Genomic DNA, 60,948 nt, shown 5'->3' with positions numbered 1-60,948 from the left:
AAAATTTCAGCTTGTTAAATACACGTTTCCCTGGTGGCTCAAATGGTAGAGCGTCTGCCTGCAGTGTGGGAGACCTAGGTTTGATCCCTGGGTAGGGAAGATACCCTGGAGAAGGAAATTGGAGAAGGAAATGGCAACCCACTCCAGTATTCTTGCCATGGAGAATCCCATGGACAGAGGAACTTGGTGGAGAGAGGAACCTCGTGGGCTGCAGTCCGTGGGGTCGCAAAGAGTCGGACACTACTGAGCGCCTTCACTCACTCAAATATACACTAACATCACACACACACACACACACACACACACACACACACGCGTACATCCTTCTCCCAGCTGCCTTTGGAGCTTCTAGGATCGCAGGAAGCCCTGACTTCCAGGAGCTCCGGAGGGGAGCTTCCTGAGAGTCCAGAGCCCCGGGGGTCCGGGTCCTAACTGGCCGGCCGGACGCCGCAGCCCCAGGGTGTTCACCAGCTCGGGGCTGGCACGCGGCCCTGGGGGGCGGGGCGGGGCAGGGGGCGGGGCCGCCGGGACGGCTGGGGGCGGGGCTTCCTGCGCCACCGCCCGCGCTCCGCCCCCATCGGCCGCCCGCGCTCGATTGCTCTTGTCTGGCGGCGGCAGCATGGCGGCGGGGGCGGCTGAGGCAGCGGCGGCGGTGGTGGAGGTCGGCTCAGCTGGGCAGTTTGAGGAGCTGCTGCGCCTCAGAGCCAAGTAAGCGAGGCGGCGGGCGGCAGGGGTGAGGGGACGCGGCGGGGGCCGGCCTCACGGGCGCACTGCTCGGCTCCCTCACGCGCGGCCCAGCCTGGGCGGCCCGGACCCTGAGTCCGGGTCCCCGCCCCGGTGAGGGAGCAGGTCCACCGCAGACCCAGGTTTCGAGGCTCCGGGCGCCCCGCGGCGCCAGGCCCGGCGGCCCCGGGGGGCGGTGACGCGGGGCCCCAGCTCCCTGCCGAGGGTGGGCGCGGAGACCCCGGCCCCTCGCCGCGTCGTCCCGGGCGGGCGCTGCAGGGAGGCCGAGCGGGGCGGCAGTTGGCGTCTGAGGGCGCTCGTGGTCGGGCCGCGCTGCCTGCCCGGGCGCTGGACGGGCTCTCCCGCCTCCTGAGCGCACTCCGCCGCCCTCGGTTCTGGTTTGGCCCGGCTGCCTCTCGCCTGGGGGGAGGCGTCGGAAGGAGAGCCGCGGGGTGCGGTGGGCCCGTTCGGCGGTACCCGGAAACACCGCTCCCCGGCCCCCGACTTGCGGGTCAGCGCCGGCGGGCGCGCGGGGCCTCGGGGCGGTCTCTCCGCCTCGGCTGAGTCGAGCCCTCGCCTGGGCACCCGCCCGGCGCTCAGCCCCCTGCCAGCCCTGGGCCGCCCCTGCGCTCGCGCCCGGGTCGGGCCGCGGTGTCCTCTGCGGTGAGAGGGGTCAGGGCCGCGGGCGGCGCGTGGCCGGCGGGCGGGAGCGCCCTCGGAGGCTCCGGGGGCAGAGAGCCTGCGCGGAGCTCAGGGCGGTGGGGCGTGCGGACCTGATGCGGCCCCGAGTTTGAGCTGGAGGCCGCTGGGGAGCTCCCTGGGAGCGTGGCAGGGGGCGGGTGCCGAAAAGTGTTCATCAGAACTGCTGCTTCGGCGTTTCAGGTTCACTTGGTAAATTGTTGAAAGAGGTGGGCCCGGGGAGGCGGGTGCGTGGGGAATGACGTTGACTCATTGATGAAACGGGATGCGGCCCGGAGGCGGCCTCTGGAAGGAGCCGGGCTTGTGTGGATCTGTCCTTAATAAGCGGGCTTCCCTGGTGGCTCAGACCGTAAACTGCCTGCCTGCAGTGTGTGAGACCTGGGTTCGATCCCTGGGTCTCCAGATCCTCTGGAGAAGGAAATGGCAACCCACTCCAGTACTCTTGTCTGGAAAATTCCGTGGACGGAGAAGCCTGGTAGGCTACAGTCTGTGGGATCGCAGAGTCGGACAGGACTGAGCAACTTCACTTCACTTTACCCATCTTAAGTGAACAGCGCCTGACGTCATGAGGACAGAAACCCGAAGCAAACATAAACGCGGTCACCCTCTCCCGGTGAGGATGGAGACTATTTTGCTGTTTGTGTGTTTGGCATTATTGATCCTGTGTTATTTTTTTTTTTAACGTAAAAGTCCTTAAGACGTCGCAGTCGGTTAAAATGTCAGTGTTAATACCGTTTGGATGCGTTCTTACCACTGGCCTGTAGGTGACATGATCCAAGTACAGAGCAGTGGCAAGAACGCATCCAAATGGTATTAAGTGAAATGATGCCTTTAGATGGGCACGTGGGAAGTGGTGCTTGGCATCTGGGGAAGGAACAGATCTCTGCTCCTTTTGGTGGAAATGGCAGCATTTCAGAATATGAAGTAGTACTTGTTAATGCTATTTAACGTCTGTTTGACAGATCATTGCTTCTCAATTTAAAAATTTCATGTGAATTGAAAATGTATTTTGCCTAAGTTATCACATGACTTAGGTTTATATGTTTATATGGTTTATATGTTAGTCTACACAGTTGGGAATAATTAAGGTTTGCAGAATAATTAAGGTTTTGCCCATTTGTAAAATATTTAATATAGTCTAATACTACATGATTTTAATACATGGTAGTTAGTGTTATCTGTACAGGAATAACTTCAGGAGCAGAACATCTGAAATAACAGTGAGACAGCAGTTTATTGACCACTAAATATTTTACTGACAAAGAACGGAGGTTCATTACATTGTTTAAAAGCACAGTAGTTAGGATTTGAGAAGGCAGTGGCACCCCACTTCAGTACTCTTGCCTGGAAAATCCCATGGACGGAGAGCCTGGTGGGCTGCAGTCCGTGGGGTCGCTAAGAGTCCACACGACTGAGCGACCTCACTTTCACTTTTCACTTTCATGCATTGGAGAAGGAAATGGCTACCTACTCCCGTGCTCTTGCCTGGAGCATCCCAGGGACGGGGGAGCCTGGTGGGTTGCCGTCTGTGGGGCCTCACAGAGTCGGACACGACTGAAGCAACTTAGCAGCAGCAGTTAGGATTTGAACCTCGTCTTCTCTTAAAGGTTTTTCCTTAAACAGTGCACCCTGCACATTGAGCTGTCCCTGAAGATGGAGAGAGCAGTGGGCCATCAGGAGAGGGTGACAGCATTTATTTGTTTCAGGTTTATGTCCTCATGATATTAGGCGTTGTTCACTTAATTGGAAAGTAGAAGTTAAGCATCTAAATTTGAGAATAACGTGGATAATTTAAAAGAACATTAATATCATTCTTTAATATTTTTAAAGGGCTTACATATTTTTGTTTGATCTTCCCAACCTCTCAGGGTATTATTGCTGTTTCACAGACGTGGAAGTTAAATTACTCTTCAAAGCTGCGTTAGTAATGATGGAATTTAAGTTGTATATGTGTACTTTTTCTTTTTACTTACGTTGGCACATACTGTTAAAAAGTTTTGTAACCTATTTAATTTTTTAAAAATGTACTCGTATTTTCCCATGTTATTAAATGTTCTTTGAGATACAATTTTTAATGACTTTATAATATTTTATGACCATTAAGAAAACTATGTTGTTGAATAATAGATTTTTACAGTTATTTGCTATGTAAAATACTGGGGAAGTAGTCATATACATACATCTTTGTCTCTTTAATGACTTCTGTAGGTTAGATCCTTGAAAGTGGTACAAGAAATTTCTGAAAGTTTCCAATTGAACTTTTACCAGTGGGATATAAAAGTGTTGTCTCACTTTATTCTTTTTATCATTGAATATTTTGATTTTAAAAATCATTTTTCAGTTTGATAAGAAGTGTTAATGTAGTCCAGCTTCACGCGTGAGAGGAAGAGGAATCAGTAACTGGTGAAGTATCAGCAGTACTTCCTCCATAGTCTCTGCCCATGCGCCGAAGCTCCTGAGTTCTAGCTACAGTGGGGCCCGTGGAGTGGGGGCCTGACTATGTGTTTCTCTCCTGCCTTCGGTGGCTCTTCCTTTGGAGCGTCCTGCTTTCTGTGTCCCAGGCAGCTGTCCCTTCTTCCTCTGTCCTGGCTGTGGCCCTTGTCCTCTATTTTCCTTTGTTTCAGCACAAGACCTTGCTTCCTGCCTGGGAAAACAGGACTTCAGTAGCCTCATCAGGCTGCTGCTTCTACTTGCCCCTCCCCCAACACAACAGATTTGCTTGTAGCTTTTCCCACTGTAGGGGCTTCCTGGTGCCTCAGACGGTAAAGAATCTGCCTGCAATGCAGGAGACCCAGGTTCGATTCCTGGGTCAGGAATATCCCCTGGAGAAGGAAATGGCAACCCACTCCAGTATTCTTGCCTGGAGAATCACGTGGACAGAGGAGCCTGATGGGCTACAGTCCATGGGGTTGCAAAGAATTGGGCACGACTGAGCAACTAACACTTTCTTTCACTTTACCCATTCTTGATTCCTTTGTTGCTGACCTAGAGGAGACTGTCTTCTCGTGTTGAATTCTTCTCTGCTCTAGATTTCCCTGTCCTGCCACCTCTGAGAGCTTGAATCTCATGTCTTCAGCCTCTCCCTCTCACTTGCACTGTCCCCTCACAAAATAAACTATGAAGATGTTCCTGCATTGATAAAAGCCCATCCCTTGATCTGTCTGGATCCTCGCTCGCTCTCTGTTAACAGCCCAGTCTCTTACCTAGTAGGTTCCTAGCAGTTTCCTTCTTCATTCTCAGCTCAGTGGTCCACACACTGCTTCTCTCACCTGCTGAAATGACTGCCCACTGCTGGTCACTCTTCCTGCTCTGTTTGATGGTTGTCCCCCTCCCTTCCTGACTCCTGTGAGACCCCTGAACCTTCTCTGGTCTACTGCCAGGACTCCTTTCCCTCCGTCGCTCTTGACTTGGTGGTGACGAGCCCCAGAGGCTCTGCCCTTGGCCCCTTCTTTATTCTCCGGCGTGGATGAGGGTGGTGCCCGCCATCTCTTGATTCGGAGATCTGCGGATCAAGCGTGGACTTCTCTCCTGAGCTTGACTGTCACTAAGAGCCCACTAGACTTCTTTCCTCCCAGGTTGCCTGCTTCTGGACTGTGAATCGTGGCGAGTGCCACCACTACCTAAGTCACTAAGCCAGAAGCTTGGCGGTACTGGGCCCCTTCTTTTCTCAGCTGTATTGTTTTAGTGGTTTAACAGTTGATTACTTCTTTCCTTGCCCAAGTTTAATTGTCCTTGTTTTTTTCCTCCTTGTAACATATTTTTCAATGTGTTTTCCTGAGTGTTCAGATTTTTTGTAGTTGAAAGTGAAAGTCGCTTGCTCAGTCGTGTCCTAAGTCGGGTCCTACTCTTTGCGACCCCATGAACCGTATAGTCCATGGAATTCTCGAGGCCAGAATACTGGAGTGGGTAGCCCAGCCCTTCTCCAGGGGATCTTCCCGACCCAGGAATCGAACCGGGGTCTCCTGCATTGTAGGCGGATTCTTTACCAACTGAGCTATGAGGGAAGCCTTTTTGTAGTTGAGAGAGATTGTATTTGAATTTGAGTTTCCCAGGTGGCGCTGATGTTAAAGAACCTGCCTGGCAATGCAGGAGCCATAAGAGACTCAGGTTCTCTCCCTGGGTCGGGAAGATCATGGCACCCACTCCAGTCTTCTTGGCTGGAGAATCCCGTGGACAGAGGAGCCTGGTGGGCTCCAGTCCATGGGGTCACAGAGTTGCACACGACTGAAGCAACTGTTTGAATTTATAATTCTGTAAAAGTGAAGGGTTTTTCAGTTGAGTATGAGGTTAGACTTAAAGGTATCTTTGCCAAGGTAGTTTTATATGAAAATAGTTAATAGATGTATACTGAGATTTCTAAGGATTTTATCAACAGTTTATTAGTCCACTATTCTGTCTGTTCATACTGTCAGTTTTTAGAAAATACTTTGTAGCATAAGAAAGTTTGTATAAAAAGCAGTTCTATTTTTTTCCTTGTTTTCTGCTTATATACTTCATTTGCCCCATTTTATTCCTATTCCTATGATCACTTCATCACAATACCATGTTTAAAAATACTAACATTAATAGTAGTAACGCATATATAGTCATTTTTCACAAACATTGTGCCCTGACTGCAGAAATCTAGTTTCCACAGGGTCTCAAAATAGAGTTAATTTACATGGCTGGTAGTTGAGGTGGATGAATATTCAGAACCACTTCATGTGAGCTAAGTATTAATTCAAAAAATGTCATTAACTTGAAAATTCATCCAAAAGAAGTCCTTGAAATCATATTTCAGCCTGTGTTTAATACAAGATTCTAGCAGTACAAAAACAATTCAGGCGGTCCTTGAAAGGTTTCTTTGGTAATAGAATTTATCCTCATTTGCTTATTTCTAAAGCTACTGTGTTTTCAAAATCTGCGTTTTACGGATTTACAGGTCCCTTCTTGTGGTCCATTTCTGGGCACCATGGGCTCCTCAGTGCGCTCAGATGAACGACGTGATGGCAGAGCTCGCTAAAGAGCACCAACAAGTTTCATTTGTGAAGGTACTGCGTTTTCAGTGTCATGTCTTAGGGATTTAATTCTGATTTATGGGTTAGACTACATTTTATTGACATAGAAAGGAGTGGTGGTGTGGGATTCCTCATATTCATAGGTAGTGTTGGAATCTGTTATTTTCACAGTAGATTATTCTTAAAAACCTTAAAATGGTTTTATATTTTTCAAGCAGGGAGTGGTGTAAAACTCACTACCCTTTCCTGAATACAGGCTTGGGTGGGAGGACAGGATGGGCAGTCAGGAGAGGGTTTATGTGGGCACTCGCAGGTGAGATCATTCATTGTGGGTAATTGTGGTTTTGTACAGTAGAGATGTTAACAAGACTTGCTTCATTGAAAAGCTAAGTGGGACATGGAAAGTGATTCAAGAAAGGTGTGTGAGGGCTGCAGGGAACAGGGGGGTAGGGGGAGCTCGCTGCCAGGGGTCCGGTAAATGCAGGCCTGCAGGGAAACCAGAGTCTCTCTGTCGCGCTGGGGAAGCAGAGGGAGAAGGAAGCAGCCTGGCTGCCTTTGTTTTCATTCACTTTGCGTGTAGCCTTCTTTGTCCTTGCTCTGGTGCTCCAGCCTCCTCATTCCTGGTGTCTTTCTTGGGTGGGCAGGGCTAGGATAATGAGAGTTACAAAGGACGAGCTCACTTGGTTTTAGCACATTTAATGTATCAGTCAGGACTTAATTGAGGCAACATGGCCAACATGTGAGTTGAGTGTTTTAGAAATGAACTTTTGGGAAGGGAGGCATACCCTATATTCAGAAGCTGAATCTTAAGGTTTTAAAAAAGCAGACAAAAACCCTATTTTAAAAAATAGCTAGAGGATATGTTGGCAAGTATATGGAGTTAAAGATGATGTGAACTGTATTTGTATGTGTGCCTCTTTATGTAGACTGAAGACCCAGAATTCTGACACATTAATTTATTTGTATAGCAGCTGATATACTTTTCAGACAGTTTCCGTTTAAATATGTGTCCTTTGAACAGGTATTGCTTGTGTTTAGATGGTTCAAAATCAAAACACTGCAGGAAGAAGTCCATTGAGAAGGCCCAGCCCACTCCTTCTCGCCAGCCTTGCCGTCCCATCCCATAAGTAGCTCTTGTATTAATCTTGTATGAATTCTTGCAGTGTTTCCTTAAGCAGATAGAGCATGTATGAATAGTTAGCTTTTTAAAGTTTAAGGACTTATTTAAAATTCCAGTGAAATGTGTAATGTAACCTTAGAATACAACCTTAAAATGTCCAATATAAATAATAGAAGTGGACATTAAAACTGCATGTTTGGTCAGTGATAAAAGATAACGATTACAAGTGAAATAAATGATTAAACATTTCAATCGTAAGATTAATCAAGACAGTGGTAATTGTTGTAAGTCTGCTTTTATGTGTATCACGTTACTGGTTTAGGTAACGCATTGTTCTTAGCTGCCATTTGAATGATTTATTTAAAGTGACTATAGGATTACTTCTCACATCAGTACCAGACTCGGCAGTGAGATTTTAAGTTGTTCAAGTGCTTAAATGTCTCGGCAAGCCAAGGGTTGGGAGCCCTTATCTGCTGGGGATACCTGACCCCGACTGTACCTGCCGTTCAGAGAGGGTGACAGGTTTCCATGGGTCGTTTGCGCAGGTGTTACTTTCTGGGAAGTCACTCTGTGGCATAGTTTTCTTAGACATCTTCAGAGGCAAAGATCATTTGCATGGAGTTCGGAAGGTAGGTGATTTAAAGGGCACAGTGCTGAGCAGTAGCCAGCCTGGGAGAGGTGAAGTACTTGAGAGCGGCGGTGGCATTTTCCAGAGGAGGGGCATGTGGTTCAACTAAACACAGCTTACTCGGTGAGAGCTCTGTGACTCTTCCAGTCTATAGAAGCGACATCCTGGTACTCTCTGTTTCTCACAATTTGATTTCTTGGTCTTTTTGTTTTTTTAACGACTGCAGTTGTTTGGCATTTTTGACTTGAAGTATAGAGATTAGTTCATTCTATGACTTAGATTTACAGAACCATTGCATAGAACGATCTTAAGCACTGTGTTTTTAATACTTTAATTCTAAAGTTTTGTGATCATCAATTCCTTATTTTGTAGAACATGGTAAAATACCATCTGAGAAAACCTAGCATACATTTTTTTGTTTTTTAATCCTAGTAGTTTGTGCCCATTGGAATAGGTTGCTGAAAGGCAAGGTTTTCACTTACTGTGTTTGAATCCCCTCACTTCCTGGACTGATGATACGGCGATAAAGAACGTGTGCTCCTTACTGGTGCCACGTTTAGGCTGCCTGCCGTTGTGTTCGCCTGCATTGGCTGCCCCGTCGGTCGGGTCCTGGGGCTGGGTTCTTCCCTGACTTCACACCTCCAAGGGCTTGGAGGACATAGGTTAGTTGTGTCTGTTGCTTTAAGTCTCACAGAAACCTTACATTTATTCAGAATAAGATTAAATAGCTAATTAAAATGTCAAGTGTCTTTGCATTTCAAATTATGTAAAGTCAGTTTGTTAGCGCTTTAACAACAATGGGATACACATTTATCATTAAATCAAAATTGTTTGGTCAGTAGACTATTTCAGGATACAATGTCTGGTGGTGGTGTGGGAAAGAGGAAGAATAGTTTTGGGTGGTGAAATTGGGGCCACTGGTCAAATTCATGGTCCAAATCAAAGCCATTTAAAAAAAAATTAAATTCTTATATTTGGTATTATTATTACTTTTGCTTTTAAAGTAAAGATTGTGTGTATTTAAAGTGTACAACGTGATGATTTAAATCAAACCCATTTTGTGTGATGTCTTTTCTGTGTACCCCCGTGACTTTTTTTTCCCTTTCTTCTCTGAGCTTAGTCTGTTCCATTGGCTGGACTGTCAGGGAGTCTCTTGTGTTTTCATCGGCTCTGTCCTTGCGTTTTGTCCCTGTTTTGTCCCCTTCTTGACTAGGTGGTGAGACGCTTGAGGGCGGGGCCTTTACCTGGTTTGCTGTGTTTAAGTTGCTTTTCTTTGTGCAGGTGGCTCCCACCTCACGTGCCAGCCCTTTCTCCTCTTTATTCCCTCCCCCTAATTCTAGCTGAGGCCTACTAGGCTCTGATACTGAATGTACCATATACTGCACTTTGGTACAGAAATTTATTCTTGAAGTCAGACTTAGCAACGACCTGGTTGGTGAGATTTAGTATTATTGTATTTCATTTAGTATTAATCTTGTTTGTATGGTAGCTGTTCTTGCATTTTATGTGCATGGTATCTTCAGATATGAAATCAAGAGTACAGAAGGAATTATATACTTACTTTTTTTTTTTTTGATTCCTTAAAAAGGAATCTTTATAGTTTGATATATTCTTAAATGTGCCACCATCTTAAAGAACAGCTTACACTGTAATTTCTAAAGGTCTGTACAGTTAGTATAGATAATTTCTGTAGCTTACACTGTTTAAATTCAAAATAATCTTTGTGAACAATGTGTTTAAGCAGAAAATGTAGGGCAGTCTCCAGAAGGGTGCCAACTAGCTGTAAAACTAGGTATTGGCTAACTGGCTGTATAATTAGGTATCGGCATCGGCTAACTGGTTGTATAACTAGGTATCAGCTGAGTATCTGAACTTGTTTTTTTTGTGTGTCAGAATATTGATCAGTTTATTTAGTGTCTTACAGAGCATATGTAGGATTCCATTTTTTAGGAACTATAGAAATGTCTCTCAGATAATTCTAGTAGGATGGTTAAATCTTAAAAATAACCTAGTTTTAATCTGTGCTGTCTTGGTAAAAAAAACAAAACATAATTAACATAGTTTATTAGCTGTTACTGGGTAAAGTTTGGCAAAGTATTATAAAAAGTTATTAGAAATGTTCATTTAAATACTATTTTGACATTTATGTTTGACTTTCTGGCAAACAAAGAATTTGACTTTGAAAAACTCGCCTTTCGTAGCACGTCACAGAGTGAAAAGAAGTCCTGTGTGAGGCGTGACAGAGTCCCAGAGTGTCAGGCGCTTTTGTTTGCTTGCTTGTTTCCTTGAAGTCTAGTTGATTTATGTTGAAAGGTTGAGTTTTCTCATCCTTGCCTTTACCTTGGAGCCTCTGCCGCCACTGGCAAGTAGTCACTTGTGTTTTTGGCTTAGGAATAGTGACTACTGTTCAGCATTCTGTTTCTTGGACACTCAATTGTATGCCACACCGGATGCTAGTTACTGGGAATGCAGGACAGTAAGGGTGTAGACAGTAAATGGGTAACACAGTGCCAGGGTAATCTCAGGTGGTGTGAATTTCAACAGAAGAAATAAATAGGCAGGCTGTGAAGAGGGGTCTTGGGTAGGCGGGGTGCTTTTATGTAGGTTGTGCTGAAAGGGTGTATCTAACAAGTGAGAGTTAAAAAACGCAAAGATGACAGTCACTGGAAGTGCTGGCAGAGAGCCTTTAGGTAGAGGCTTAGCAGGTGCAGACCTCAGAAGAGCAGTGGGCGGCCAGCGGGGCTGGAGAAGAGGGAAGGGGTCGAAGCCCTGACCGGAAGCTGCAGAGGCAGGGAGGGCCACGTGGCCTTGTGAGCCATGGTCGAGTTTTGGTTTTATTGCAAGTGCAGTCTGATGCAGTCTGATTCCTAAGTCGATTACTGTGGCTGCCACATGGAGAATGGTTTGAAGTGGGTAAGAGTACAGACTAGAAGCAGGTCTACCAGTTAGGAGGCTGTTTCACTAGGCCAGGTAAGAGATTTCTTGGACATTAGTGGGGAGATTGTTGAAATGCTGTTATTGTCTGCGTCGGCTTATGTTTTAGAGGGGGCACCCAGGAGACCTCTTGATGGATTGGATGTCAGGGTGGAGGAAATAGATCAGTTAAGATTGTCTCCTTTTTGATCTGAGTAGCTTGGTGGATTAAATGAGATCGGGTCTGCCCTGGGGAGGAACAGGTGCAGTGGGAAATGTCTAGTGGGGATCTGCGGGCAGATGTCGAGTGTGTGGCTTGGAGGTGAGAGGAGAGGTTTGTCCTAGGTAGAGGTTGGGTGGCGGTGCCATACTGGAGTTCCTTAGAGCCAGGGTGTTGCCTGAGACCACTCTGCTAGGAAAGTGAGTATAGGTAAGAGAAGCAGGTGCAGAACCAAGTCCTGGGATGTGCAGCAACATCGTGGTTGGCAAAGGTGAAGGAAGAAGCCAGATACTCAGGCCAGGAGTTAGAGGAAGAGAAGACACGGAAAGCCAAGGGAAGGGAATCTGAGAAGGCAGCTGTGGTCACGCTTACTGAGTGAGACTGCAAGGTCAGTAAAATGAGGAGACGAGGAGGAACCGTTGGGTCTGGTGAGCTGGTAACAGGGCTGTGTAGAGTGGACTGTGCCTAGAGCCAGACTGCCTCACCTCCCGCTCGGCAGTGAGGGACCTAGAAACGGGCTACGATGATAGCACCCGCCGTGAGGGCCCCTGCGGGGGCTCAGACGGTGAAGATCCTGCCCGCGGTGCAGGAGACCTGGGTTTGGTCCTTGGGTTGGGAAGCTTTCCCCAGAGAAGAGATTGGCTACCCACTCTAGTATTCTTGCCTGGAGAATTCCATGGACAGAGGAGCCTGGCAGGCTACACTCCATGGGGTTGCAAAGAGTCAGACATGACTGAACGACTAACGCTCACTCGCTCACTCACCGTGAGGATTAAATGAACTCAGTATGTGAATGCACTCAGAATGTTGTCTGGCTTAGAGTACACCATAGCTCTTAGCCATTACCATCATGGTGGTCTTTGGGGACCCCTGATATATCAAAGGAGATGATGGAGATTCCTTCCGTCTGGATTCATCCTGCTGTAGTAGAGCTCCCCTGCCCTCCTCCCCTCTCCACAGACACACAGCACCCTGGGTGGGAAGGGTCCAAGTTTGAGATTGACGGTGTAGGAAGCACGTGGTTCCCCCAAGGCATTCTGGCTGGGAATCCATTCTGGAAGTGTCCATGTCTGTCTGGTCCTGAAGTCATATATAATCCTGTCTTTTAAATTTGCTGTTTCTTACTTGTTGTGGTAGAAAAGGTAACCGTAGCATAATGAGAAAAGCACAGGGTTTGTCGTCAAACAGACATGGGTTGGTTTCTCAGCTCTCCTGCTAATTAACTGTGTCTGGAGTGACCTCTCTCCTGGCCCCTGTGGAGCTGAGATGATAACGCGGGCCCTGCTTTCCAGTTGTGACAAGTCTGGTGTACAGCACAGAGCAGGCCTCCAAGGAAGGTAGCTCTTATTGGCCATCTTTGGTCTCTTCAGAATGTAGAAGAAAATTGAAATTAAAAGTTTTGAATATGTATGCATTTATCTTCTACTTCCATTGTTATAACTGTTATGTTGCTTTACATCCATCAGAAATATTTCCAAGGAGTTTTAGTGCTGTGAAGGTTTTCGGACTTCAGCTGCCCTTGCTATTCTGGGGAGCGGCTTTGCCTTTAATGGCCCTCCTGGTCTGGACTCAGGAGGATTTGCCTGTCACTGTTGCCTTTGTCTTATTAAGCTCCGTCTTCTGGGAGCTCATTTGAGGGGAGGCACGTGTAGTGATCCTCCTGGCTTCAGCAGGAATTTTGAGAGCATCATTTGCTTCCCAGAAGAGTTGTCAGTAAGGGGCCCTACTGGAAACCAGCAGACATATGAGAAGAGATCAGCTTTTAAAAGCATATAGGAATTTGATTTTATGAGTCAGGATGTGACTTGTTTTGTTCTGTTTAAGACTCTGTTATCTTGCTTCTACTTAGTAGCACCTGTTTTTTGATTCGTATTACTTTTCTGTTAGAATCCCGGAGTGCGAGCGATGGGGATCTTCACTGAGCCTGGCCCAGTGCCCAGAGTGTGGGGGGCACTTACCAGACGTTAGTGCTGCCTCGGTCACCACCTTTCTGCTCTCCTTTGGTCTAGTGTGGAGTTGTCTGAAAGAATATGGTACAGAAGTTCCTTAGACTTTAGAAAGAGTGTCTTCTGAACAGCTGTCTCCAAATGCTTAACCTTCTCTCTGTTCTTTTTTTCAGTTTTATTGGACAGTTGACATTGATTTTAAAATATATGTGGTTTCTTACATTAAAAATGAAAATAATTTAAAGTATTGTTTCAAAAGGGTGTTCTAAAGAAAATAGAATTAAGGCGGTAAAAGAGCACCCAAGAATATACGAGATGGACGATACAAGCCACAGACATGGGATAGCCTCCCCCTGTGTCATGGTCATTTTTATGGATAGAAACAGTGGATTGGTTAAAGCTCTGGATAAAGATAGTATTTTAAGCCCAGTGGAAATCTTTTACTCTTGGAAAAACACAGTGTATATATTTTAAAAACTCTTTAATAACATAATTTATCAATAAACTTTATTTCCTATAGGTATAATGTGGATACAGATTTTTATTGGTTTTAAAAGTTTGTATTAGCATTGACAGTCCTGTGAGGGAAAAACACAATATATCTTGGTTTTTCTCAAAGTATCTAAAGTCCACATAAAAAGCTTATAGTAATTTTATTCTCATTTAGAGAACGTGTTACTAATAAATATGTTTATGTGTCAGATATCACATCAGATCTTGTTGAAGGGCTTCAAGGAAATTTTCAAATAGAATGTGGTCATCTTATTTAAAATGCATTTAAATGTATGAACAGACCCAGAAGCAAGTAACCTAGCAAGATATCTATCTGCTTAGGGTTCAGCAGCCTTGCAGGAGTTAAAAGTAAAATTTATCAGACATCAATAGTTTATTGAAGAAATACTCCTTTTTGCTTCATAATTTGCAGAAGGCTGCAACTGTCAGTCATGATGTACTGCCTCTTGAAATTAGTCAATAGAGCAAACAGCAAGAATTGCTGTGGGCAGAAAATAAGCACTGTAATCATGACATAACTGGGGTCAGTGATTTATGGATTTCAATATAGTAGTAGCTGCATATGATTGAAAATTTACTAGGTCACTAGTGCACCAAAAATTTTATTCACAGCCTCCAGGCATCTTTTGAAATGTGCAACAAAATAAAAACCTCTGAACCTGTTTTGACACCGCAGACTCAGTGGATGACATGCCAGCCCAGTGAGTCTCATTTAAATGTAAATGTGTCATAAACTTTTGTACTGTGCTCTTTTAAAAACGTCAACTACCTGAAGGGATAATGCATGTGAAACTGATTTACATGTGAAGTAGTTAAAAAGAGAAGACCTTTTTATAATCATGCTTAAATTCTTTTATTTTAAAGTTGGAAGCGGAAGCTGTTCCTGAAGTATCTGAAAAATATGAAATTAGTTCTGTTCCCACCTTTCTGTTTTTCAAGGTAAGGCTAAAGACGGTGGAAGAGATTGCGGAGTACCGTGGGGCTGCCTTCGCCGGTTCCTTTCCCCTTTCCCCTGATGCTGAGCACCAGGTGTTTGCCTGCTCCTCGCCCTGACCTGTCTTGTAGTCTCACTGCTTGCTTGCCCTTGGGGTCCTGGGAAGGTGACACGGACTGTGGAGGTCCACCCACCAGAAGGCATGGCTGTAAACCCAAACTGTTCCCTGAGTTGGGTCAGAGGTTGGTTGGTTGGGGCATGTGCTTGGGTATGATGAAACATCTTGCTGCTTCTGGTTTGATTAGTGACTCTCTTAGGAAGTGGGTGCAAATCTGTGTTTCTGGGCACCCCTGGGTGTCACCAGAGTTCCCCAGGTACCTCATCTGTACTTCATAACAGCTTGACCGCAGCGGGGGTGGGGAGAGCCTGTCTGATCTGGTTTCAGGAGTAGTGCTGCCTTCCCAGTGTTTCCAAAAAGGAAAAAAGAAACCAACTATTCATTTCTAAAATTGACATGCGTGGCAGGCAGTTTGTAATCCAAATTTCAAAAAATTTCTCCAGTGATAGTGTTGACCTCTTTAAATACTGGCTAGAGCTATGGACTTGTGTTTGTTATAATTTTGGAGCCTAAAATAGATGATGAAGAAATGTACACATACTCTGAATGACTTCTTTAACTTTAGAATTCTCAGAAAATCGACCGATTAGATGGTGCCCATGCCCCAGAGTTGACCAAAAAAGTTCAGCGACATGCGTCTAGCGGCTCCTTCTCGCCCAGTGGTAGTGAGCACCCGAAGGAGGACCTCAGCCTGCGCCTGAAGAAGTTAACCCACGCCGCCCCCTGCATGCTGTTCATGAAGGGGACGCCTCAGGAGCCGCGCTGCGGTAAGGGCCTGCTCCAAGCTGCGCCACACGTGGCTTGGGCTCGAGACCACGTGCTCTGTGCAGACTGCGCTGGACACCTTCTACCGATGCTTGCGATCAGACACCCTTAGAAGAGCAGAAAGGTTGTAATTTCCAGTGGACTCAAGTTAGGTGACGAGAACTTGTTTGCAGTGTAGACTTGGGGAATGTTGAAATCAAAAGACATCTTGGAAATCATCTAATTCAAAACCTTTGTTGTCTGCCTAATTCCCAGTGAAGGCGATTTGCCGTCACTGAGTAGCAGAGTTGGGATTGAGTCCTGGCCACTGTATTGCTGTCTCCATTAATAGGCTTTTGGTCTGTTCAGTTAATCTTGCTCTTAACACTTACCTTCTCTTTCTTGGCAGCCTCCTTTTATTCGTATGGTTCAGATTCAGCAGTTCAGAAATGCACAGAATTACGGTAGTGTTCCAGTGTCCACCCTGTATGCTTTTGCCTCCTGTTGTCTCTCAGTGTCTGATGACACTGTTCACCCATTGCTGTCATTTCCAGTTCATTGCTTCTCAGGATTTAAAGATTGCTAATTCTGTGGCTGACAGTCACTCTTCCCGTCTTGCCTCAGATGTGCATGGAGTGTTGTCCTTAAGTAACTTTCAGAGTCATTTGGCCCCTCAGGTGTTGGATTCATATTGTGTTCTTTTTACTGTGCCTCGTGTAACATTATTATGCTGCATAATCGAGCATTTAATGCCTTTCGATGATGCTGTTGAGAATCTAAGAATGTTGCTTTAACTGCGCAGGAGGGATTTGTTAAAGATAGTTGGCAGGGAAATTAAATGTGTTATTGATGTCATTACTGCATGTCCAGTGTGACTTTATAAATACAGCCAAACTTCCACTATAAAGTTAGTTACAAATTCTTCCCTGTATAGTTAGCAAATTACCTATTAAATTATGAAAAAGTCTAGTTTTAAATGTAAAGTTTCATGGTGAATTCTGTCTTAGAGAAAGAAATGGTTCCTTTCTTTCTCAGTTCTGCTTGAAAATTTTCCTTGCCAGCAGTTACGTGTCAGATGCCTGCTGTGTATATACTGAAGAGCTAACTTAGTCCGTGTGAGAGTTAACCAGAGGGAGCCGCAGAGAGGCTCTGGGTGTTGGTGGTTTGTTCTTGATGGATGCTGGTTCGCCTCTCCCCGTCAGGCAGGGGCGCTGTTTCTGGCACTCTCTGTGCTGACCTCATGACAGCAGTCCCTCGGGTCCCAGTCAGGACCGTTATCAGGCTGTACGGCGCGGAGCAGCCTGCATGACAGGTTATGCACAGTAGGCCCACAGTAAAACCAGTAGCATGGTATCTTCTTTGGGAGCAGAACACTGATACTCTCTTAATTAATCTTCTGAATGAAGAGCTTCCCCGGCAGGTAAAACTGGCAGTGGTGAAACTGCAGTCGGGGAAGGTGGTCTGAAGCGGCAGCGGGGAGGGGTGTCCTGGGATGCCTCGCAGACCGGATGCCGGCTGGCGGGCCGCCTGTGACTGTGCTGCCCTGACGCTTCCAGCTTCACGTCGGCCACCCTCCTCGTGCCTGCAGTTCTTTCTTCATAGTGTCAGAGGTTGGAGTCAGCCTCGGAGAGCCATCCAGATGCGGAATGAGTACTCAAATAAAATAGAATTACACTTAGAAGTAATCATTTTTCTGCTTACCATTTACTTTATTAGGCTGAATTTATGAGGTATTTCTAGCCGTCTTTATATTAACCGCCTGAGTGGCATTTAGAAGGCTGTACAAATAATGAGTTAGAATGAAAAAGAAGCTTGGAAACATTGCAGAGCAATGTATTATTGCTTTATATTATACACTATAATATACATTATATTATATACATTTAGATAATACTTGGGAGATATAAAAAAGATTTTTAGATACATATGATAAACAGTTTCATTCTTCATTATTTTTATATATATGTTATATAGAATGTTTATAACTACATTTTAGTAGGCTTTTCTGTTTCCCAGTATTTTGGTTTCTGTGACAGCATGTCTTTCTATCACATATAGTAAACAGATTATTTTGGAGTATTGGTATTCTTTACAAAAGCATCTAGTTAAGGCTTAATCGGGAGTCTTCTGCTGTGACTGTGCCCTGCTGCTTCCTTCACCGGGGCTGCTCTCTAACTGCTTGTCCTTGTCTGTGTGCATGGCTCCATACACTGTCTTTATCTTGAAACTGTTCTCTTACAGGAACATACACAACTTTTACCCTCTGCCTTTCTGAGCTCGTTTGGTGGAAAATTGCTTTTGCTTTTCTGATGGTACATTAGAGATGAGGCCTAGGAAAACTCTTCTTTATCAAAGAATGGCCATCAGCTCCCATGAACTCAGGTGGCTGGTATTTCCATACTTGGCACAGAATTCACTTTGAAAGCACTACTGTCATTAACACGCATTACTCCCTTTGGACTCCCTTTGGGAGTAGAGCTACACTTGGTTTTTGATTAGCGGGTCCACACCTTGCATTCAGTAAAACAGAAAACCGTGAATGAATAACACTTAAACTTCCTATCAAGGAAACCTTGAAAGCCGTTTCAGCGTCTGCCCTGGATTCTCCTTGGACTCAGCCCAGCCCCTGCACACTGCACATCTGTCTTCTCAACCCTAACTTTTGGGCTCTACCTGTAGTATGCTTAGTGTCTCAGGAGCCTGGCATGCTGATAGGGTCTCAGTCGTCAGAGGATTAGACTGTCCTTTTTCTGTGCTGCCCAGGAGGACAGGAAAGAAGGCTGTCGTGCTGTAGGATGATTTTTGAGGAGCACTGAGATGCACATCTTTTAAAACAGAATGATACATCCTTGATCTTGCAGGTTAATTAAGTTATCTGGGAGCTCTCATGTCTGTTTGCTCTGACAGCGCTTTTAGTGAAGCAAAAGGTATTTGAACCACAGTGCAGATATTTTCCTGCAGTGAGTCATCTAATTGGGTTTTACTTTTTAAATCAGACATGGAAACATTACAGATTCCAAAGCATTCTTTAGGGTTTTATTGTTGGTAGATAGTGATGAAATGTGGCAGTTAGGCTCCTTATTCATGTCATCTGTCATGAGTGGAAATGATTGTGGAGAAAAATGGTGGTTCTATAACCGTTAAACATGGTTTTTCTATTTCTAAATAGTTTTACTGCATTCATGCATTTTTCTTAAAAAAATGTGTGTAAATATTTTGTTATTAAAACCTTCTATTTTATCCTTAAGCATAACATTTCCAGTCTGTCACTTTAACCCTTAAAAATGAAACACTACCAGTCAATCTCTCTAGTCTGCATGTAATTGCCTAAAGCAAAAATAAAGCTTTTTCTCAGTCAGTTACAGTAGAAATGAGTTAATATATTGGCAACAGAATAACCATCAGCAATCAGCCGTTAGCTGTTTACTAATGAACTCCCAGATGAATGAAAAAATTTCAGAATCAGTGTTTTACTTCAGGCTGTACATGAACTTAACACTTCAGTTGTGGGAAAAGCAACTTACATGCTATACAAATAAACACTGGTGCTTCATCCCAGTGAATGGCAGATCTCAGATGTCTGGAGCTCAGTTATAGATCCACATTCTAATAGTAAAAGTGCTTTTGCATGACATCAGGTAAAGCCTATTCATGATTTGATTTTATTTAAAAATAATTGCAGATGCTATTACCTTCTAGGAATTTTGAATCTGAAGAGTAGTTTATTTTCCAGTGGATTACGACTGTATTTGGGAAGAAGAATGATGGAATGTGAATGAGTGGAGTACAGAGTGTTGAAAAACAATCAGGAAGAATTAGCTTATAGGAAGAAAAATACCCTCTTTTCAGACAAGACTAAATAGGTTTATAAAAGACTGATATGCACACTCTTATTCTTCAGTACTAAGGTCATAGTAAGAAAATGGTGTCAAAAAAGCACAGAACAAAAATGTGTCACAAAAGTGTAATAAAATCAGGGAACATGAGATCGTCACTACAGTGTGGTTAAAAAGAAATCACATTACGTGCTTTGGGGAATAGAAATAGTTTTAGAAAAGAAACTGTCAAGTAATGACACGGGACGAGAAAGGATACTGCCAGTCTACTGACAGTTCATACACAACATAGAGGAGATGGCTTTGAAATTCAATGTGCTATGTCATTTTAGACTAAAAGAGAACATATTGCTTTCTTGATTTTTGATGTATTCTATTTAGGGATGATGAAAATTGAGAACTATTGAAATGGATGCACAGGAAGTCGTAAAAGGGCAACAGAGACCAGACAGAGTTGGGTTTCCCAGTGTGGTCCAGTCGTAGTGGAGAATAGCAGTTGTAGAGTTTTCTCTTCCACCTACTGCTGCTTCTCACAGATTCACAGAACAGCAGAGCTTGGGGGCGGGGGCACTGGATGGGTGCCCGGGCCAGTCTCCCGATTGATAGCAGAGTGCAGGAGGGCGAGGTGGCCTCCAGGCCTGCACAGGGCCTCCGCTCGGTGAGCGCAGCTGGGCGCCTGGGCTTGAGGTCTGTGTTGTTGGGCCGGCACCGTTTCCTCTGCTATGAAAACATACCTAACATTGAAGAGGAACTCGAATAAACACACCTAAAAAAACTCTGGTTCAAGGCCAGAGAAGGGGTTCTTAGAATTGGTTTCCTCCTTACACACTAGTCAGCCATGCTAATCATCGGTAAAACAGAGGTAGATTGTCTGTGTTCAGTAGGTAGTGTACACTCTGAATTAACATAAAATTGTGTGTACGTGAGAGAGAGAAATAAAGTTCTTTATTTTCTTTTTCTGTGTGCAGGTTTCAGCAAGCAGATGGTGGAAATTCTTAACAAACATAACATTCAGTTTAGCAGTTTCGACATCTTCTCAGATGAAGAAGTTCGTCAGGGCCTCAAAACCTACTCCAGCTGGCCCACCTACCCCCAGCTCTATGTTTCTGGAGAGCTCATAGGAGGACTTGATATCATTAAGGTTAGAAGTGAGAAGACCATTGTAAAGAATTTTCATGTTTATTGTTGTTTAGTTGCTAAGTTGTCTCTGACTCTTTTGGGGCCCCATGGACTGCAGCCCACCAGGCTCCTCTGCCTGTGGGATTTCCTAGACAAGAATACTGGAGTGGGCTGCCGATTCTTCCTTCAGGGGATCTTACCAACTCAGGGATCGAACTTGTGTCTCTTGGAATGTCAGGCAGGTTCTTTACCACTGAGCCACCAGTTTGGTATTTTCGTATTTAAGCGTACTTTTATAAGTGCTGTATTAAATCAAAAGTATACATTTTTGTAGAATCTACATTTATGAATCTGGAATAAATACAATATTTCTGATTCACTCCTGTAAATTCACTAATGAATTTACTAATAGGTGATACACTGATATTATGGTATGACTGAGGAGATTTGTTACAATAAATGTATAAATAAACATATGTGTTTATTTTAGGAGCTAGAAGCATCTAAAGAACTGGATACAATTTGCCCCAAAGCCCCCAAGTTAGAGGAAAGGTAAGTGTGTTTAAAGTTTCAGTTTGCTATTATTTTAAAAATATTTTTGAGTTTTCAGTTTTTGTATTACTCTTTCCATATGGAAATCAGAGGTTTGCTATTGTATGCCCAGGTCATAATTGTTACATTGTTACAAAGTTAACCGTGCAAACTTGGAAAGGTCTCATTTGGACTAGAGAAAATGTTGCACCAGTTTGATGATTATGTGGAGGATATTCTTGGTTTTGTAGAAACGTCACTGTCACCATGCAGTGACCAAACTGCAGTTCTCCTCTGCATTTTGGAGCTGGGCTCCAGTCTTGGTGGTAGGTTTTAGCGACAGTTCTGCTCACGGCTTGAAGCTGCTCATGGCTTGAAGCTCACGGCCTCGGGCTGGCTGCTGTCTCCATCTTGGTAGAGCTCTGTGAGACGTGTTGAATGTGGAAGGCAGAGGCTGTGCGTGGAGGTCATGTGGAGACTCTGGGATTTCTCATTGCCGTTCTTAGGACCGTAGTAACTTAAAATTGAAGGAGGTTTTGTTTGGAGCTGTGAAATTGCTTTGTCTTATGAAGGGTCTCAAGCTGCTTTTAGAGATTCTGTCTTATAGAAAGTTTGGACTTGGGTCTGTAGGATTTTAATTTTAATAAATATTAATTGTAGTAAGTAGTTATAATAAATATTAATGTAGAGGATTAAAAAGCAGTTTATTTTGAAATACAGCAGCGTATCAACCATTCATAGTTGGGGCTTGAGTTTATAAGGTAAAACTTTCTCTCGTAATTAATTTTCTTCTCATTTAACATTTTGGGATTTTCTGCACATGTTCACTTACCTGTTTTGGGTCGTACAGTGCTCCTCATAGTTGGCGTGTATGTCGAGCTGACCTGGAAGTGCCACGTGCTCCCAGATGGCGTGCACCCTCAGGTGGCGTGCACACTCAGCGTGCACCCTTTGTGCCTTCGTGGCAGGCAGGTGCGGCTCCAGGCCCCTGTGGCACTCTCGTGTCCTGGGCTAGGGTTTGCTCAAAAGCCTGGGTGGCTCGACGAGGGCCGTGGCCTCGGAAACCCGTCTCCAGATGCGCTTGTGTTTGCTTAGTTTACTTCCCGTGTGTTGAGCGCACCTTTGCTGTTGTTTGGGTCCCTGCTTCCATTAGGCCGCTCTTTCCTAATTTGCTGTGTTCAGGCACTGGAAGATGGCTGGCTGGAATTATATAGAAGGTAGCAGGCAGTACATTTTGAGTCATAATTTAAAGGGCTTCTGGAAAGCGCGGTGTCGGGCCCGAGTCCCTGGCCTCCGCCACGTCTCTGTGGCACAGAGGGGCCTGTTTCGGTTCCCTGGATCCCAGTAGTTGGATCTCCAGGTGAGGGAGTGGGCGCTTCCTGAAAAGTGGCTGCTTGCACCATGTGAGAGCGTGTGTCACGCAGCTTTGTGCATGATTTGCGTGCTTCATTTGTGAGACCATTTTCCTCTGAGGAGATTCGGAGCCGCGAGTGTTCCAGAGTGTGTGGAAGGAGGAGAGCGCAGTGCTGTGACTCCCGTGGGGCCCCTGGTCCTGATGGAGGTGGGCCCTGAGAGCCACTGTGGACTCCAGGGTGTGTGCAGATGGTCAGCGTTCCGGACAGCAAGCTGGATCAGGAGGTTTGAAAGATGGTATAAAGTTGAGAGGAGAGCATTAGACTTCAGCAACTGATGCTGAGCGTGTCTCCCCGCGGGTGGGACCTTGTGGGTGTGAAGAGTGTGGGGCTGTGCTGGCCTCGTGATGGGAAAGGACACACGAGTCTAGCTCTGGGAATTCCGGGCGGGCTCAGCCTGTATGTCCCTTATTGAGCAATTCCTTACTGAGTTGGTTATTATTATTTTTTTAGTTCTGTGAGTTGATGGGCTTAAATTTGCAATTTGAAGGCACATTCGTTGCCTTAAAAAGCCATATCGTGCTTTACAGTGGCTTAGGGAGACGGTGAAATAAGGGGAATGTCAGTGCGTTTGCTTGTTTAATACACTCAGTGCTGTGAACTCTCATCCTGCCGTCCCTCAAATGTGCACGCTATCTGCGAAGCGGAGCGAAAGTGGTGTTTAATAATTGAGCTGAGCCCTTTCATATCAATTTTCTCTCTTCAGGCTCAAAGTACTGACAAATAAAGCTTCTGTGATGCTCTTTATGAAAGGAAACAAACAGGTAAAGAACTCAAAAATGGTTTTATTTGTAATTTCTTTTGATGTTAACATCTGCAACAAGGGGACACTTAAATCTTTTTTTCCTAGCTGTAGCTAATGAAGCTGTAGTGGTAGCAGGAAGTTATCCAGGCCTTAATTGGTGCTTATGGAGATCAAACAAAGTAATCTACATTTTCCTTGACTTTATCATCAACATCTCAGCGGGGTGCATTTCTTTCTGCTGCCAAACTTTGTCAGCGGACGTGGTCAGCACTGCTAGCACTGGGCGGTTCCGTTAGCTGCTGTCTACTCCCAGAGCGTGCACTTCGGGGCTGGGAACCTCACGGTTTCTTGGTTTGCAGCCCTGGACCGTGGTCTAAAGTGCTGGCAATGCAGAAGGGAGCAGGGCTCAGAACTTGCTTGGTGGATGTGTGGGGCGGTTTGACAGGTGTGATTTGTGATTGGGTGGTTCTTGTTGCTCTGATGGATGAGAGTTATGTTGATTGTGCATCATTCTGAATATCAAGTTTGATAGCTCACCCCTACTGATAGGGTGATCAGAACCATCTATCCTGAGTATCTGAATCAGATGGGTGATCTCTAGAAGCCAGCCCCTGTTACCATCCTTTGTTCTAACCAGGCGCTGAGGCGGGCAGGGTTGGCAGAGGACAGGTGGATCTGGAAGGCTGGGCGGAGGCGGTCAGGACACTGCCGATCGATCTGCCTCACCTGTCGAGTGGGGTGTGTTGGGCAAGCCACTCGCCCCAGAGCTGCAGTGTCTCCTATAGAAAAGACAGTGTCCCCAGTCTTTTCTATAGGACTGGGATTTGGGATCCTCTGGCATGAAAAAACCTGTTAGACTTTTCTATAACCTCAGAAAAGTTTGGTACTCCATAATGTAAACATACGTTTAAAAAGTGAAACTAGGAAAGGGATGATTCCAACCACTTAAGAAAGGAGGCGTTGTGGCTGTGGTCTGTGTGAAGTGGAGCAGCGGCAGCAGCAGCGGCAGGGTTTGACTCTGGAGGTTTTTGATCACGAGGTGACAGTGTCAGAACACATCTCCAGTCGTGACAAGCCCAAGTCAGGCTGGGGGCCGTGCGCCTGGGGTGACGTCTGGATGGGTCCTTCTTGAAGGGGCGGGTCTCATCAACCTACCGGCTCTGGTACGAGGAGGCCCTGGGAGCCGGCCGTCTTCTGCAGTGCCGTCCCCCGGACAGAGCCTCAGACAGGGCCGTGCTCATGGGCTGTGTTGGCATGCAGTGCATCCTAAAGTTTGTGTTTTTTCCTAAATTTAGGAAGCTAAGTGTGGCTTCAGCAGACAGATTTTGGAAATACTAAATAGTACTGGGTAAGTAAATCTCATTTTCAGAGGGTATATTTAAGAAATTCTAACTTTTCAGTTCTGACACTGATTCTTCTTAGTTGCTATATCTTTTCATGTATTTCTATCTATTTATTTTTGCTGTAGCATTTTGTGAATGCTTTAACGTAGACCACAGTAGAATTTTTTGACCAATGTCAACGTATTGGTAACATAAAGGAGGTATTTTGGCAGACATTGAGATAGCTATTTGTCTACTTTCCCAGAGGAAAATTAATAACTGAGTTCTTAGCATGCATAAAGATATTTTAGCGAAAGTGTATTATAGGTTTTTAATTTTCTTTAAAAAAAACATTCTAGTTTCCGAATAGTTCGTGAAACAGGAAGCACATGAAGGTCTGTTGTCTGGATCTGAGAGGTGGTGGGTTAGACTGTGGTGCTCGTGCTTTTGATCTCAGTGATCTGCCAGGTAGGAAAACTGGAATTGTGGTCAGACCACTTTAGAGATACTTAGCACATGTTCTGTGTTGCGCACTGTTTTTGCTTATTTTTCTTCCTTATTCTCAACTGCCTCTTTTCAGTATTGTAAGGATTCTAACTGTAGCTTTAGATAGACTCGCCAACCCTATGACATGACAGGGAGAGTCAGCTTTGAAGTGTGTGGGCATTCTTGGGCTGGGCTGAGTAACACAGCCCCAGATGCAACTTTGGGGATAAAAGAACAGTCATTCTATTCAAGTGACTTTGATGCTTCACAGAGGAGAGACAGGTCGCTGTCGTGCTCCAGCCTCCAGCTGCCCTGTCCTCACCCTGCCCTGGGCTGCAGGAGAGGCTGGCTCGGCTCTGGTCACTTTCTTCCCTTTGCCACATGTCCTGTGAGTCACCCTCAGGCCACCTGTCCTTAGCGCCAGCTAGTCCCCTGGGGTTCTGAGACCAGGATGGGACAGTTCTGGGCCCATTACAGCCTAAGTATTTGGTGGAAAGTCTCCATCACTTACTTTCTGTCCCATGTCTGTGTAAGGCGGATTGGGTTGGAAGCGCCAGTTCCCCCAGAGCAGGGAGCTTCTTGGGACAGAGTACCCTCCCGACTCCAGGCTGGCTGCACACCTCCTAGGGTCTGCTAACGTGGAGGACTGTGATCCTGCTGGAGCTGTTGGAATGTAGGGGGCGCTTCTCGCGCTCTATTCCTTTCCTCCATCCTTGCTCTTGTCTGTTCCTTCCATAGAAAAGACATGTGCCCCGAGGGGCTGAGCACCCAGTGTGCATTGGGGTGTGGGAGGCGCCCTTTACAGGGAACTTCAGGAGGCGCACTGGCAGCCGTGACTCGGTATACCTGTGTACATGTAGGCCCAGCGCTTCTTAGATCCCTTATATCAGTGGGCAGTTCCAGAACTCAGGATTTTTATGATACTGTGTCAATTAGGAGATCTGCCTCTTTAGTTCAACTTGAAGGCAGACTTAAACTGCGGTTCTGTTTTCTTTTTTCAATCTCTTTTGCTCTTCTTTCAAACATTGCATTCTTGATACCTGTTGCTGATTCACCCTGCCAAGTTCTTTCTCCGACTCTCTCCTGCCTTACGGACCGTTCTCTTTGGGACTTGTGTGTTAAGTGAACAGGATTCCCTGTGAAAATGGCTTTGGTTTTATGGACAGTGAAATCCATTTTTTCATATGTGGCATTTTCTTTGGCCAGGTTTTGAAATTGCACGTACACTCAGTCTTCCTGCAGGGATCCAGTCATATATGCTTACTAATTCCTTGACCACCTTGTAATGAAATCCTCCTGAGTAGATGTGGTTGAATTTTCACTCATTTATACAAGTAGCGTTCATCACACAGCATAAAGCCACAGCACTTGCACTGGTTGTGTGCGTCATGGAAATAGCACGTGTGTTCTGAAGTAGGTCATGCTCTGTGGAAGGCTCATTTCCAGAGGGGAGGTGGCTGGGGGTGTGTCCCCCAGCTGGTGAACTCCCAGCCTCCATCCCTGGGCGCCGCAGGGCTGCTCCCTCCTGGTCCCAAAGCAGAGAAAATCCAGAAAAATTTATATCTTGGGATGACTTATTCTGTCAAGTACAAGACAGATAAAGAAGTAAAATAATTTGTTTTCCCCCAAATTTTGTTAGCAACAAAATAGTTTTACTTTTCTTGACTGTTTTTGAAACACCAAATAGAGTTTATAATTTTTGTCTAAAACTGTATTTCTTGTTAAAATGTTTTCTCCTTTTTGTAGGATTGAATATGAGACATTTGATATATTGGAGGATGAAGAAGTAAGTTCTGTGTTTTAGGTTTTGTCTTTTGTCTTAGTTTTAACCATTAGGATTGTCATTTATTCTAATCTGATAGGGCCATTTCAGAGTTCCTGTTGTTTCCATAGGTTCGGCAAGGATTAAAAGCTTACTCCAATTGGCCAACGTACCCTCAGCTGTATGTGAAGGGCGAGCTTGTCGGAGGACTGGACATCGTTAAGGTGAGGTCAGGAATCACTGGGAGCCTGAAGGAATGAAAGCCTGAGCGTGTATGAAAACTGTCGTTTCACTGGACTTGTCCTGGGCCTCGTGTCTGATCACTCCAGCCCAGAACTACCATCTCTCCGACAAGAACATCTTGTCTCTTACCTCTCACCTGAGCCAGTCAGAATCCGCCCCTCACTGTGTGGCCTCTCCTACCCACTAGGCCCTTTGCTCTGGCTCTGAGCAGCTGCCAGCCAGGGTCCCCAGAGAGACTCAGCACTCAGAGCAGCTCTGGGTGTGCCCAGTCTCCAGCCCTGATTCACTCACACTGTACTACGTTCTCCCACGTTTTAGCTTCTTTCCACCCTGTCTCTACTTTGAATTTCCTTGCATAGTCCATATTTAAGTATGCTTTCTGTATCCTTCAGGCTCGTCTTGTCTGTGAATCTTAGATTTTTTCAGCCAGAAATGTTTGTTTTGCATCTGCTTCTGAAGTTCTCCTGCCCCGTTACATTTCTGTTACTATAATTTTATTACTTTCTGGTGTCATTTCAGTCGCCTTACTCACATGTACTCGGTGACGGAGTAGAGAGTGCCAGGCCAAGGGCCGGGGCCTGGGACACAGTGCTGGCCTGGCCCTGCCAGCTGTGCCACTGAGGCCTGAGGTCACTGACCTCAGGACTGCATGAGGCCATTTCCAGGTCCCCCACTGGTTCTCAAATGCTGGGAAACGAGACCTGTGTCAGGTTGTCAGTGTATTTCAAGGACTCTGTTTCTTCTATGTGTTTGATGATGAATTTCCTTGTTTGGTTGGCTTTCAGTTCAGTCACTCAGTTGTGTCCGACTCTTTGGGACCCCATGGACTGCAGCACAGCAGGCTTCCTGTCCATCACCAACTCCCAGAGCTTGCTCAAACTCATGTCCATTGAGTCAGTGATCCCATCCAACCATCTCATCCTCTGTCGTCCCCTTCTCCTCCCGCCTTCAGTTTTTCCCAGCATCAGGGTTTTTTTCCAAGGAGTTAGTTCTTTGCATTAGGTGGCCAAAGTATTGGAGTTTCAGCTTCAGCATCAGTCTTTCCAATGAATATTCAGGGCTGATTTCCTATAAGATTGACTGGTTTGATCTCCTTGCAGTCCAAGGGACTCTAAAGGATCTTCTGTAACAACACAGTTCAAAAGCATCAATACTTTGGCACTCAGCTTTCTTTGTGGTCCAACTCTCATATCCATACATGAAAACTGGAAAAACGATAGCTTTGAGTAGATGGATCTTAGTCGGCAAAGTAATGTCTCTGCTTTTTAGTATGCTGTCTGTGTTGGTCATAGCTTTTCTTCCAAGGAGCAAGCATCTTTTAATTTCATGACTGCAGTCACCATCTGCAGTGATTTTGGAGCCCAAGAAAAGAAAATCTGTCACTGTTTCCATTGTTTCCCCATCTATTTGCCATGAAGCAATGGGACCAGATGCCATCATCTTAGTTTTCTGAATGTTGAGTCTTAAGCCAGCTCTTTCACTTTCATCAAGAGGCTCTTTAGTTCCTCTTCACTGTCTGCCATAAGGGTGGTGTCATCTGCGTATCTGAGATTATTGATATTTCTCCCTGCAATCTTGATTCCAGCTTGTGCTTCCTCCAGCCCAGCATTTCTCATGATGTGCTCTGCATAGAAGTTAAATAAGCAGGATGACAGCATACAGCCTTGATGTGTTCCTCTCTCAATTTGGAACCACTCTGTTGTTCCATGTCTGGTTCTAACTGTTGCTTCTTGACCTGAATACAGATTTCTCAGGAGTCAGGTCAGGTGGTCTGGTATTCCCATCTCTTGATGAATTTTCCACAGTTTGTTGTGATCTACATAGTCAAAGACTTTGGCGTAATCAATAAAGCAGAAGTAGATGTTTTTTTTTTTGGAACGCTATTGCTTTTTCTATGACCCAACGGATATTGGCAATTTGATCTCTGGTTCCTCTGCCTTTTCTACATCCAGCTTGAACATCTGGAAGTTCATGGTTCATGTATTGCTGAAGCCTGGCTTGGAGCATATTGAGCATTACTCTGCTAGCGTGTGAGATGAGTGCAATTGTGCGGTAGTTTGAGCATTCTTTGGCATTGCCTTTCTTTGAGATTGGAATGAAAACTGACCGTTTCCAGACCTGTGGCCACTGCTGAGTTTTCCAAAATTATTGGCATACTGAGGCAGAACTTTCACAGCATCATCTTTAGGATTTGAAATAGCTTAACTGGAATTCCATCACCTCCATTAACTTTGTTTGTAGTGATGCTTCCTAAGGCCCATTTGACTTCACATTCCAGGATGTCTGGCTCAAGGTGACTGATGATACCATCGTGGTTATCTGGGTCATTAAGATCTTTTTTGTACTGTTCTTCTGTGTATTCTTGCCACCTCTTCTTACTATCTTCTGCTTCTGTTAGATACTGGCTTTAAGTAAATTCTAAGTGAATTTTAAACAGACATGACTTTGCTTATAGGATTTCCAGTCCAGAATGTAGGCGCCCCACCTGGTAGCATGCATGTGTCCTGGAGCTCTCCAGGGCGGCCCAGGACAGCAGGGCAGCTGCGGCTTCAGCACCATGGACGCCTCCCTGGAGCCCCCTCTGGAGCCGCAGTGCGGGAGCGCGGTGGCAGCGGCGAGGCTGCGGGGCGGCCTCATGGAGGGGGGAGGATCGTATCTGAGGCCAGGTTCTTGATGTTGTAAGTGGAAAGCATGGAGTAAGTGCTGCTGCCTCTGGTTGTCTTATAACCTGCTGTCTGGTTGCTGTTGCCTCTCTACGTTTTTGACTTAACGCTGTCGTCCCATGAAGGAGCTCTGGCCCAGCCCTGGGGGCCTTCAGCGCTGAGTGCTGGCAGCTTTTCTGAGTCACAGAGCTGCGGTCCTGCGGTTTCACTGCCCAGGTTTTATCTCCTGCTGAGTTCCAGGTTTGATGTCACGCTTCTTGAGGAAGCCAGTGAATCATGTCCCCAGTAAACTCTCATTCCTGGAGGGAAGAAAACATACAACATAGTAGCTGTGAACAGCCCCGAGGCAGCAAAACTCGGTCTGCATTTGTTGTTCTATATCTATTTGTGTTTGTGTGAGACACAGGCAGTGTGCGGAGCCCAGACGCTCCAGAGCCTGTTCTTGTCTGAAGGTCTGTAGCCTGTCCCTCAGCCACTGCAGCTCTGGGGGAGATGCAGTCAAGATGTCTCATTTCACCCTGAAGCTGAGCTGCGTGGGCAGCTTCTTTTCAGGTGTGTAACAGTGTGTGTTACATGACTTCTTGTGTTCACCTGCTAAGAACTTACACGTCTGGAAATTTGTGATATTGGTAACAGTTTTCTGTGAGAAGGTAACGGGTTTGATGTTATGTTGCCATGTTGGTTTGTTCTGGCAGAGGGCAGCTCTTCATCTTTATGTCACTTAAAGCCTTAGCTGTGCTGCTATGTCACTTAAAGCCTTAGCTGTGCTGCTGACGGCTCACCCCTGGCTTCCTCAGCAGGAGCCGTGAGTGCTGGTTTGGTTGAATGAGTGATAAGTGAATGGATTATCTGGTGACTGAGTGACTGCCATGCTGATGTCTGGAGAAAAACGTCGACTGGTTAGTATAGATGCAGAGAGCTAACATTAGCTCTGAAGAGTGGACAGTGCACCACTGCAGAGTTTGGGACGCAGAATCAGTTGAGAGTCAGGTGCTTCCCATAGGTCACTGCCTGACACCCTCCCAGCAGGTGAGGAAACAGACGGAAGTTAGGGGAGTGGTGTGCCCCCTCCTGGCCAGGGAGCCGTTGAGTCCCAGTCTCATGTCAGGACCACCACCCACCCAGCCATCGAGCTGCACGGCCTGCTGCCTCCGAGTCGTGTGCTCCGAGGAGTCGTGCATGGTTTCTTGATGTCACCGGATGTGTGCTTGTTAAATGGGTACAGGATCCCAAGACCTGCCTGTCTGGGTTTAATCCAGAGAGAGTGCCAGTGGGTTTTAGTGGTTTGATTGATTGATGTTCATGAAGCTTAAGAATAACCTGAAATGTCCTGTCAAATTGTTTATATTAAACTAGAAAATCTTATTTATCCTCCACCATCACATTTTAAACTTGATGGCTGTATTCCAATTTTAGATCTGAAAGATAGGCACAAACCCTTTCTGAATACTTAGCTTTTTAATGGTTTCTAGCCTTTACATGTACATACCAGTGCCTGGCTTTTCCAGGTTGGGTTGAAACCAAGAAGCCTCATTACTGCCTGTTGGGCAGCAGGCGTCCTGTGCATTGTATCTGAGTGGACCTGATGTTCCTTCAATCACTTAAAAGTTCATTTTCCCTGTTAATTGCTATTGTTTACATAGGAAGCTTCACTGTTTTGCTCCAATTACTGTGTTTGCTAATGCTGAAAAATCTGTGGGTTTTCGAACATCTTTTAACTCTAATTTTGTAAGGTGATAGTGTACCTGCGGTTTTTATGGTGGTGCCCTTAGTCTGAATGTGCTGGTGGACTGGAGTTTGCATCCAGTAAGGTGTTTCTTCGGGTTCTCTGATACAGATGCAGTCTGCCATTGTTTAGATGTTTTCATTTTCTATCTATACATATGCATGATATGGTTTCATTCTTTATTTTTAGGAACTGAAAGAAAACGGGGAGTTGCTGCCTATACTGAAAGGAGAAAATTAATGAACAGTAGACTTGGTGCCCACCACCGCAGGAAGGCTTCCTCCAGCGGAGCAGTTCATGATTTAGTCCTCAGGAATGGACTAGGAGGAGAAAATGCTCATCCCCGGTTACGCTTTGTGTGTTTCACAAGGCTGTGCTAAATAACGTATGTGACCTTTTTTCCACCAAAAATAGAACGCAATAAACATCTTCAAGTTCAATTAAAAATAATTGTGTAAAAAAGTGTGTCTTTATAGTGATGTTAGGTTTGTAGTTACTGTAACTCACCCACTTTTCATCTCTTTTTCATCATCTGTGGGCATCTTGCAGTTAAGACATAGTCTTCAGAGAGTGGGGAACTTGAGAATCTGAACCACATCAGCATTTAGAGCCACTCATAGAGCAAACCAATGGCTCCCCTCACTGGCCAAAGATCTTTTTACAGCTCAGAAAATCCTGCTGCAGGCCTTTTTCTGAGCATCACTGAGCTGGGCCCTGGTGAAATGGCTGGGTCCACGTCGGCGTCTGTAGCCTCAGGACCTGTGTCAGCTCCAGCAGCGTGGTACCTGGGAGCCTCCCGGAAGAGGGGGCTTCTCAGTGGGGTGTCAGCAGGTTTCTTTCATAACTTGTCCAAGGATAAGGTAGCCTGGCAGAGAGCAGGACGGTGGTGTTGGGTTGTGTTACGCATCACAACATACTCTAATCTTTGCACTAAAAATACTGGTTTAGTCCTTAAATAAGTTGAGAACATCCAGAAGTCCATGAACATTTCAGTAGTATTTTTGATTCTGAATCTAACATGCTGAAAAAACAGTTGTTCCTTTAGGTCTCTGCCGTGCATGCCTTAAACAGATGGCTGAGTCCGTTGCCATGTTCTTAGACTCTGCCGGTACCTGAGGCACATGTTATCCTCATGGAGTTTTCCCTGCCTGTTGAGCTGGGTGGCTAAGGCTCCAGAAAATTGGTGTTTGTAAGGAAAGGGGCGCAGCAGCCAGCAGTTGGGGTAGGAGAGACGGGAGGAAGCGCAGGTAGTTCCGGCGCAGGTAAGGCTTCGCTCACCAGGGCGCTGGCATTTCCTGTCTCTCACGCGGCAGGCCGTCTCCCTGCTGTTGCATCGTGCAGAGAGGAGAGACGTGCTCCCGTGTGTCACACGTGGCCTTGCTTCCTGCCAACGCCCCTCATGGCTTAGTGTCTTACTGCCACTGTGTATAATTAGATGGGGCTCTTTTGGGCTCTTTTTTAGTCTATGAACTATGTTTTTCCACTTTGAAAATAACTGTATAAGCAAAACCTCTAAAATGCAGATGGAAATGCATTTTGACTGAAATTTTATTAAGCCATTGGCTCCATGGATGTGCGTGACTCATGGAGGGGCCCTGATTTCCTTTATCCCAAACCCAAACCGTCTAAGCCCCATGCCGCTTTCGTGACTTCTGCGCTTTCCATGGGCGCTGCCTGCCCTGTTGTATTTTCTACTAAGTCAGATTTTAACCTCACCTTATCCCAAGCAAAAGTATCTGCTGTCACAACAACGTGAAAAGAATTTTTTTTCCTCCTCCTCTTGTATATTCAAATAAAATGCGTAACTTTTGGCAAAAACTCTGACCTCCAATTAGGGAGCCACCCTTCTGCTCAGAGGTGTTACTCTGATAGTGTAAGATGCCGCATGCGTTTTAGGACAGACTCCCTTCAGGGGACTCTTGCCTGATGAAGAGCTCTGGCATCGTCCTCGGTTGAGCATCTGGTTTGAGTTGGGAGAGTTTTTGGGGAGTTGTCCCCGTGCTGAACATGAGGTTGACCTCTTGAGCCCTGTTAGCTGTTGGCTCCGTGGGCTCCAGGTATGTTGGAGTGACACTGGGGCAGATTTCTACCTTGCAGGTGTTTCTGGCTAGACGTCGGGAAGGCCAAGAGACCTTTGTGCAAACTGAGCCATTCCTCACTGACTTCCTGGATGTATTTTGGGAGTAAGGCAGGTGATTCCTGTGCCCAGTGGAACTTCACCTTTCACAGGTCGACCCCGATCAGACTGCCTAACAGTCGCGCCTGCCCTAGTCATCACCTTTTGTCAGAGTTGTTGTCTTCTCTCTGGAGACAAAGTAGTTCCCAGCATCCGAGAGATGTCAGAAGGCGACAGGGTGTCATCCAGATGCTACCTGAGGCCGAGCTCTGTTGGGAGCAGACCACGGGCTGGTGCTGTGTGAGGGCTCTAGTGAGCTCACATACTTGGGGAGCTGGTGTGCATGTGGATAGAATGGAGCAAGTCTATCCATTGCTGTCTGCCAGGGAGCAGGGGCCTCCCCACAGGCCGGCTCCGCCAGCTCCTCGCCTGCACAGTTCCCTGTGCTTGAATTCACTTGGGAATTCGGGGAGGCATGCTGGGCTGAGGGCTCGTGCCGGGCCAGGGGCTGGGAGTGGCAGGTCAGTGCACAGGTGCTGAGGCCGCTGGCAGTGACTGCTGCTAGGACTTCATCTCTGGACCCTGGGGAGCCAAACCTCCCGTCGTCCGGGTTGCTCTTCCGGGAACCAGGAGGGCTCACTAGGGAAGGGCAGGCAGCTCCGCTCTACCGTGTGTCCCGCCCTGAGGTAGCCTCCTGGTGAGGGTTCCTGGGGGATTGGTATCCACTTAGGGGAACAGCTTGCAGGAATGGACTTAAAAAATCCCAATAGGATTGCTTGATTTTTGAAAGGAGTTAGGAATTCAGGTGAGGAACTCAGGGAAATACGAGACTTATTAGCTTCAGGACCCAGTGCAGGGTTGGGCTTTTACATATGACTCCAGTATTGTACGACCCCTGAGACCTGAGGCTCGCCCCTTCCATGAGGCCGCCCCACCAAGGTGGATGGAATCAGACTGCCTTTCTGCCTGTGATGAGAAGTCCGGGGTGACTGGCCAGCACGCTCCGCTCTGGCTGTCCCTCTCCTGAGGCAGTGCGTCCTCAGGGAGGCAGTTCATCCCACCTCCTCCTTCATCGCTGTCACTCCTGTAGTCCAAGGACTGACCTGAAGAAGGCTGTAGGCAAATGCGTTGAGACTTGCTCTAATAATGTCAGTGGTCCTTGGCAGGTTAAAGGACGGGGTGACCTTGCCCTGTGGTGACGGAGACCTCCTGTCATTCTGGGTCAGCGGGGCTCTTGACCTCTATCAGGAGCTTCAGGTCCCGCCCATCTTGACTGATGGAAAACTTGCTCAAGAAGGAAGAATTATTCTCCATTTTCAGACACCTACTGATGAGTTTGAAATAGAGACTAAATTTTTAAAAAGCATATTTTTATAATTAGAAAATCTCAATTTTTGTTTTTTAAGAAAACAACTTTCCAGTCATGCAGAGCAGTTACAGTCAGTCAGTTGAGTCGCTCCGTCGTGTCCAACACTTTGTCACCCTGTGGACTGCAGCACGCCAGGCCTCCCTGACCATCACCAACTCCTGGAGTTTGCTCAAACTCACGTCCATCGAGTCAGTGATGCCATCCAACCATCTCATCCTCTGTCGTCCCCTTCTGCCTTCAATCTTTCTCAGCATCAGGGTTTTTTCAAATGAGTCAGTTCTTGACATCAGGTGGCCAAAGTATTGAGCTTCAGCTTCAGCATCAGTCTTTCCAATGAATATTCAGGACTGATTTCCTTTAGGATTGACTGGTTTGATCTCTTTGCAGTCCAAAGGACTCTCAAGAATCTTCTCCAGCACCACGGTTCAAAAGCATCAATTCTTCAGTACTCAGTTTTATTTATGGGCCAACTCCCGCATCCATACACAACTGGAAAAATCATAGCTTTGACTAGACGGACCTTTGTCGGCAAAGTGAATGTCTGCTTTTTAATATGCTGCCTAGGTTGGTCGTAGTTTTTCTTCCAAGGACCAAGTGTCTTTTAATTTCATGGCTGCAGTCACCATCTGCAGTGACTTTGTACCCCCCAAAAAGAAAGTCTGTCACTGCTTCCATTGTTTTCTCATCTATTTGCCATGAAGTGATGGGACTGGATGCCATGATCTTAGTTTTTTGAATGTTGAGTTTTAAGCCAACTATTTCACTCTCCTCTTTCACTTTCATCAAGAGGCTCTTTAATTCTTCTTCACTTTCTGCCATAAGGGTGGTGTCATCTGCATATCTGAGGTTATTGGTATTTCTTCTGGCAATTTTGATTCCAGCTTGTGCTTCATCCAGCCCAGCATGTCTTATGATGTACTCTGCATAGAAGTTAAATAAACAGGGTGACAATATACAGCCTTGATATACTTTTTGCCCAATTTGGAACCAGTCTGTTGTTCCATGTCCAGTTCTAACTGTTGCTTCTTGACCTGCATGGAGATTTCTCAAGAGGCAGGTCAGGTGGTCTGGTATCCCCATCTCTTGAAGACTTTTCCACAGTTTGTTGTGATCTACACAGTCAAAGGCTTTGGCGTAGTCAGTGAAGCAGATGTTTTTCTGGAATTCTCTTGCTTTTTCGATGATCCAATGGATGTTGGCAATTTGATTTCTGTTTCCTCTGCCTTTTCTAAATCCAGCTTGAATATCTGGAAGTTCTTGGTTCATGTACTGTTGAAGCCTAGCTTGGAGAATTTTGAGCATTATTTTGCTACTGTGTGAGATGAGTGCAATTGTGCAGTAGTTTGAATGTTCTTTGGCATTGCCCTTCTCTGGGATTGGAAGGAAAACTGACCTTTTCCAGTCCTATGGCCACTGCAGAGTTTTCCAAATTTGCTGGCATATTGAGTGCAGCACTTTCACAGCATCACCTTTTAGGACTTGAAATAGCTTAGCTGGAATTCTATCACCTCCACTAGCTTTGTTTGTAGTGATGCTTCCTAAGGCTCACTTGACTTCACACTCCAGGATGTCTGGCTCTAGGTGAGTGATCACACCATCATGGTTATCTGGATCACTAAGATCTTTTTTGTACAGTTCTGTGTATTCTTGCCACCTCTTCTTAATATCTTCTGCTTCTGTTAGGTTAAACTTCTGCAGAGAAGTTTAGTTGACCTCAGAAATACCTGTAATGTGTTTAAAGCACTTGACACAGGTGATCATTACCTGCCTCATTGGAAGGAATTACAGAAATAAGACCAATCCTGTGGCCAAATCTGGAGAAGGAAATGACAACCCACTCCACTATTCTTGCCTAGAGAATCCCCTGGACACAGGAGCCTGGTGAGCTGCTGTCCATGGGGTCACACAGAGTCGGACACGACTGAAACAACTTAGCATGTATGCTTGCATGGCCAAATCAGAAGTTCATAGCTTAAGACCAAAATATGAAACATGATTTCTGGCTTAATTTTTAATGAAAGTCAGTTTTCTTAAACTTGACAAAAGATACATGTTACCAAAATTCAAACATTTTTTTCCCCTGAAGGTGAAAGTGTTGACTCTTTGAGACCCCATGCAGCCCACCAAGGCTCCTCTCTCCATGGAATTCTCCAGACAAGAATACTGGAGTGGGTTGCCATTCCCTTCCCCAAGGGATCTTCCCTACCCAGGGACTGAACCTGGGTCTTCTGCATTGCAGGCACATTCTTTACCATCTGAGCCACCTTGCAGATAAATTCATTTTTTATACCACATGTCAGATGGTGAGTTGTAATGGATATATAAGTTGTTGCCTCATGCACCAAAATGGGTAATTTCAAAGACAGGGTTTTATAGTTCGTAGCCCCACACTGGTTTCAGAATTCCAGGGGCTTTTGCATAGAGGTCTGTCCGTTATCTATCGATGTTCAGATCCGGAAGATGTGAGTTCAGCTGGCCACAACAGGGAGGGTGTGTGTGGGGCATTGCCGGGCTCGCCACGCACCAGCTCAGCTGAGAACTCAGCATCCTCTGAGGTTGACTACAGGGTGTCTAAGTCACTCTGCAGGGGTCGGGGGCTGGCAGTGGGGTCTGAACCAGGAAGATGCTGACTCCAGCCCTGGGAACTGTGCTTTGGGCATCTTGATATGACAGCTTCAGCTGGAGGTCTTGGGCTTCCAAAATGACAGGACTTTTACATCCATCAAGAATACTGTGGGTTTTTAAAATTAGGGGCCAGGACTCAGCACTTAGGACCAAAAGGGCCTCTCCTGTGCTCCCCCACCTTCATCTAAATGACTACCATTTGTAGATAATTTTTAATTATCTCCTAAGACAACACATTTTGTGTGAGTAAATTACAAGTTTCTCGTATGAATCCCTGGAGGTCAGAAGGGCAGACAGGGTTCCTGGTCACGTGTGGCTCTTAGAACGCCATTACCTTCTTTCTGTGTATGAAGTAAGTTGTGGTCTGACTGGAAAGCATGGCCTCGGGGCTGTGGGGTCACAGGTGTAACACGCACCCCTGCGCTTGCTCTGAGTCTTGAGGGCGTCCCGTGCATGGGGCACTGGGATTCTATGCTGTGTATGAACGGGGGGCAGGGGACATGTATGAATGCATGTCGTGGGCACCTCCTGTCCATACACATATGCTTGTCCTGTAGGACTTCAGTCGCTCAGTCGTGTTCAACTCTTTGCGACCCCATGGACTGCAGCACGCCAGGCCTCCCTGTCCATCACCAACTCCTGGAGTTTACTCAAACCCATGTCCATCGAGTCGGTGATACTATCCAACCATCTCATCCTCTGTCGTCCCCTTCTCCTCCCGCCTTCAATCTTTCCCAGCATCAGGGTCTTTTCCAATGAGTCAGTTCTTCACATCAGGTGACCAAAGTATTGGAGTTTCAGCTTCAGCATCAGTCCTTCCAGTGAACACCCAGGACTGATCTCCTTCAGGATGGACTGGTTGGATCTCCTTGCAGTCCAAGGGACTCTCAAGAATCTTCTCCAACACCGCAGTTCAAAAGCATCAATTTTTCCGGCGCTCAGCTCTTGATAGTCCAACTCTCAAATCCACACCTGACTACTGACTATACATACAGGACTATAGTCCAACTCTCAGATCCACACAGGACTTCACTTAGCAAACCCAAGTCCAAAGGTACAGTGATGAAAAATTTCAAGGTGACGGGAGTGTTGAACAGTCTGGGTTCCCTGAGGGCGGGCCTGCCAGGGGTCCCTGCACAGGCCAAAGAAGCCTTGGGCGTGTGGTCTGTGGGGGATCAGTGTTCTTCCCTAGGGATCCTGTTAAAGAACCACAGGGTAACCACCAGCCTCGAGTCTTCTCTTTGAACTTTGAACTGTTCGCCAGGGAAACACAGCTTACCTTCAACATGGTCACTGGGTCCTGGCTCCTTGCTCAGTGTGCATCCCTGAGTTAGTGGCATGGTGTAATGACAGCTAGCCCCCACCCACCTGGTGCTGATCACATGTTGAGTCCTGTCCTATATATTTGATTCCATGAATCACTACTTCTCACAATAACCCTGTGAGGTGGGCATCATCAACCGCATTTTATACTTGGGGAAACAGCACGGAGAGGGTAAGCCACCTGCTCCAGGTCACACAGTACCCGGTGGAGCTGGCGTTTGGCCCTGGGTCACCTGGCCCCAGAGCTCATCCTACACATAGTGGAGTCACTGAGTCAGCTCCTTCCCCGGTGACGCAGAGGGAAGCCATTCATGTTTCCAGGCGTCCAGAGGGGACTGAGCACAGGGCAGAGCGCTGGCCTGCTGAGCGGTCCTGCTGCCCTAACAGGGTGGAGAGCTGGTGTGGGGTGGGGGTGGGGGGGTGGGGAGAAGACTGGATCAGAGGAGCTGCCTCCGTGAAGGCTAGTCTGTGGGAAGCCTGGGGCTTCTCGTGTAGAAACTGCTGAGGACTCGGCACAATGGGTGTCACAGGTGTCGTTTTTGTCGTGGGGGGAACAGGTGCAGAAATTTGCCAAAGTCTCCCCTCTAAGCGGGTGGTTGAGCTCCTAGGCCCCGCGCCTCCGGACTGCAGCACAGGGTCATCACCAGCAAGTGCTGTGCTCAGACTGGGCTCCGGGCCAGTAGCCCCTTGGCTCTCCAAGAGGCGGCTGTCGGCAAGACACCGTCTCTGTGCAGGGCGAGCCCCTCTCTGCCCAGTGGGTCCCGGCCGGGCGCGGTCACCCTGGCTGGGGCAGCCTGGGGAGCAGCAGGTGCTGATGGAGCAAGGCTCCCGCCCTCTTTGCAAACACTCAAGCGCTATATCTAGGGAACACAGCGTTACTGTGTGTGTTCTCTTAACCTGATACACATACCCAGCCAGTGACCCGGAGGCCTACCCTTGAATTAGCCCTTGGAGAGCTGCTCGGGGGTCGTGGCAGATCACCCCGCCCGGCCGCCCACCCTGTTTCCCTGTCTCTCCCACCCTGTTTCCCTGGCCATCCCAGAGGGCCGGTGCCCGGACTTGTGCAGGCCCTGACCACCCAACCCGGGACGGGTGTGCGCCCTTGGGGGTGCACGGGGAAGGGGCACGCTGAGCACGTGCGGGGGGGGGGGGGTAGAGGGGTGCCGCACAGACAACTTTCTGGAGGGCTCGACCGCAGTGCACCCCGTCCTGGAGAGGTCAGCCCCAGGCGCTCCCTGCCTCTGGAGAGGTAAGTCCCGGTGAGCCCCTCTTCTTGGGGGGTGGGTCCCTGTGCGCCTGCCTTCTGGAAGGGCCGGCCTGGGCGCGTCCGTGCTGGCGGGGTTGGTGGGTGGGTGAGGGGTCTCCTCGCCCCTGGGGACGCGCAGCCCCTGAGCCTGGCCGGGGGGCCGCACTGCCCAGGAGGCCGCGCGCAGATACCGGCCCTGTAACCAGAGGTCGGAGAGCGTGGCCGGCTCTGCCTGGCTGGGGCGGGTCCCTGCCCCCGGATCCCCGTCCCCCGCCCCGCGTGCCGCGGTCGTAGCTCTACAGGGACGCCCCTCTGCTCCAGCCACAGGGCCCGGTGACCGCAGGCGACACCCAGGGCCCCGCGTGACGCCCGGGCGGCCTCGGGGGGACCAGGCCGGCACTGATGGTCACAGGCGCCAGGATGTCCTCCAGGGGCTCTCACGCGTCCGTTCTGCCGCCTGCAGAATCGCCCAGGCCGGCGCGCTCGCTCTCTAGCCGCTCCTGGATCGCAGGGCTACGCGCTGCTCAGCTGCGGGCGGTTGGGCCGGGGGAGTGACGTCCACGTGGGCGGCGGCCCTCCGCGCGGGCGGAGACGGCGCGAGTCCACGCGGGGGCGCTGCTCTCCGCGCTCGGGGTTGGTGCGCGCCGCCCGCAGGGCCGGCCGCCGGGCGCCAGGGGGCGCGCGAGGACCGAGGCGCGCGTGGGAGCGGGTCCGGGAGCGCGCGCCGGGCCGTGTGCGCACGCGCGCGCGGGGGTTGGGGGCGGCACCGGAAGCCGGAGACTCTCGCGAGGGCGCCTCGCGCACTTGCTTGTGCAGGTGTCGCTCGTCGGCCTTACCTCTCTTCAGGCTTCCGCCCTGGGCCCGACCGTGGGCCTCATTTCCAGGCGAGCGCACGGAGGCCGCGGTGCCCAGGGAGTCGGGACGACGACGACTCAGCCCCGCTGCCCCCCCGGCCCTCGGGGGTCCCAGGGACCTGGTCCCTCGGAGGCCTCTGGTCGGGGCGCCAGTGTCTGGGGAGCAGGGCGCCCCGACAGGGCGGGCACCTGAGACCTCCGTCCTAGGGGGTCCTTGGGCGTCCCGGGGTCTGCACCTCTGTGGGGGAGCACCCTGCGACCCCTCCTTGCCCGGGTGGCCGCGGGGAGCCCCAGCCGGCACCCTCACAGTCCACCTGGTTTGTCCAGACGGCTCTTGGAGGGTGGGGCGCCTCGCTGCTGGTGACCCGCAGGGCCCTCCCAGGTGTGCTGCAGCGCGCAAGGACGGGCCTGGCTGGCCTCACCGCACACAGACCTCTGGCTGTTTTGGGTCAGCTTCCCCCGCCCTGAATCTTGTGTTTTAGCCTCAGAAGACCTTCCCTGTCCTACAAAGGGGGAGCTGAGGGACCTGGGGGGACAGTCGGGACCATCAGGGGTTAGTTGTTTTTTTTAAATTAATAGGCTTGATTTTTTTCAGACTAGTTTTAGGTTTACAGAAAACTGGGGCACAAAGTCCAGAGGATTCCATATCCCCGTCAACACCCTGTTTTCTGTGTTATTAGCGTTTTACACCAGTATGGAAGATGTGCTATAATTAATGAACCAATATTGATACATTATTATCAGATATAAGTTCATACCTCATTCACATTTTCTAACAATATGGACTTAACAGAAGCAGAAGATAAGAAGAGGTGGCAAGAATACACAGAACTGTACAAAAGAGATCCTAATGACCCAGATAACCACGATGGTGTGATCACTCACCTAGAGCCAGACATCCTGGAGTGTGAAGTCAAGTGGGCCTTAGTAACCATCACTGCAAACAAAGCTAGTGGAGGTGATGGAATTCCAGCTAAGCTACTTCAAGTCCTAAAAGGTGATGCTGTGAAAGTGCTGCACTCACTATGCCAGCAAATTTTGGAAAACTCTGCAGTGGCCACAGGACTGGAAAAGGTCAGTTTTCCTTCCAATCCCAAAGAAAGGCAATGCCAAAGAATGCTCAAACTACCGCACAATTGCACTCATCTCACACACTAGCAAAGGAATGCTCAAAATTCTCCAAGCTAGGCTTCAACAGTATGTGAACCAAGAATGTCCGGATGTTCAAGCTGAATTTAGAAAAGGCAGAGGAACCAGAGATCAAATTGCCAAATTCTGTTGGATCATCGAAAAAGCAAGAGAATTCCAGAAAAACATCTACTTTTGCTTCATTGACTACACTGAAGCCTTTGACTGTGTGGATCACAACAAACTGTGGAAAAGTCTTCAGGAGATGGGAATACCAGACCACCTGACCCACCTCCTGATAAAACTGTAGGCTGGTCAAGAAACAACAGTTAGAACTGGACACAGAATAATAGACTGGTTCCAAAATGGGAAAGGAGTATATTAAGGCTGTATATTGTCACCCTGCTTATTTAACTTCTATGCAGAGTACATCATGCGAAATGCTGGACTGGATGAAGCACAAGATGGAATCAAGATTGCCAGAAGAAATATCAATAACCTCGTATATGGTAGTTGACACTATCCTGTGGCAGAAAGCGAAGCAGAACTAAAGAGCCTCTTGATAAAGATAGGAGAGTGAAAAAGCTGGCTTAAAACTCAACGTTCAGAAAACTAAGATTATGGCATCTCGTCCCATCACTTCATGGCAAATAGATGGGGAAACAATGGAAACAGTGACAGACTTTCTTTTCTTGGGCTCCAAAATCACTGCACATGATGACTGCAGCCATGAAATTAAAAGAGGCTTACTCCTTGGAAGAAAAGCTATGACTAACCTAGACAGCATATTAAAAAGCAGAGACATTACTTTGCCAACAAAGGTCCATATAGTCATGTACGGATGTGAGTTGGACCATAAAGAACTCTGAGCACCAAAGAATTGATACTTTTGAACTGTGGTGCTGGAGAAGACTCTTGAGAGTCCCTTGGACTGCAAGGAGAGCAAACCAGTCACTCCTAAAGGAAATCAGCTCTGACTATTCATTGGAAGGACTGATGCTGAAGCTGAAACTCCAGCATTTTGGCCACCTGATGGGAAGAACTAACTCATTGGAATAGACCTGATGCTGGGAAAGATTGAAGACAGAAGAAGAAGGGGGTGACAGAAGATGAGACGGTTGGATGGCATCACTGACATGAATTTGAGCAAGCTCTGGGAGATGGTGAAGGACAGGGAGGCCTGGTGTGCTGCGGTCCATGGGGTCACGAGTCAGACAGAGCTGAGTGACTAAACAACAAAGTTTTTACCTAGTGTTCTTTCTCTGTCCCAGGGTCCCATCCAGAATCCCACATTGACTCTTAGGGTTGTGTCTCCAGAGGCTCCTCTGGGCTGGGCAGTTTCTCAGACACTCCCTGTTTTTGATAAACTTAGCAGCTTGAGGAGTGCTGGGCAGGTGCTGCCCAGGAGTGCCAGGCAGGTGAGACATGTCTCTGTTGGGATTTGTCTAAGGTTTTTGTTGTGCTGAGATGAGGCTAAAGGAAGGGGGTGACAGAGGATGAGATGGTTGGATGGCATCACCGACTCAATGGACATGAGTTTGAGTAAACTCCGGGAGTTGGTGATGGACCGGGAGGCCTGGCGTGCTGTAGTTCATGGGGTTGCAAATAGTTGGACACAACTGAGCGACTGAACTGACCTGAGATGGGGCTGTGGTAGGAAAACCAGAGCCAAGTGTGCTTCTCATCATGTCCTACCTAGAGTATGGTCTGCATGTAACGCTGCTGATGGTGACTTTGGTCGCCTGGCTGAGGTCTGTCACGCCTCCACAGTCAAGCCACGGTTTTCCCTGGTCAGTGTCCTCTGGGAGAAAGCCATCTGTACGGCCCACGTGTAAGGGGTGTTGTTAGGCAGAATATTGGAGTTCTACAAGGAGATTTTGGGAGATTTGTCTCTTTTCTCCATTAATTTTTCCAATAACATATTTATGTCGGTGTGGACTCGGGTATTTATTTTACACTTAAAAGGGTAGCGGGCAGTGTGATTTAAGATTGAGAAAGGCTGGTGGCCTATACATGGCTTTCATTGTATGAGCCACTGTTCTTGTCTGTTTTAAATGTTTCAAGTGAAGTGCATGGGAGATGAGTGTAGGGCTGATGTCCTGGGGCTGAACCAGGCTGGTGGACAGTCACTTCCCCATGTGCCCCCTTGGCAAGGATGACTGTACCCGCCCCTTCTCCCTGGCCCTGCCCTTGTCTGTGGTCACGGCCGGGGTGACTGGGATGCAAGCCTGCTGCCCCTTGGCATCCAGAACCTTCTGTTTTCAGGGTCCTCACTCAGCTGACACAGCTTGAGAGTGAGTCTGGGCCCTGCCGGTCCAGGCCGCCTCCCTTCCAGGTGCCCTGACTGGGCACTCGCCCTGCCCCGGCCTGGTCTGCATGGAGCCCGTGGGGGGCCGTGTGGCCTGGCAAAGCCCTGGGCTGGACCCTGTTCCTCATATGATCTTCGGTCAGGTCTGTGTGCCCCAGCTGGAACCTCTGCCGGGGTTTGGGCCATACGGCATCCTGAGTGAGGCGCATCTGCAGGGGCCTGGCCCCTCTGCTGAACCTCCCGCCTCACTTGGATGGCTGCCCGCCTGTGCTGAAGGATGTGGACTCATTATCTTGTCTGTCTTGCGGGATGGTGTTAGCTTGGCAGTTAATAAAGGATTTTAATTAAAGAGGGAAGAATCATTTTGGCAAACTAGCCTCATTCACAAACTCAAATGACCCGTCAAAGTTATAAGTTGGGTTCATTTCCATCTGAGCCTCTGCTGTTTGCGGGGAGCTCAGCACAGAGCCTGGGGGTGATGCGGGCACCTGGGGGAGCCCGACCCTGCCTCCTCCGCCCGAAGCCCAGGCAGCCATGCCATCCTTGCTGCTCCCGGCCTGTGGCCCCCGGCCCCCAGCAGGCTCCCACCTGCTCATCCCTTAAGGGATCCATCCTCCCTGTAGCCTTTTCTCTGAGTGCTGGCCGGCGGGGCTTTGACAAAACTGGAGATAACGGTAGGCTCACGAGCAAGGGTAAGAAGTAACAGGAGTCCTGGCTGTCCCTACCCGCTGCCCACGCAGGGTCAGGCTGACGGCCGCGACTCCGCCCTCTGACCTCCATCAGATCTCGCCTGTCCGTGTGCCCTGCTGTGTGCCTGTGTGTGTGTGCTCTTGGGGGCCCCCGTGCATGCATGCGTGTGTGTGGGCACGTGCACGTGTCTAGTTCTCTGCCCTTTACCACACGTGTGAACTCATGCACCCATGCCCACTGGCAGGACACAGAACAGCCTGTTCCCCACGGGGCTCCCTGCTGCTGCCCCTGCGTGCCCAGGGCCACCTCTCCCGCCCCCCTCACCTGGCCAGTGAGGCCCCTTCTAAGCAGATCACTGCCCTCCCCAGCTCTCGCCTTCCTCTCCTGACCCTTGATCCTCCTCAGCTCAGCCCATGGCACTTGGTGATGTGACAGTTGCAGCCCTTGCCTCTGCGCTGACCAGGGGGCTGGGCTCTCGCCTACCTGCCTTCCTGCCCCGCCCCCCCTCCCCGCCCCTGCTGCCTGCAGGAGGGGACAGGAATGAGCCCGGGTCCGGGTCAGCTGCCCCCTACGCCTTGGTGCCTTTGCCCGCGTGCCCACTCCCTTTCTCCCGAGCGCTGGCTCCACTGAGGCACGAGGCACGTCCTGCTTGTCTGTGTCCAGCATCCGCGTGGGTCCCTTGGGTAAGTGTGAGGCTGGACCTCGACCACGCAGAGGGCCGGGGAGCCCCAGAGGCCACTGGACAGTGGCCTTGGGAACTTCACCTCTGCTGAACTAGATGGGCCTGGGAGGGGAGGCAGGGGGCGCCATGCCAGGGAGGCTGGCCTCAAGGAGGCTGTGGTGGGAATCCAGGTGTGGGCAGCTGGACGTGGCTGTGGACAAAGCGATGGAAGTGGTAAAGACCATGCTCAGGTGTGAGCCCAGGTTGGACAAGACCCCAGGGGCCGTCCTCTCAGCGCCCCCGGTGGGGGGCGGGTTGTGCATCAGTGTCGGATGGTGCAGGCCCACTCCTTGCTGGGCGGGCGGGTCAGAGGAGGAGCCCGCTCCCTCCTCGGGAGGAGAGCAGCTCCCTTCCGGTGTGGTTCTCCGCAGCGTAAGTGTGGTCTCCTGGCCCCGCTGTTGCAAAGCCGCGCTGGGCCGGGCGGCCCTTTCCTGGTATCGCGGCAGGACTCTGGTTTCAAGGGCAGGGAGCCCAGCGTCTAACGAGACTCCTCCCTCCTGCGCGCCGCTGGATTTTGGTTTCGCTTTCGTGTAAGTTGCACGGTTGTTGGTGTCACCGCCGGGCCAGCGCGCACCCTGCCCTCCGCCACCCGCTCGGGGTCTCTGGTCCCGCCTTGGCCTCGGCTGGGGGTGATGGGTCTCACATGCATGGAGTACGTGGGGTCGGCTGGGGGCTGCCCTACGGGGCCCCTCCTCACCCCCCTGGCCAGCCTAGGCTTGTCCTCGCGGTGGTCACAGGGCAGAGACGGCGGGCAGGCGTCTAGTGCCTCCGGAACCCGGGCTGGAGCTGTGCCCTATCCCCTCCGCAGCTGCAGAGCCGGCCCGGGGGTGGACAGAGGGGACCTGTCTTTTCAGTGGGGCCGCTGGGCAGGGTCCACCGTGCTGACCGGGGCAGCTGAGCTTCCGGGGGGACGGCAGCCCAGGGTCCCAGGCACTACCTAGGGAGACAGGCCGGTGCGTGCGTGGGTGCACGTGTGCGTGTGTGGGAGTGCGTTGTGCCCACAGGCGTGTGCACACACGCTTACGCATGCAGCTGTGTGGGAAGACGCAGCCCGTTTCCGACCCGTCTAGTGGGCCTGCCGCTGCCCTGGGCCGTCTTGTGGGGACGGCATCTGCGTCCAGACCCAGCCGGGCAGGAGCTGCCGGCCTGGGCGAGCGGCCCCCCAGAGCGCGGTCCAGCTTGGTCGCCCAGGGAGCCGGGGCTGCTCGTGCACGCCCCCTAGCGGTGGTGTTTCTGGGAGCGCGCTGGAGTGACCGTGCTCCGTGACCGATCCTCCAAGGGTTTGTGGGCGCAGCGGCCGCAGGTGCTCTGAGCCCTGGCTTGTCTGACTCTGCTTGGGTCGGCGTCCGGTTGCCCTGTCCTCCCCACTCTCTGCTCGGGGCGTCTGGGCCCCGCCTCCCTGGGCTCCGGGCAACGCTGACTGGGCTGCCTCTTCTCAGTGGACGGGGCCTGTGGGCCCTGAAGTCGGGGGGTTGGGGGCGGGGATGGTGCCCTGACCCCCACGCCGCCCACCCGCCCCACATCTTCTGTGTCGGCTGGAGTCAGTCGGGTTTGCTGCAACTTTCTTCTCCCAGCCCAGGGAAGTCGTGGGAACAGAGAGGATCTTTTATGAGGAAATAAAAACGGAAGCGATTTCTTTCAGTGCCTGTGGCTGAGACCCTCGGCATAGAACAGGAAAGGGGTAACCCTGCCCCCAGCTTCTCCACCACCCCTGACGGGAGAGCAGTCTTCTTAGTGTGGTCGCCCGGCTCTTGCAGGGTGACTTGTGCGGCCCACGCGGAGGAGCTCCTCCAGGTGGTTCAGGGGTCAGAGCAGGTGGCCCACGGGGCGGGATGCTCTTGACCACAGAGGGCAGTGTCCCAGGGGGGTGAGTCTCACAGCCCAGTATGAGGGCTACACACTCTGCCCTGGACGGGCTCTCTTGTCCTTCGGGACCATGCCCTGAGCCACCGTTATCATCATCGCCTGGGCAGGAAGGGGGTGGAGAAGGCCCCGGGACCCTTCATGAGGGGACCCCTTTCCTGTGCCCAGCAGGACATCAGACAGCTCCCTGGACCTCAGCCAGATGGGAGACGTGGCCCCTGAGTCCACCTCTGGCCCTGGGGAAGGGGTCCCATGAAGGCAGTGGCCAGTCTTAACTCAGCCTCAGGGCACGGGGCTCCCTTCCTGGTCAGGGTTGCCCAGTGAGCGGCCTGAGCTGGCCAGAAGGAAGGGGTGCCTCGGGGTGTGTGTGTGTGTGTGGAGCCACTTAGAGGAGAGGGGCTTGGGTGTGATGGGGGCAAAGGGGAAACCAAGGCCCGGGAGAGCGGCTGGCCCGGGGCTTCCGGGAGCTGATGGCGGAGCTGGGTGGGCTGGCCACCCCGCCCTGCGTGGGAACCAGTCTGGAGGTTGGGGGAAGGGGATGGTTGGGTGCAGTCTGTCCACGTGGATCGGCGGGGTGAGGATGAGCACGCCTGCCCTTGCAACGTTCCCGTCTCCTTGAAGCAAGAGCTTTGTCTACATTGGAGAAGAATCAGAAAGGCAGCTAAGATCATCAGGGTTTTGATGCAGAGGTGTCGTCCACGTCCGTTCTGAACCCTCAGCCACTTTCTCTAGCCACATGCACAGGATTCCGGGTGGGACTCTGAGTTATCTGTACAGCTCAGGGTCCGTCTGTGTGCATGGATAGTCTTACTCAAGGGTTTCACCCTCACGTGCCACAGGGCTCACAGGATTCCAGTTTATGGGGCTTTTTCAAATGTGGACGCCACGAGAACAAACAGTCCTGCCCCCATCCTCCAGGCTTCCTCCAGGCCGGTCCCCTCGTGGCCCATTGCGTGTCTGCCTGTGTTGTGTGAGATGCGCTTCTGTCTGAGTGGGTGGTCTTACAGCCTTCCGCAGCCAGGCCACTCAGCTGCAGAGGAGGTCACTGGCCCTGGCAATGGGCAGAAGGGCCAGCTGGCGAGAGCCCAGCGCCAGTACCCGTCGCCCATCCACTGTGCCAGTCGGGGCCCCAGAGCTGCGCTGTTCCCCCTGAAAGGCCACCCAGAGATGAGCGCCATCTTTCAGAATTAACTTCTCCTCCAGTGAGTGTCAGAAGTCCCATAACTTCATTAGGAGCGATCGGAAAACTCCATTTGCTTTTGTTAGTTTGAAAGCTGCTCTCAGGGCCAACTTGCGGAATAGCCCGGGGGACAGGGAGGCTCCCAGCACAGAAGGAGAGTCCAGCCCAGTGTCAAGGTCACGGCTGCCATGACCTGTGCCCCGGCCCGTCGGATGCCTCTGACCTTGAGGCCACCTTGGAGGCTGAGGATCGCGTTCTGTTTTGTAAAACCTGCCTGCCTATGTGCAATGGAATATTATTTAGCATTAAACGGAAAGCAGTTCTGACACCTGCTACCACGTGGATGAACCTTGAGGACATCCGGCTGAGTGAAGTAAGCCGGACACAAAAGGATAAGCAGCAGGTGATTCCGTTTCTGTGAAGTATTGGAAATAATCACATTCGTAGAGACAGGAAGTAGATGGTGGGTGCTGGGGCCTGGGGGAGGGGAATGGTAAGTTAGTGTGGGTTTTTTTGGTAAGATTTTTTTTTTCTTTTTTGGGTGTGGACCATTTCTAAAGTCTTTATTGAATTTGTTACAATATCGTTTCTGTTTTGTGTGTTTTTTATGTTTTGGCTGCAAGGCATGTGGGATCTTTCCTCCCCTGAAAGTTCTGGAGATGGGCAGTGGTGATGTCATCGAGTCCAAGCTTGTAGTCCTCGCTGTATGATAGGCCAGTTGATGGAAGATGAGGTGTCGGGACAGCAGAGAGTGGCTTTATTCAGAGGCCGGCAGACCGAGAAGGTGGCGGACTAGCGTCCCAAGAACCATCTTCCCCAAGTCAGAATTCAGGCTTCTTTTATAGTCAGAGGGGAGGGAATGAAGGTCTGCTTTAGCTGGACTCTGGAGGGAATATTAATTTCTTCCTTCCTGAAGCCTTCACAGGTGGGTCTGGTCAGAATGTTTCCTACGAGCTAAGCAAGGGTATTTTAGCTTAATGCTCATTACCTGGGATGTAGGACTCCCAGAGATGGGCCATTATGAGTAATTTAAGCTTGTAGGCACTATCCCTCTAGTGATGAACTTGAAATAGGATATGAAGGCCCTTCCCTGTTTTAGTGACAGTTACACGGCCATGAGAACATATTTCATACTGAACTGTGCACTTAAAAATGATCCATTTTATGTTCTGGATTTTTCCCCATGATTTAAAGGATAGGAAATAATGCATTCTCTTCATCCTTGACCACTTGAGCCCCAACTAAACCTGGAAATGCATTAGCATATGTGATAAGCCAGCCTTAGGTCTTGGACCAAGCTGCAGCGTGGGCACGGAGAGCTTCCGCTGCAGACGTCCAGGCTGCCTGGGCCGTGAGCCTGGGCACGTCACTGGCCCATGAGCCTCTGACCTCCTCCTGGGACGGGGTCGGCCCCGTCAGTGTCTTAGCAGACTCGGAATCTGCATCAGATGCGCCTTTTCTTCTCAGTCCCCAAATTCCCAGGTGGCATCCCTGTAACCAGGGTGACCACATGTCCCAGCCTGGCTGGCCCATCCCAGTCCACACCAGCAGAGTGCTGGGTGGGCCTCTGGCCGTCCTCCTGGTGCAGGTGACGTCGTAGGGTCATCCTAACAGGAGGTGCCTGAGTGCCCTGGCTCCTCTTGGGGTGCGAAGGTTTATGCCCTGGCTGCTGGGAGGCTGCAGCCAGTTCAGCCCTCTCCCGGAAGCGCACTCTGCCCGCCTGTGGTCACAGCAAGGGGACCCAGGTCTCCGTCACAGGGGCTGCTGGCGACGTGACCTGGGGACCCTCCTAGCTGAGCTGGAGAGGTTGTGAAACCACCTCCTGGAAGTCAGCAGAGACCTGATGCCCCCCTGCGAGTTGGTAGTGTCCCTCTGAAGGCACACGGAGTCCCGGGGAGCAGGCAGTCCCCATGATGGGGACGGGTTAGTCCCATCTGAGCTGGGGACTTGCATTCCAGGGCAGGGGTAGAAGATGCCAGAGCCACCAGCGTCCACCCTGGGGGCTTGGACACAAGCACTCAGGCTGTGACCCAGGAGGGCACTGGGTCAGCCAGGATGAGATACCACTGGCCGGTGAGGGAGATGGCAGACCCGAGGAAGTGAGGGGACCTGACGAGGTGAGAGGGGGACCCGAGGGGGTGAGGGGGACCTGGGGGAGGTGAGGGGGACCTGAGGAGGTGAGGGGGACCCGGGGGAGGTGAGGGGGACCCGAGAAGGTGAGGGGGACCTGGGGGAGGTGAGGGGGACCTGAGGAGGTGAGGGGGACCCGGGGGAGGTGAGGGGGACCCGGGGGAGGTGAGGGGGACCTGGGGGAGGTGAGGGGGACCCGAGGAGGTGAGGGGGACCCGGGGGAGGTGAGGGGAACCTGAGGAGGTGAGGAGGACCCTAGGGAAGTGAATGGGGGGACCCTAGGGAGGTGGGTAGGAGGGGACTTGAGGAGGGGAGGGAGGGCAGTGAGGCACTGACGGGTTCAGCTTGACCACTTCCTGCTCCCGAATCTTTTGATTTATCGTTTAAGTCGTAACATGCACACAACCTGAGCTGTATCCTCTTGCCGTTTCGAGTGTACAGTGCAGTGATGTTAAGTATGTAATACTGTTTTGCACTCTTTGCCCCAAATCTCCAAGGTCCCAAGGTCCTGCAGGAGCCCCAAGGCCTCGGTTTTCATAACTCACTGTCCCATTTTGCTGGCGGCTTTGTGGGTCCTTGATGGTCGGGGAGAAAGCCACAGCCTCCTCCTGGCTTCTCCACGTCTCCACAGTAACCTCCTGCAGTTGAGACCCACAGTGACCATTAGCTCGTAGGCCTTAATCGGTTTTTAACACATGAGAGAATCTTACCGTGACCCTCCCCCGAGGAATGCTCAGCTTTTTAGAGAGCTCCCAGAAAGTCAGAATAATTCCCACTGGTTGTTTTTAACTCTCTTGTTATAGGAGTCGCACAAGGAATAGTCAGCAGTTGGATGTAGTTTTTCTTCTTCAAGCCCTGGGGCTGTGTCAGCCCTGGAGAGCCCGGCCTGTCCACCGCCCCCTCCCTCCCTTCCACTCCCGCCTTCTCCCCTCTCCCTTGCCTCCCTGGGTCAGGGATTGCAGATGTGAGGCTAATACACACGGCTCTTCACGTGCCGCCCTGTGTCTTGTGCCCGATGCCCTGAGCAGCAGATGTTATTAAATGCTGGCTGTGGTCCAAGCGCTGGTTGGTGGGTGCCCACTACAAGGCCCAGGGGCAGACCTCTGCTTTGGTGGCAGCTCTCAGCCGCTGTGCCTGGCTCGGGCCTGCCAGGCGGGCTCAGGGTTGGCGTCTGGTAGAGGATGTCTGTCCAGTCACAGAGGCCAGAAGCCCAGCATCCTTGGTGGGGCCTGGAGTTCAGGTGGTTTTCTGGACCATTGCCTCATTCATGAAAGCAGGTCCTCCAGGCCTCCGGCCACAGTGGGTGATGACCAGGGCCAGAGGCATCCTTACTGTTACGGGCACAGCCTGTTGGCAGCCTTGGGCTCCCAGCCATGTCCGGTGTGCCTGCGGACCCCTGGCCTGGCCCGCGCAGGGTCCTGCCCCAATCTGCCCTCAGATGAAGATGCTGTGGTACAGGGCTTCTGGCTGCCTGTCTTTCTGACCTTGGCTCCAAAACCCATTGAAACTCTTATGTTACAAACTCCTTAAATACTGTTATTTTATGTTGAGAATGCTGGCCAGGAGACTTAACCAGAGTCTTGAAGGTCATAAGGGTTTATGAAGCCAGTGTGGAAAGGTGCTTGTGATGAACACAAACTTCCTGGACACTTTTCTGTTTCTTGTGGATTTTCACTATTCAACAGGCAATGAGATTTATCTCACAGTTTTGTTCTCATTTTCCTCTAAAGATAATTATGTATGATACACTTGGGTGTGCTGTGTTCCCCTTTCTGTGTTCCCTGACTTTGAAATGTGAAGGTGTTATAAATTGTGCAATAAAAAGCTGATTCTGTAGCGAATGAAACAGAAAGACTCTCTTTCTAATTGTATCTGTTAATCTCGTACACGTCTTCATTAGGGGTTTTAGTATATTGAAAAGATGCATCAAAGTTGGCAATTAAGGAAGCGTCCTCATCAGTACGGGTTAGTACATTTTTCTGTGTCGGGGGCCAAGGGTAGGGTTGCACCCAGGACACAGCTCCAGTCTGCACGCAGTCTCTTCCGCACTCTCGGCCAAAACGAGCATCCGCTTCTCGGGGTGCGTGGACCAGGGGCTTGGAGCCGGGCACTCATGTGCACATAGCCTCCCAGCATGACTAAGTGCTCACCCTGACTGTTCTGCAGACAGGGGAGCAGGTTCAGAGAGGTAAGGAAAGATGCAGAGTGCAGGTGTGGATCTGAGCCCAAACCACAGGCCTCCCTGAGCCCGGCGGGTACGTGCCCCAGAACAGTCAGGAAGCAGGGGGTCTGTGAGTCGTGTCTTAGTTCTGCTTTCCCTGCTGGGGACTCACGGTCCACGGCTGCCTCTGGTCCCCCAGCTGGTCAGTGGAGGAGCTGGCTCCACGCCAGGCCCTCTTCCGGCAGGTCTGTCCAGCACCATGGACAGAGGCAGGGTGAGGCGGCCCCCTGAGTGGGTGTGGAAAAAGACCAGGACCAAGAACTGAAGACCTGCTGCTGCTAAGTCGCTTCAGTTGCGTCCGACTCTGTGCGACCCCATAGACGGCAGCCCATTTCCTTCTCCAATGCATGAAAGTGAAAAGTGAAAGTGAAGTCTCTCAGTCGTGTCCGACTCTTCGCGACGCCATGGACTACAGCCCATCAGGCTCCTCCATCCATGGGATTTTCCAGGCAAGAGTACTGGAGTGGGGTGCCATCGCCTCCTCTGAACTGAAGACCTACTTGCTGCTAAATGTAGACATTTGGTTTCAGGGTCTGGGAGTGAGGAATTAGGAGAAGTTTTAAGGGAAAAACACTTAAGTAACAGTTTATGGGTCTAGTCAGGGAAAGAATGATGGGAATTTATTTTCCTAAGGAGCAGTTATTTAATCAGAGGCTGATAAACAGGCTCAAGTCTGACTTGGAATTTTGAGGGGCTATATTTTCCTCCCGCCTCTGCCATGGTGAGCGGCTTAGCTCATGGCTTAGCTCATTCTGTCTTTCTCATTATTTTCATTCTGTTAATTAACTCAGCCAGCCAGATGTGACATTTATAAAAAGCATCGGGAATGTTCTGTGCAGAAGACATGCCTACCTGTGAAGGCGTTTTGCTGTAAGCAGGGGGTGGCATTTTCATGGAGAGGTGTCATGAAGGGGCCATGCGCTTGCCCCCACAGGGCAGGGGTCCTGAGCCTGGTGGGCGGAAGCTGGGTGTCCAGGCAGGGGCCCCCTCCTCTTGCGTCAGGGTGGGCAGTGCAGATGTGATGTGTTTTCCAGCAAGAGCAGGCTTCTGGAAGGAGCATCCTTGGGCCTGGGAAGTTCTGGAGGAACTTAATGGTCAGCATAGATGGCGTGTGCTCGGCCTGCCCTTGTGCAGCTGGACCGCTTGGGAACTGGGTGGGTGGGTTGAGTCCTGATGTGTTACCAAATGACGGACACCTGCCACCTGGTTCAGGCAGTAGAGGGGGCCACTGTAGCAAACACACGTGTACTTAGGCTGCATGTTCAGACGCTTCTGCGTGGCCAGCACCGTGTGCAGTGTCCTCACGCGTTCTGTGCTTGCTGTTCAGTCGCTCAGTCATGTCACATGACTCTTTGCGACCCCATGGACTGCAGCACCCCAGGCTTCCCTGTGCTCCACTATCTCCTGGAGCTTGCTCAAACTCATGTCCATTGAGTCGGTGATGCCATCCAACCATCTCATCCTCTGTTGCTCCCTTCTCCTCCTGCCTTCAATCTTTCTCAGCATCAGGGCCTTTTCCAATGAGTCAGCTCTTCGCATCAGGTGGCCAAAGTATTGGAGCTTCATCTTCAGCATCAGTCCTTCCAATGAGTATTCAGGACTGATTTCCTTTGGGATGGACTGGTTTTATATCCTTGCTCTTCAAGGGACTCTCAAGAGTCTTCTCTAGCACTACAATTCAAAAGCATCAGTTCTTCAGTGTTCAGGCTTCTTTATGGTCCAACTCTCACATTAGTACATGACTGTTGGAAAACCCATAGCTTTGACTAGACGAGGTGATGTCTCTGCTTTTTAATATGCTGTCTAGGTTGGCCATAGCTTTTCTTCCAAGGAGCAAGTGTCTTTAAATTTCATGGCTGCAGCCACTGTCCACAGTTAATCCTCAAAAAATTCTGTGAGGTATTGTTCTTTTTCCCTTTTCCAGATTTTCTTTTTTGTTTAGAAATATGTACTTGTTTCTGGCTGCGCTGGGCCTTTGCTGCCTTGCACGGGGTTTTCTCTGGTTGTGGCGAGTGGGGGCTTCTCTCCATTGCAGTACGTGGCTCCTCGCTGCAGCGGCGTGTCTCGTTGCAGAGCGCGGCTCTCGGTGTGCGGGCTTCAGTAGCTGTGGCTCCTAGTTGCCCCGAGGCTTGTGGGGTCTTCTCGGGCCAGGGATGGAGCCCTTGTCCCCTGCATTGGCAGGTGGATTCTTAACCACTGGGAGCCAGGGAAGTCCCTGTGAGGTATTGTTCTATAAGATGAGAAAGCTGACACTCCAAGAATGTAAGAATCTTGATCCAAGCCATGTAACTAATAAGCCAAAAATCCGGGACCCACAGATATTCTAAGTAATGGGCTTAACATATAATGTACATCAGTGAATATGTGGAATGCATTTGAGAACATACAAGAATGTGTTTATTGAGTGTTTTCTAATGTCAACTATTGTGGGATTTTCAGGAGCAAAGGTGAATGAGGCCTGGCCGCCTGGCCCTCAGGCCCCCATAGGACCAGGGTGGATGTGTGTCCGCTGGGGTGTTGGGGACAGCCCGTGAGGGAGGGAGGGCAGCTACTCTGGACACTGGACAGCCCCGTGTACCCCAAAGTCATTGGCACAAACAGGCTGCAGACGCCCTCTGCAGGGCAGGGGGTGGGCGAGTGGGCTCTGGGCTGGGCCTGGATGCATGCCCTGGCCAGCGCGGCTCTTGCCGTGTGGCCTGCACAAGTTCTTGGCCTGTCTGTGGTTCTGCCTTCCCGCCCGTTACAGGACGTGGTGACAGTGGCTACTTTGAGTCTCAGTAAGTGTGGGCACCTGGCCTCTTAGCACAGGCCGGGAGGCGGCACACACACACGTGGGCACCTGGAGCTCTTCTTCGTCTGCACATGGTTTTGGAGACTGTTTCCCTTTCCTTTCTAAATTACAAAAGTAACACATGCTCATAAGTTCCAACACCATTTATTTAGTCGCTAAGTCGTGCCGTGAACTGTAGCCCACCAGGCTCCTCTGTCCATGGGATTTCAACTATAGATGTATTTATTATAAAGGTCTGCCCCTTCCAGAGGGGAAGACCATTGTCAGCTGTTGGCAGATAGCTTCCTAGACCTTTTTTCTAGGTGTTTACAAATGTGGATCCACCATGCGCATTTACATCGTTGGAACCCCTCAGCACTCATTATTCTGCATGTATCGCAGCATATCCTGGACTGGCTTGTGTCATTTGACATGCAGTGTGGACATTTACAAATGTTACCTTTTCCGTGGCTTAAGTTACCTCAATTTTTTAAAATTTACCTTTGGCTGCAGTGGGTCTTTGTTGCTGGGCACGGGCTTTCTCTAGCTGTGGTGAGCAGGGGCTACTCTGAACTTGCAGCGTGCGGGCTTCCCGTTGCCGTGGCTCCTCTTGTTGCAGAGCAGAGTCTCTGAGGTGCTGGGCTCAGTCGTTTGGTGCTTGGGCTTTGTTGTCCTGCAGCGTGTGGAATCTTCCCAGACCAGGGATTGAACGTGTGTCTCTTACGTTGGCAGGTGAATTCTTAACCACTGGACCGCCAGGGAAGTCTGCCTCAATTTTTAAATCACTTTCTTACCTGATGGACATTGAGGTGTCTGGCCTGCACTCTCCCTACCCCCATATTTCATTTAGAAAGAACTTTGCGTCAGTTGTCCCTGTATGTCCATCTTTCAATTGGAGGAAGATCTGCATTCAGTGAAAGAAATACCAGCACATTCAGTGTCTGCCCAGTGGCCCAGGAATCCGCCCTGAGCGGTGCTCCATCTCTGAGATGGTCCAGGGGGCAGGCTGGCCCTCTGTTGGTGAGGTCCTAGAGGGGACTGCTGGGCTGTGGGTCCAAAGCTCTTTGCTCTTGGGAGAATTTTGGCAGTGAAATTAGGCATCTAAATAGACTTGTCAATGGTACAACAAAATGGTGAGAATTATATTAAGAGAATTAAATATTAATTGACAAATGGGAGTGCATCCAGGGGAGGATTTCCAGGCTGGTGAAAGATTTCGAAACTGTATTTTCACCAGCAGGGATGTTCAGCCTGAAAAGCATGGGGACCGCCATCAGGACCACCAATCAGGGATCACCTACTGGAAGGACAGAAGGAAACCTTTCCTCTGTGGTTCCAGAGGATGGAGCTAAGGCTAATGGATCCAACTTACAGGAGGCTGACTTAGACTCAAAATGCACAGACCTCTGGGCATTCAGGTATCTCTGCAGAAGCCCTGGGCTGAAAGTCCAAGCCCCAGTGGGGTGGAGGGAGTGGTGGATCCAGGCATATTCCCCTCTTCTCTGCTCCTGACTCAAGTGCCTGAGAAGTGAACTGTTATAAACAAAGGAGCCACGTTCAAAAGGAAGAGGAGAGCTTCCAGCCCCAGGAGTGGAGAGAAGTCCAGGGAGAGCAGAGGCTGGAGCAGCGGGTTCAAGGGAGGTGGACTGGAGGGAGTAGTGGGACCAAGGCTTTTGAAGCCCCAAATGCTTCTTGTAAGATCTGCTTTTAACCACACAACCTGCAGGCCAGGTTGAGGCAACTGCAAAATCGGGTAAGAGGGAAAATGTCCAGGGCATGAGTTGCAAACAGAATTACAAATCACAGGAAGAGACTCAAGAAGCAGCCAGGAGACGACACACGTGGGAGAACGTGCGCTCCGTGAAACAGAAATAACAACCGTCGGAAAACACTTTAAGGCGGAGGGTTCAGAGTCAAGGAGACCGAGGAGGGGGCCGTGTCCTGTTCCCTTGAAATGGAAAAGGAGGCTGTTGGGCTAGGTCTGGTCCACTTCCCGGGAGGCAGACTCTGAGAGGAAGGCTTCTGTGCAGGGCATTTATCTCAAGGGCTCTCAGAGCGATACCTGTAAGGGTTTGAGGGAAGATGGGACAGACGGAGGACTTGAACGCTGACGGCAGCCACAGTGGAGGCCACACACAAGCCCACGGCGGTGGTGGGAGCTTTAGAGCTTGGGCGGCTCTCAGAATTGTCCTCAGGGAGGCAGGGACGTCTGTACCCCTGGGCAGGGTGACTGTTCAGCCAGGCTTGGGGCTCAGGGCCTGGTGCTGGCAGTGATGTGGGGGCGCTGACACTGCTTCTTCAGTGTGGACACTTCCGTGGCTTTGGGTAGGTGTCTAGGGCCCTGGTGGCTCAGACGGTAAAGCGTCTGCCTACAATCCAGGAGACCCAGGTTCGATCCTTGGATCAGGACGATGCCCTGGAGAAGGAAATGGCAACCCATTCCAGTACTCTTGCCTGGAAAATCCCATGGATGGAGGAGCCTGGTGGGCTACAGTCCATGGGGTCACAAAGAGTCCAGCAGGACTGAGCGACTTCACTTTCTTTCTTCCTTTCTAGGGAAGATATCTCATTTCTTTGTTGATTAATACAGTACTTTTCCTGGTCCAGATGTGGTGATGAGATTTGTGTTTTTTGCAAATGTTGTTTCTCTCATGTTATTACCTAATCAGATGGCTCCCAGCTATACAACCCTTTGAAGCAGTTATTCTAAGTACGAGGAAATTTTTCTAGCTAAAAAGCCATGCACGATAATGCTCATGTATATTTCATCACTATTGTTGTCTGAAATCATTCACAGTTAAAAAAAAAAATAGAAATCTGTTGCTTTGAAGAGGTAACAGAGCCTGAAACCAGTGGCAGCATGGAAGACTCTGTTTGCTTCACAGAGAGAACTGCAGGCCTGGTGCCTGCTGGACTGTTGGCGAAGTGGAGCTGGCCCCGTGGTCTGTGGTCAGCAGTGGGCACAGCGGGGGCAGGGCCGACACACAGTGTGACCCCCGCCCCTCATCCCCTTGCCAGTTCCAAATTCCAGAGAACCAGGCTCCGTGCACATCGTGTGAGCTCAGGTCGTCTTAACTGCGTCAGGTCCACAGTCGGGTGGCTCTGAGGGCCCTGTCCTGTGGGTGTGGAGACTTAGGGTAAGTGGTGCTCAGGTTCAGTGTCGGCCTTGAGAAGAAGCTCTGGCTTGTAACCCACAGAGGTCTTGTTACGGAACCAAGCTCGAGTGCGCTCACCCTTGCTGCAAAGCCCATCTGCCGCCCAGGCTGTGGGGAAGGAAAGTGCAGATTTCATTGCAGGCCCCAGGCAAGGAGTCCAGGCAGCTCGTGCTCAGAAGACCTGAACTCCCTGAAGGCTTCAGGGGAAAGGCTTTTAAAGAGAGAATGAGGGAGGGGGTCTGTGGGGGTGGGGACAGCTCATGGACGCTTTTCTGACTGGCTGGTGGTGAGGTCACTGGGAGTCACCATCCTCAGCCTTCTGGTTCCAGCTGGTCTGGGGTCTGTTGCTGGTGGGCAGCATGCAGTCAGCTTCTCCTGGTGGGGGCTTCAGTATCTGCACAGCAGCTCATGGGACGTGGCTCAGAATATTACCAATAGCCCTTGCGTGTGTGTGAGTGCTAAGCCGCTTCAGTCGGGTCTGACTCTTTGCGACCCTGTGGACTGTAGCCCGCCAGGCTCCTCTGTCCATGGGATTCTCCAGGAAAGAATGCTGGAGTGGGTTGCCAGTTCCTGCTCCAGGGGATCTTCCCGACCCAGGGATTGAACACGAGTCTCTTACGTCTCCTGCATTGGCAGGCGGGTTCTTTACCGCTGGTGCCACCTGGGAACCCCCTGTCGCCCTTGAGGGAGATCTAAAGGCCCTTGGTTTGTTTAACGGCTGGGCTATTAGTGTTTTGTCTTGCCTGTTTTCCTTTCTTGCTGCATTTCTCACTTCTCTGATAACGTTTATTCTTGGGAACTAGGGGAATGCTTAGGAGGCTGAAGTTTCTGTACAGACAAGAGGCAGGTGGAGGACGTGGGGGGTGGTGTCTGTCCCCAGAAGGCCCCAGCAGGTCCGGCTCTGTCACACTCTGAGTCTTTGGATCCTCTGCTGTGCCAGGACACTTCTGTCTCCCACACCTGCTCCTCCAGGGACGGTAACGCTGCCCCGGTGGTTCAGGAGAAACAGGCTTCTGTCGTCTCTCTCCTCTGTGTGGCTCTTTTCCCAGGTGTGCTGTCAGGGCCGGAGCGTGACATCTGCTGTTTGTTTGCCTGCTGGCCACACCGACGCTTGTCAGCTGTGTGAGTTTTCCAGGGGCCACGGCAACGAATGGCTGCAGACTGGGCGGTGTAAAGCGCCGGGAGTTCGTCCTCGCCCCGTCCGGAGGCCAGAAGTCTGCAGGGCCACGCTCCCTCCCCAGGCTCTTGCGCGAGGAGGGGCGTCTTTTCTTCCCTCTTCTGTGTCGGGAGGCTCCGGGTGCTCCTTGGTTCGTGGCCACGTGGCTCCCGTCTCTGTGTTTCTTCCCTCTTCTGTGTCGGGAGGCTCCGGGTGCTCCTTGGTTCGTGGCCACGTGGCTCCCGTCTCTGTGTCCATCTTCCCTGTGTCTCCTCTTCTTCTGTCTCTTCAAAGGACACTTGTCACCAGATTTAGAGCCCTTGGATTGCAGGGAGATCCAACCAGTCCATCCTAAAGGAAGTCCGTCTTGAATGTTCATTGGAAGGACTGATGCTGAAGCTGAAACTCCACTACTTTGGCCACCTGAGGTGAAGAACTGACTCATTGGAAAAGACCCTGATTCTGGGAAAGATTGAAGGCAGGAGGAGAAGGGGACGACAGAGGATGAAATGGCTGGATGGCATCACCGACTCAATGGACATGAGTTTGGGTAAACTCCGGGAGTTGGTGACTGACAGGGAGGCCTGGCGTGCTGCAGTCCATGGGGTCTCAAAGAGTCAGACACGACTGAGTTGGACACGACTGAACTGTGATCATTCAGGATGGTCTCATCTCTGATGAGATCCTTGAATT

At 49.7% G+C, this 60,948-nt stretch overlaps 1 protein-coding gene across 2 annotated transcripts; it reads left to right on the top strand.

Moving 5' to 3' along the window:
- The first annotated feature begins 590 nt into the window (after positions 1-590).
- On the top strand, positions 591-31,850 carry GLRX3 (glutaredoxin 3). Of its 2 annotated transcripts, none has more exons than XM_027528519.1 (11): positions 591-708; positions 6,344-6,452; positions 14,624-14,698; positions 15,377-15,578; positions 20,360-20,532; positions 21,001-21,062; positions 23,160-23,217; positions 24,494-24,546; positions 26,753-26,792; positions 26,900-26,992; positions 31,590-31,850. In XM_027528519.1, the coding sequence occupies exons 1-11, from the start codon at positions 620-622 to the stop codon at positions 31,638-31,640; spliced, it is 1,005 nt and encodes a 334-aa protein (XP_027384320.1). In that variant the 5' UTR covers positions 591-619; the 3' UTR covers positions 31,641-31,850. The 2 variants fall into 2 exon arrangements, with proteins under 2 accessions (XP_027384320.1, XP_027384321.1); XM_027528520.1 differs by lacking the exon at positions 591-708 and adding an exon at positions 1,969-2,035.
- Positions 31,851-60,948: the final 29,098 nt, after the last annotated feature.

This window comes from Bos indicus x Bos taurus, chromosome 26 (genome assembly GCF_003369695.1).
Source record: "Bos indicus x Bos taurus breed Angus x Brahman F1 hybrid chromosome 26, Bos_hybrid_MaternalHap_v2.0, whole genome shotgun sequence".
Taxonomy (NCBI): Eukaryota; Metazoa; Chordata; class Mammalia; order Artiodactyla; family Bovidae; genus Bos; species Bos indicus x Bos taurus.
Note: the sequence above shows the minus strand (reverse complement) of the source record. Positions and strands in the feature narration are given on the sequence as shown.

Excerpts from the sequence above, each read along its gene's own strand:
- GLRX3 (XM_027528519.1), top strand. The coding sequence starts at position 620 with ATGGCGGCGGGGGCGGCTGAGGCAGCGGCGGCGGTGGTGGAGGTCGGC. Across the intron at positions 20,533-21,000 it reads GAGGACTTGATATCATTAAG|GAGCTAGAAGCATCTAAAGA; the intron begins GTTAGAAGTGAG and ends TGTTTATTTTAG. Across the intron at positions 21,063-23,159 it reads GCCCCCAAGTTAGAGGAAAG|GCTCAAAGTACTGACAAATA; the intron begins GTAAGTGTGTTT and ends TTCTCTCTTCAG.